The sequence below is a fragment of the Leucoraja erinacea genome, chromosome 20, assembly GCF_028641065.1.
Source record: "Leucoraja erinacea ecotype New England chromosome 20, Leri_hhj_1, whole genome shotgun sequence".
NCBI lineage: Eukaryota > Metazoa > Chordata > Chondrichthyes > Rajiformes > Rajidae > Leucoraja > Leucoraja erinaceus.
The window spans coordinates 13353679-13425767 of record NC_073396.1 but is presented as its reverse complement, the minus strand read 5'-3'; the positions used below and the strand labels follow the sequence as shown (position 1 = coordinate 13425767).

Below are 72089 nucleotides of genomic sequence, written 5' to 3'. Positions count from 1 at the left end.
TGCCGCACCACTTCTGGGCTGGAGATGCAACATTAATATTCTGTGATTCTTGAGTGAAGTTGTTCAGTGATGAGGAAAGTGAAGAGAAGTAAAGCAGAAAAACATTGTTTAATGCCTAACTGATAGAGGCAGCAGATGACAAAACGAATATAAACTTTCTTTTATTTTTTGTTTATTTGCTCAATTGGAACCAACACCTCGGTGGTTTTAACAAAATAGTAACTGCCGCCAGTCAAGTTAATAATTCGAGGTCTCGGTTAATTAATGATAAATCTCCAATACTATTGTTTAGCACACAAAATTAATGTAGCTTAGCAAATTACAAGTACTCCCAATCATTGTCACTAGCATGCCAAAGTACAAACTTCTGCTTTTAAAAAAAACTACAACTTGCATAACTTTAGACTTTTGAGACTTTAGAGATACAGCGTGGAAACAGGCCTTTCGACCCACCGAGTCCGCACCTAGCAGTGATCACCCTGTACACTAGCACTATCCCACACATACTAGGGACAACTTACAATTTACAGAAGCCAATTAACCTACAAACCAGTACGTCTTTGCAGTGTGTGAGGAAACCGGAGCACCTGGAGAAAACCCACGCGATCACGGGGAGAATGTACAAAGTCCATACGGACAGCACCCGTAGTCAGGATCAGATCCAGGTGCCTGGCGCTGTATGGCAGCAACTCTACCACTGCGCCACTCTCCCACATCTAATGCCTTTTCAATATGCAAGAATATTTCACATGGGCAAATTTGCATACAGCATGAAACCACAAAAGGATCTAAAGGGGGAAAGAGAATTCCATGACTCAGAGAAGGGAGGCTGTAAACAGAACCATCAAGTGCAAAGTGATTAAAAACAAGATGGAGACACGAGGAATTGCAGGTGCTGGAGTAACACAGAAGGACAGGCAGCACTGCGGATGCTGGACTCTCGCGTAAAGCACAAAGTGCTGCAGTAACTCAATGGGTCAGGCAGCAGTCTGACGAAGGGTCCCAATGTGAAACTTCACCTATGTATTCCTTCCAGAGATTTAAACTTTGTATGTACAAAATACACAGAGCTGGGAGAGGTTAGCGAGATGGGCAGGGAAAGACACAGTTGTTATAATCAAGGAAGATACAATTGATGCTGTTGGGCTGGGAACCAGTATAGAGTGGTCACTGGACCGGACATTGCAAGCCATGGCAGAGGAAGTTGGTTGAGCATTATTTATGTTATCAAGCTCAAGTTTATCTTGTGTGAAAGGTTGTATATTGAGGTCCTGAGGTTTTTAGCAGCAGAGAGTCACAATCAAAGTTGAACAATGCTACAGAGATGGACGCTTAGAATGTAGAAACAAAGAACTGCAAATGCTGGTAAGTATACAAAAGGACAGAAGGGTCTTGATTGAAACATCACCTATCCATGTTCTCCATGGAGGCTGCCTGTTCTGCTGAGTTACTCCAGCTCTGTGTCCATTCCAGAGATGGACATTGAAGATATTGATAATGGAGAGAAGATGTGTTCAGAATTCATCACAGGGCCAAAGGTCAAACAAAGCACCAAGGTTACAGTTACAGCTTCAGATTTTATATCAAGGAACAAGTACAAGTACAAGTACGTTGCTGTTCCCAATATTACACGCAAAAGAATTTCTGCTCATCCAGTCATGGGAATCAGACGAGCAGATAGATAAACTAGAGACTGTGAGGCCTTAAAAGAGGTCAAGATAAGGTTTAGCTGGGTGTGGTCACAGAATGTGAGAAGCCTTAGCTAGTCATTTTGCAGATGATGCCATTGATTGACAGCATGAACATGAGAAATTGGAAGGGATCAAGGACTGGTTTTGGACAAACAGCAGCAGTAACGGCACAGTGCAGAGAGGAGAGGCCACTGCAAATAATTGTTTGGCTACAATTTAATAAATAAGTCAATAATGCACGGACAAAAGCTGACAAGAAGGTTAGTGAACTCTGGTTAATGCAACAGAACCGTCCTCTCACCAGCTAGAGACTGGTCCTGACCTTCCATCTACTTCATTGGAGACCACCAAACGATCTTAATTCAGACTTTATTGGACTTTATCTTGCATTAAACATTGTACCCTTTATCTTGTATCTGTAGTTCAGTGGATAGCTTAATTGTAAATATGTGTTGTTTTCACTGACCGGAAAGCATGCAACAAAAAGCTTTTCACTGTACCTTGTTACACGTGACAATAATAAACCAAACTAAACTAATGGTGTCAGATTAGGAAAAGGGGAGATGCAATAAGACCTGGGTGTGCTTGTACATCAGTCACTGAAAGTAAGTATGCAGGTACAGGAGGCAGTGAAGAAAGCTAATGGCATGTTGGCCTTAATTTCAAGAGGATTTGAATTGAGGAGCAAGGAGGTCCTACTGCAGTTGTACAGGGCCCTGGTGAGACCGCACCTGGAGTATTGTGTGCCTTTGGTCTCCTAATTTGGTCTCCTAATTTGAGGAAGGACATCATTGCTATTGAGAGAGTGCCGCATAGGTTCACCAGGTTAATTCTGGGATGGCAGGACTGACATATGATGAAAGAATGGATCAACTGGGCTTGTATTCACTGGAATTTAGAAGGATGAGAGGCCATCTTATAGAAACATATAAAATTCTTAAGGGATTGGATAGGCTAGATGCAGGAAAAATGTTTCAGAACCAGGGGGTCACAGTTTAGGAATTAGGGGTAGACCATTTAGGACTGTTGTGAATCTGTGGAATTCTCTGCCACAGAAGGCAGTGGAGGCCAATTCACTGGATATTTTCAAGAGTTAGATTTAGTTCTTAGGGCTAAATGAATCAAGGAATATGTGGAGAAAGCAGGAACAGGGTACTGATTTTAGATGATCAGCCATGGTCATTTTGAATGGCTCAAAGGGCCAAATGGCCTACTCCTGCACCTATTTTTCTATGGTCTAAACTAAACTATAAACTATATTGACCAAGATGATTAAGTGGATGTGAAAATCAATTGATGCTGCACAACAATAAAGAGAAAATAAAAATATAAACACCAAGTTTCAAATGAATTAAGTGGGTCAAGCAGCATCTTTACATTTCACTCATCTTCTTTCCTTAACTGACACCTCTTTTCACCTCTAGCTTTTCTTGTTTATTCCACCCATTTGCCAATCAAACCCGACTCACCCGTATCCACCTTTCACTTGCCAGGCTATGCCCTGCCCCACCTCTCTGTTCTAGTTTCTCGCCACTCCTATAATCAGTCTGAAGAAGGATCGCAACCAGAACCATCGCCTGCCCATTCGTTCCACAGATGTTGCCTGGGCTACTAAGTTCAGTTTACTTTAGAGATATGGCATGGAAACAGGGCAAGTCCACGCCGACCAGCAATCACGCGTACACTGGTTCTATCCGACACACTAAGGACAATTAACCTACAAACCTGCAGGTTTTGTGGATGTGGGAGGAAACCGGAGCACCCGGAGACAACCCATGACCCTGATGCTGTAAAGCAGCAACTCTACCGCTGTGCCACTGTGCTGCCCAATGAGTTGATCCAACATTGCTTGTTTTGCTCAGGATTCCAGCATCTGCAGTTCCTTTTGTCTAGTCTAAATGGATATAGTAATACACTGCAGAAAATACATAGACAAATGTTAGGTTACTATTACTATTAGGTTACTCCAACCAATAAAAAATGATCATACTGCATGTCTTCTCCTAAAGAGGCTTTTAAGGCTTTTACAAGGTGGAGGCAGAGCTGTGCTTTGTGCCTGCCATTAAATAGTGAATTAGTGTTCATAAATACAAGACAGTGAACTGATAAATCTAACAGTAAATTGAGGAAAGCTTCCTCCCAGTGTGGTTAGAATGTGGAACCTCAAACAAGGGAAGTAATTAGGAAATCAGCATGGATAATTCATGGAAACTGGGCTCGTGTGAGAGGCAAGCTGAATCATCAAACTAAACAAGAAGACTGAGGACAGGAGGCTGAGATAGTGCTTCGCTCAGGGGCTATTGTCTATCCTATTTCTGTGATTGAACCCATAAGTGATCTGACCGTGTGGTGGAGAGGGGAGATTTTCTGAATGTTCTTGTGAATATTTTATGGATGCATTCACATAGGGCTCCCACCCTCACTGGTAGCCTTTCTGGGAGATCTGCCTGCCTCAGTGGGCTGATTCGCAAACGTGTCTGGGGATGGTGCAACCTGTAGCCCAGAGCCGAGGTGTGGGTCAAGCCAAGAAAATTGTATCGTCAGCACTACATGAGGCCCAGGACTGGTGGCCTGAATCTGGTAAGAAGGAATGTGGACTAGCTTCTGAAGCTGAGGTAAATTGCAGCCAGGCCTGTAGCAAAAGGATGGAGAATAGGTGAAGACAGCAGGTTGGAAAGTCTAAAAATGGAGCAATTACTGGAGTAACCCAGTGGGTCAGCCAGTGTCGGTGGAGGGAAGTGGACAAACGTCTTTGTGGTCAGGACCCTTCTTCAGACTGATAAAGAATTCAGTAATGATGAACAAGTTGCAATATTCCAGCATCTGCAGTTTCTCGTGTCAGTAGACTTAAATTGGAGCTGGGTTTTTGCCCAGGCTGGGTATATCAAGTAAAAATGATCAAGTACAGGAAATATCAAGTACGAGAAACCGATGCCAGAATCTTTTGGTGATTAAAGAGCTAATGGATTTGAATAAAAAAGTTTACATCACAAAGGTTGGTTTGAGTTAATCCACCAGTTCCTCAGTCATCAATTCTGCTGCTAAATCTGGATTTTGAGAAGCAGCTGAAAGACTTCTTGGTAAAAGATAGATTATCTGCTTATAATTGGATAGGTACGTGTGGGATTTTCCCTGGAAAAACAGAGCAAAGGTTGCGTTGCCGAAAGACTGCAGCAGTGATCCCATAGAGTGCCAAAGCAGACGAGGTTTTGGTGAGTCACTTACACTTGTTCTGTGGCTGAAGCCAGAGTTGAGATGGGAGGAGGAAATGCAGGTGAGCACTTGGAGTCATTTTGAGCGTTTTTGTCAGTTTGGAGGATCTGGGCAGCTCTGGCAAGGCCTGTATTTATTGCCCAATCCCGATTGACATTGACATTAAATGGTCGATTCCAGGACCATTGAAAGGATCTACAGGAGGAGATGCCTCAAAAAAAGCAGTCAATATCATTAAAGATCTATGCCACCCTGACAATGCCCTCATCTCGCAACTATGTTTTGGGTTGAGACCCTTTTTCAGACTGAAGAAAGAGAGTCTGTTTAATGATAACACTCAGGATTTTGGTCTGAAGAGTCTGAAGAAGGGTCTTGATCCAAAACATCACCTATCCATATTATCCAGGGATGCTGCCTGACCTGCTGAGTTACTCCAGCACTTTGTGTCCTTTGGTATATTTACCAGCATCTACAGTTTTTTTGTTTCTACATGATAGTATTGATAGAAGGATTGGATTTGTCCTGTATTTTGTGAACAGAACATATATCTGTAATTTTCCCTGGTATTGGACAGATGCCAGTGCTGGAATTGTACCAGAACTGCTTGACTGGCTCTGGATTACTGGAGATCGTCAGGTAGCAGAATTGGGCTTTGTCTGACCCCATAGTATGTTCTCAATCATTTCTCCGAACAATATATGGTGAATCAAATTGGCTGGAAACTGGCTCCTTATGATCATGTGGTTCTCAGGAATTATGCTGCCACAATAGCTCATCTATTTGGGACTTCTGGCTGGACACAAGCTGTGAACGCTTCAGCCTTGTCATTAACACTGACAAGCCTGGAATTTCCTCCTCTTGTTGGCTGTTCTATTGTCCACCACTATCATGACAAGTGGTTGGACTGTGAAGCTTTGATCTGATCCATTGATTGCGAAATCACAGTTCTATCTATTGCATAGATAGACACAAAGTGCTGGGTTACCTCTGCGGGTCATCCAGCATCTCTGGAGGAAAAGGATAGGTGACATGTTAGGTTGAGACCCTTTTCAGACCTATTGCGTGTTGATTTTGCTGTTTGATATGTATCTAATCCTGAACTGTGGTTCCATTAGGCTGGTACTTCATCGTTTTTAGGTGAGATATTACTCCCAGCTTCTGCCAGGTAGACACAAAATGGAGTAACTCAGCAGGACAGGCAGCATCTCTGGAGAGAAGGAATGGGTGACATTTCGGGTCGAGACCCTTCTTCAGACTGATGACAGGGGAGTGGGCGGGACAGAGATAGAATGTAGTTGGAGACAGTAAGACTGGTGGGTGAAGTGGGAAGGGGGAGGGGATGGAGGGAGAGGGAAAGCAAGGGCTACTTGAACTTGTGGAAGTCAGTGTTCATACCGCTGGGGTGAAAGCTACCCAAGCGAAATATGAGTTGCTGTTCCTCCAATTTGCACTGGGCTTCACTCTGACAATGGAGGAGGCCCAGGACAGAAAGGTCAGATTGGGAATGGGACGGGCAGTTAAAGTGCTGAGCCACCGGGAGATGAGGTAGCTGAGCGGAGACTGAGCGGAGGTGTTCAGCGAAACAATCGCCGAGCCTACGCTTGATCTCGCCGATGTACAGGAGTTGACACCTGGAACAGCGGATACAGTAGATGAGGTTGGAGGAGGTGCGTCAACCTCTGCCTCACCTGAAAAGACTATTGGTGTCCTTGGATGTAGTCGAGGGGGGAGGTAAAGGGACAGGTATTGTATCTCCTGCGGTTGCAGGGGAAAGTACCTGGGGAGGGGGTGGGAAGGGACAAGTTGACCGGGGAGTTGCGGAGGGAACGGTCTCTGCGGAAAGGAGAAAGGGGCGGAGATGGGAAGATGTGGCCAGTAGTGGGATCCCATTGGAGGAGGAGGAAATATTGGATTATATGTATGCGGCGGCTGATGGCGTGGAAGGTGAGGACAGGGGAGACTCTGTTCTTGTTAAGAATGAGGAGAGGGGGAGCAAGAGCGGAGCTGCGGGATATCGAGGAGACCCTAGTGAGAGCCTCATCTATAATCGAAGAGGGGAACCCCCGTTCCCTAAAGAATGAGGACATCTCCGATGACCTGGTATGGAAAACCTTATCCTGGGTGCAGATGGGGCATAGACAGAGGAATTGGGAGTAGGGGATAGAGTCTTTACAGGAAGCAGGGCGGGAAAAAGTGTTGTCTAGATAGCTATGGGAGTCAGTGGGTTTGTGATAGACGTCAGTCAATAGTCTGTCTCCTGTGATGGAGACGGTGATTCCTAGAAACCGTACGGAGATGTCGGCGATGGTGCAAGTGAATTTGAGTGCAGAATGTAAATTAGTTGTGAAATTGAGGAAGTCAGTGAGTTCTGCATGGGTGCAGGTGGTAGCACCAATGCAGACTTCCATACTCTGATTCAGGGTTAATCCCTTAGCTTGACAGTGAAGATAGACCCAGGGAAATGCCAGGCCAAGAAAGTACAGGTTCTGAAGGTGGATACTTCTGCTGCTGATTATCGTGCACAGCTCCCTATGGATGCCCAGTTTTGAGATGCCAGACCTGTTTTGTGTCCATCTTATTCAACACCTTTGTAACACCACACCAGACAGTGAATAGAGTGATTGTGGAGAGGATGGTTCCACCAGTGGAAAAGTCTAGGACCAGAGGCCATAGACTCAGAATAAAAGGATGTTCCTTTATTAAGGAGATGAGAAGGAATTTATTTAGTCAGAGGGTGGTGAATCTGTGGAATTCATTGCCACATACGGCTGTGGAGGCCATCAATTGATATTTTTAAGGCGGAGATTGACAGATTCTTGATTAGTAATGGTGTCAGGGGTTATGGATCGAAGGCAGCAGAATGGGGTTGAGAGGGAAAGATAGATCAGCCACGATTGAATGGCGGAGTAGACTTGATGGGCTAAATGGCCTAATTCTGCCCTTAGAACGTGTGGAGGGGTACTTGGTGTGAAGTGTAGCGAGGATTGGAATATAGTGATGGTCCAAGTATCAGAGGTGGGTTGGTAACAACAAGCTGCCGGGAAATTCACGACTCGTGAGTAGATTGAAGGGGTGAAGGGGTTAGAGTGGGTCACGTCTACTGTGGATATACTGATAACATCTGCATAACCTTTCTATTTGTAAATTATTTGCATTTGTAATAACTAACATTACAGAACATTAAACAAGAGCTAACCTTCTGTGTTACTCATTAAGTAATGTGTAGCCAAGGTGCATATTTCTGTACACACTGTACCAGATGGTCTTTGTCCTTAAACACTGGAGAGATAAGCTTCTATGAACAAAAACTTTCTTGAAAGCAGGGCGGGTCATTTAAATTGATCACAATTCTGTGCAGAACAAGATTCCCTGTTTTTTTCTTTTTAATGCCCAATTACTCTCTCATTGGGTACATCAATCTTGGACCGTTCCTTTTCCACTTTTCCAAAAATCCATCAAAATCAAGAATTTCAGGATGTTAATGAAATAGATCATGTCATTGCAGATGCAAAGGTTAAAGAGAGTTTCCCACGTGCTCCAGGGAAAAAAAGCTATTGTCTATTGTCTATTGTCTATTATCTATTGTTTTAATACTGGGCTTAATAGTGGGCAACATGACCATTTGTTGCCTGCAGAAAGCAACATTGAATTCTCCAAATTTATCTAACCCACTCTTTCTTTCTGTCTGCATCAAAACTGGCCATTTCTGCCTGTTTCACTCTGGTTCAGTTTTTCTGGGGGGTTTTTCATTTGTATAGTCTGACCTGATGGGCATGTCCTACAACCATACCAATAGCAACACATTGCAGAGCCAAAGCGGTATTCACAGGGAACAAAGTCACTGGACCACAGTCTGACACCAAGGTCACTTCGGACAGACAAGCATGACCCCCAGTGGGAAGTGCCCATTGAGCTCCCAGAGTAACAAGAAACAACCCCAAAGTGATTACTACTGCATCTGGAAAAGACCATCTGCAATTACACAATGCGGCAAGCAAACCAACCAATTATCAGGTTTACAGGACACACTGTTACAGTGATGTTGATTGAAAGATAAATCTTGGCAGGGCACAGGAATTCTCTCCCGCACCCCCAGGAGCGGGGCTGGGGAACCTTTCCAAAATGTTAAAATGAAGGACATGTTGAGGAGGCGTGGTTGAGATAATGTCATGGCCGGGGCTTGTCATGTACCTGCACAGGTGATGTTCTTGTGCACCAGGCAGCCCAGTGGTGTGTGCTGCCACACTGTGGGGGATTAAGCACAATTATTTTTTCCAAATACAGCTTTTGTGCCCAATCTCTACAGACCCTGCGCATAATAGGTTGTGGAGGGAATGAGATCGGCTCCAGCCACTGGTGCTGTTCCAGGAGCTCTCACGGGTGACAGGAGAAAGTTTCTGCAGCACTAGTTATTCCCAGACCAGCACAGAATTAAAGCTATTAAAGAGGGACATGAGCTCGGGCTAAGGGAATCCATGTTCTAGCACCCCTGTTCTACCCCCCTCCTCATTCAGACTCCAGGCACACTCTTTATCCTAGTGACCCTGCCAGATTTCACCCAGTGCTGCCTTCCTCTACACATCTGAATGACCATTTTCAGTCTGAACTGTCCCCACTCAACTCCAGGGAGTTTGTGATCACTCAAATCCCTTCCATACCTCGACCGAGAAGGTCTCAGAGCAAGCAATGAGAATGTTCGCTGCAGGTACTCTGTGTGTGAGTGAGTGACTGAGAGGAGGAGAGTGAACAGTCAGATAACAGGGCTGAACAAGGCAGGCGACAGCATGAGAGGGGAAGCAAGTCCGAGAGAGGGACAAGGATGGCCAGTGCAGCAGTGGGATAAGGAGAGCTGGTCTGAGTGGGGAGGATCTAGACTTTTGTTCCACAGACAAACTTGAAAACAAAATATGGCAACTAGGGAACCTAAATTTAAATGAAAATTTTAATGACTGGAATTGCTAACTAGGGCGGCATAGTGGCGCAGTGGCAGAGTTGCTGCCTTACAGCGCCAGAGAGTTTGTACGTTCTCCCTGTGACCACATGGATTTCCTTCGGTTGCTCCGGTTTCCTCCCACATTCCAAAGACATACAGGTTTGTAGGTTAATTGGCCTCTGTAAATTGTCCCTAGTGTGTAAGATAGAACTGGAGGGGGACCAGAGGAGGTTTACAAGAATGATCCCAGGAATGAGTAGGTTAACCGATGTTAAGCATTTATCGGCACTGGGCCTGCACTCACTGCAGTTTAGAAGAATGAGGGGGTGGGGAGGGGGGGGGGGCAATTGAAACATACAGAATAGTTAAAGGCTTGGATGTGGAGAGGATGTTTCCACTAGTGGGACAGTCTAGAACTGGAGGTCATAAGCCTAAGAATTAAAGGATGTTCTTTTAGGAAGGAGATGAGGAGAAATTTCTTGAGTCAGAGGCTGGTGAATCTGTGAAATTCTTTGCCACAGAAGGCTGTGGAGGCAAAGTCAGTGGATATTTTTAAGGCAGAGACAGATTCTTAATTAGTACAGGTGTCAGAGGTTATGGGGAGAAGGCAGGAGAATGGGGTTCAGAGGGAGAGATACAGTAGATCAGCCACGATTGAATGGTGTAGACTTGAAGGGCCAAATGACCTAATCCTACTGCTATTCCTCATGACGTTATAACTGGTGTATGGGTGTTCATTGATCGGCGCAGACTCGATGGGCTAATGGGCCCTCACTCTATCTCTAAACTAAAAATCTACTCACCTCAAAACTGCCGGATTATTGTAAAAGCTGACTGGTTCACTCCTGATGCTCTGGGAAGGGTGGGTGCTCTTTTTTCCTACACTCTTTTCTGCCCTACACTCACTCCCTGCTCATTTCAAATCTCACCCGCACTAATCCCCCTCCCCTTGCACCTGGTATATTTTAATAATCTAATCCCATTCTCCCCTCCCTCTCTGTGCCCTGTGCTATCCAACCCAGTCTAATTCTAGACTCCCTCAATAACCACATAAATGTCACTTTTAATATCCCACCCCATCTGTGCCCTGGAACGTACCATTTTATATAATCCCACTGCCCCCCCCCCCCCACCACACATGAGGGGAATAGTGTATTTACCCAAGGGAGGGGAATCAAAAACAAGAGGAGATATGTTTAAGGTGAGCAGAATAAGATTTAATATTAACCTGGGGCATTTTTTCTATCTGGGGGAGGTGGGCAAGGTGCCATCTTGATTGGAATGGACCAATTATAATGTGGATTATGTTAGGGTAATTGTTTTAGACAGGATGGAATATCAAAGAAAGTAAAAGGAAATGTTGATGATAGTGGGTCATGCATTCTTTAATATCACATTCAGCCCAAACCAATTTCCCCTACAGTATCCACATTATAAAGCCCTCGGTCTATTACCATTTATATTTTTCTCTTTAATTTCCCATTTTGTTAACTCCCTCTCTGCAATGCTTAATCCAATCCAGGTTACTTATTCCCCCCTAGTTCCATACTCTTTTGTTGGCCCATCAAAACATAATTCCATTCTCCCCTCGCTCCCTGCATTCCTCAGTCTACCACCCAGTTGAAACCCATCTCCCCTCACTTACTATACTTTTCCCCTCATTCCTGTAATGAAGGTGTACGGTCTGCTTGTTTTAATGGAGGAGGTCAAGGACAGAAAAGTGGGTATGGGATGCAACGTTACATCGGCAAGACCAAGTGTAGACTAGGCAACCTTTTTGACGAACATTTGCCCACTGTTCACTAAAACCTGCTTATGTTCCATGTTGCCATAACTCCTATTCCAATTCCCCGGATCTGTTTGTCCTTGGCCTTCTCCATTGTCAATGATGTCACACACGAACCAGAACGGCACCTCATAGAACACAGAACATAAAAAAGTACAGCCAGGAACAGGCCTTCGACTCACATGTCTGTGCCAAACTTTAGGCAATGTCAACTAATCTCATCTGCCTTCACATGATCCACATCCCCCTAGTCTCTGCTTATCCAGGTGCCTATCTAAAAGCCTCTAAACACAATTACCATATCTGCCTCCACCACCACCCCTAGCATTATGCTCCTGGCACCCTCTGTAACAAATTGCCCTGCATATCTCCTTTAAACTGACCCACTCACCTTAAAGCCATGCCTTCTTGTCTTTGACATTTCCACTCTAGGAAAAAGGTTTTGACAGTCTACACTATCCCTGCACTCTCATAACTTTATATCTTTATATCATAACATTAGGTCTCCCCTCAGCCTCTGGCACTCCTGTGAAAATAATCAAAGTTTCCGACGCCACATATTCTGCCTTGATGGCTTACAATGCAACATTGTGAACATTGATTTCTCCATTGTCATGTAATACACTCCTATCCCCCTCACTTTCCCCTACAACACCCACCCCTGTCCATGGTCATTTCCCCCTGCATCTCCCACACCTTGTTACTTTTCTTCCTCATCTATTCCTGAATCCCATATTTCCTTTTATCCCCTCTTTTTTCCCCTCCTCTCCACTCATTTTCCTCCCTTCAGCTTTACATTTCAATCCTCGTCCTCTTTCCTTATCTGATACCCTTTTGTCTCCTTTTCACCTCAGATCTTTGTCACTATCTCCACCTGTCTGTCAATCGCCCCCTCACATGTACTCACCTATCACTTACCAGATATGCCCCACCTCAACATTTCTTTTCCAGCTTTCTCAGACAGTCTGTCCATCAGTCTGTCAGTCCCAACCCAAAACGTTACCTGTCCATTCCCTCTATAAATGCTGCCTGATCTGCTGAGTTCCTCCAGCCCTTCATGGTGACCCATTGGGAAAAGGGGAGATGCAACAAGACCTGGGTGTCATGATACACCAGTCATTGAAAGTAGACATGCAGGTGCAGCAGGCAGTGAAGAAAGCGAATGGTATGTTAGCATTCATAGCAAAAAGATTTGAGTATAGGAGCAGGGAGGTTCTACAGCAGTTCTACCGGGTCTTGGTGAGAACACACCTGGAGTATTAGGTACAGTTTTGGTCTCCTAATCTGAGGAAGGACATTCTTGCCATAGAGGGAGTACAGAGAAGGTTCACCAGACTGATTCCTGGGATGTCAGGACTTTCATATGAAGAAAGACTGGATAGACTCGGCTTGTACTCGCTAGAATTTATAAGATTGAGGGGGGATCTTATAGAAACTTACAAAATTCTTAAGGGGTTGGACAGGCTAGATGCAGGAAGATTGTTCCCGATGTTGGGGACGTCCACAACAAGGGGTCACAGTTTAAGGATAAAGGGGAAATCTTTTAGGACTGAGATGAGAAAAACATTTTTCACCCAGAGAGTGGTGAATCTCTGGAATTCTGCCACAGAATGTAGTTGAGGTCAGTTCATTGGCTATATTTAAGAGGGAGTTAGATATGGCCCTTGTGGCTAAAGGGATCAGGGGGTATGGAGAGAAGGCAGGTTACAGAGTTGGACGATTAGCCATGATCATATTGAATGGCGGTGCAGGCTCCTGCACCTATTTTCTATGTTTCATTTTTTACCTTGAGTTTGCCCACTTACAATTTGAAAAACTATTTGGCCCAACACTATGAAAGAGATGTGCTCCAACAACCATAAAGTACTAATTGTTTCCAATCATTACTCTTGATTCATCAGTTCTGCCTCATGAGTGGAAATTCACAAGCAGATAGTGGCAAGGTCTCTGCCAGAGGATGCCCATAAAGTTCAGGGAAATCTGTACTTGCTTGTCCATGTAATCTCTCTCTCTCCCTCACACACACATAAATGCACACAGACACAGATGCACACAGATGTGTGGACACAGTCACACAGACATACACACACAGACAAAAGTGCACACATATGTCTATATACACACAGATACACAAGCATACTGTGTGCTCAAAAATACACATATATATTGATACAGAGGTATGCACACAGATATTATATAAATGCACGTGTATATACACACACACATACATAGTCTCTGAAGAAACAATATCCCCAGTTCTGTGGCCAAGCACTCATCAGCTACGGAAAGATGCAAGCCTAGACTTTTGTTCTGGCCCCTTTTTACAGCTTTGGATGTTAAAGCTAAATGCCTCAGTTACTGTGATCATGGAGTGTGTTCTGACGGAAGAGGATTGGAGGTAAGTTGGTTTCAATGGCACACAGTTAGAATTGTGGGGTTGTAAACATCATGTAGGGATTATCGTTGGGTTAGTGTGGCTTTAGCAGATGAAGCTCCACCACCTCACATTCCCCTTCTCCTCCACCACACGTTCGCTTCAATGGTACAATGGTTCAATGGACATTTATCGTCACATATGTAATTAAATATTGCTTTGTAAAATTCATTTTCCATATAGTGCTGGTGCCGGCACCATTTTATCAGGTTCCCAGTGGGGTGGGAGATTGCAAGCTTTACATGGTCCGCCCTGTTTCGACGAATGCAATCAACCTGCTGTGCACAATCAGCTAAGATCAAATAGAACAAGTTGTCCTCCAACTTTAGGCTGTGCACGCCATAAGGTTCCCAGTCTTGGCCTGGCCAAGCGTGGCCACGGTGTTCTCCGCTGCTGTTCCGCCTCTGTAGGCTGCGTCTAGACCACATGCTCAGCCGCTTTGATCACCGCGGGGTCCAGCTGAGAACCTCACATTCCGCTCCTCCTCCACCACCTCACTCTCCCCTTCACCCCACACTCCCCTCCGCCACCTCCCCTCCTCCACCCCCACACTCCTCTTTTCCACCACCTCACTTACTACATTAACCCCTTCCCCCCACCACCACCTTTCTACTTCTTCTGACTCCATGGTTGATCCAGATAATTTAGCTGAGGAACAGTAATCCTATTAGATCATCATCATCATCATCTTCTCTGAAATATATTAATTATTTATTGTTCATAATGTAACTCGTGACTTGTGTATTGATGTAAAATGGTTTAGATTCTCTTTAAGGACTGTACCCTCTGCAAAAACTGAAGACTTACTGCACTCTCTATCTTTGCTACTTCCCCTTTCTCTGAAGATTAAAAAATTTGTTATGGTTTCAGTCGTGATCAATTTCTATTTTAATTTTAAGGTTTTGAACTACGTTGAAGTTGCCTGTGTATTCTCACGTGGAGTTGCAGCAAAACTCCCCAATTATTATAGTCCCTTTGCAATCTATATCTCTAACCTCAACTGCTGCATCCATTGTTCCCAGTGTGGCCTCATGTAATTCGTCGAGACAAAGTGTTGACTCGGCGATCATTTCACAGAACACGAGCTCAGTGCACCAAGGCTTAGTGGAACCCCCAGTTGGCAACAATTTTAACTGCTCTTCCCAATCCCATGCTGACCGTACTATTCTGGGCTTCCTTAGGCTTCCTCCATTTCCAGAGTGAGGCCACATGCAAACTGGAGCTTACAACCCCTTGGTATTGAATTCTCCAATTTTAGGTAACCTCCCCCCTTCCCCTTCTTCCCCCACCACTTCCCACTCCTCTTCCCCCTCCCCCTCATGTGCCCCATCTGGACTCGTACCTATTTCTCCCCTCACCCTCCCTTTCCACATACAATCCTTCATCTAGCTTCACAATTCGCAACTCTTCAATCTTTAAACTTTCTGTCCTTTCATCCCTGGCTTTTGTCCAACCATCCGCCTATCAAAAAAAAACCATTAACCGTATCCTATTTCTCTGGCATAGGTACCTAAGATGGACACAAAATGCTGGAGTAACTCAGTGGGTCAGGCAACATCTCTCGAGAAAAAGGAAGGGTGACGTCTCAGGTCGGGACCCTTCTTCAAGCTGGAAAGGGTCCCGACCCGAAACGTCCCTCGTCCGTTTTCTTGAGAAATGCTGTGTTACTCCTGCTGAGTTACTCCAGCATTTTGTGTCTATATTTGGTATAAACCAGCACCTGCAGTTCTATGTTTCCACCGATTATCTGCCAGGCTTTGTCCTACCCCTCCCCTCTTCCTGCTTTGTTCGCTTCACCTCACTACAATCAGTCTGAAGACGGATCCCGCCTTGAGACATTACCTATCTATGTTCTCCAGAGATGCTGCCCGACCCGCTGAGTTACTCCAGCACTTGATGGAAAAATTTAGATGGATTGAGACTGGACAAGCATGGCTAAATGCTGCCCTCTAGTGCTGAGAAAGGAAGTCGGGAACAGCACCTAGCTATGTTAATTTCAGCAGATTCTGATACAGTTGTGTGCAGTGGTTTGGAACCTCAGGTTAATTCCTGGGATGGCAGGACTGTCATATGTGGATAGAATGGAGCAGCTGGGCTTGTATACTCTGGAATTTAGAAGGATGACAGGAAAACATTCAAACATAAGATTATTAAGGATTTGGACACGTTACAGGCAGGAAACATGTTTCCGGTGTTGGGGGAGTCTAGAGCCAGGGGCCACAGTTTAAGAATAAGGGGTAAGCCATTTAGAACGGAGAAGAGAAAAAACTTTTTCACACAGAGGGTTGTGAATCTGTGGAAATCTCTGCCTCAGAAGGCAGTGAAGGTCAATTCTCTGGATGCTTTCAAGAGAGAGTTGGATAGAGCTCTTAAAGATAGTGGAGTCAAGGGATATGGGGAGAAGGCAGGAACGGAGTACTGATAGTGGATGATCAGCCATGATCACAGTGAATGGTGATGCTGGCTCGAAGGGCTGAATGGCCTACTCCTGCAACAAATTGTCTATTGTCTATCGTCAGCAGTGCAGAAACTGTACTATCGGTACAGAGGGGGTTTTGATTAATTTGGTCCAAGCACTACGAACCGAGGACTCGGGAACACAAAACAAATTGTCTAATGCTTAGGTGCAGTTTATTTTGTGTGACTGCATGGAAACATGCAGTCACACAAACTTCAGCCCACCGAGTCCATAGTGACCATCGATCACCAGTTTCGCACCCATTCCCTACACGCTAGGGACAATTTACAGAGGCCAATTAATCTACAAACCTACACGTCTTTGTGATGTGGGAGGAAACGGGAGCTCTGGTGGAAACCCATGCAGTCACAGGGAGAATGTGCAAATTCCACATTGACGTAGTATTAACAGAAACCCCACATTATAAGAACAAAGCCCTGTTGTTTCCTTTCCTGGTAAATGTTATTCCAGTCAACATGGCTAACGCAGATGATCTAGTCACTGCCACACTACTTTTTATAGGGGCGTACTGAGTACAGGCTGCCGGCACTTCACTTTGGACCAATGACCGTCCTTTACACTTTCAAAGCACACCACTGAAACAGGGTGCTTTGGAACATGAACCATAGAAACACAGAAAATAGATGCAGGAGTAGGCCATTCGGCCATTCGAGCTAGCACCACCATTCAATATCATCATGGCTGATCATCCAAAATCAGTACCATTCCCGCTTTCTCCCCATATCCCTTGATTCCGTTAGCCCTAAGAGTTATATCTAACTCTTGAAAACATCCAGTGAATTGACCTCCACGGCCTTTGTAGCAGATAATTCCACAGATTCACAACTCACTGGGTGAGGAAAATGTTTTTTCCTCATCTCAGTCCTAAATGGACTGGTATTAATGAATAAGGTCTTATTATTATCTTACAGTTGACCCATCATCTGACCAAAAATGTGATGCTTGATTTCCACCAGTCCCGTGGCTAAGAGGGAGCCATGTCCTGTACAGAGGCAATTGAACGATTTCCAATGCAACATCAGGTGGGAAGTAAATATAACAGAGAACTGAACCCAGAACTGCCAGCTCTGGCTAGTGTGGTAACAAACCACTGTTGCCCCTTCCCAACAGACAGCGAGCCGCTCTGTTTGGGTGTTGCAGCTGTATTCTCGAAGACCACACTGAACATGTTTCAGAGCATTGAAATCCAGTAAATAGCGAGCAGCTGGAGGGATTTTACTTGTTTTGATCAGACACTTGTTCCACCTGTTGTCTGGCTGAGAGACACCTGCTGAACACTGCGTGAACACTGCGGGGAATGCAGTCTCTCTCTCGGTTATGTTGCAACTGCAATGCCCGGGACCCGGTTCGTTTGAGATGAACTACACTGTTGTATTCCCATATGAAAAGGAGAAGGCCGAACATTTAACATTGGTTGCAGCACTGAAAGGCGCTGAAGGAACACGGAGGGTCAGGCAGCATCTTCAGACCGAAGAAGGGTCCCGGCCTGAAATGTTGACTGCCCATCTCCCTCCACAGATGCTGTCTGACCCGCCGAGCTTTTCCAGCACTTTGTGTTTTGCACAAAAAATCCAGCATCTGCAGTTTCTTTTGTCCCCACTGCCGCACTTTAGAGATGCGACCCATGCAAATTATGTTTTCCTTCAGTGTTACTATTAACATCCGAATTTCAGAGCTACAGGCGTTTAATAAAATGGTTCTTGGGGTGAGGAGCTTGATCTTTAGAGTTGAGAATTCTCTGAAGCACAGATGGGGTTCACATGTGATTTGACATGTGCTCTAAACGGGGAAGAACAATGCAGCCTGGTGTCCTAGTACATCAATCACTGAAAGTAAGCATGCAGGTACAACAGGCAGTGAAGAAAGCTAATGGCATGTTGGACTTCATAACAAGAGGAGTTGAGTCTAGGAGCAAAGAGCTTCTTCTGCAGTTGTTCGTGGCCCTGTTAAGACCATACCTGGAGTATTATATGCAGTTTTGGTCTCCTAATTTGAGGAAGGAAATTCTTGCTATTGAGGGAGTGCAGCAGCGTAGGTTCACGAGGTTAATTCCCGGGATGGCGGGACTGTCATGTGATGAAAGAATGGAGCGACTGGGCTTGTATTCACTGGAATTTAGAAGGATGTGAGAGGATCTTATAGAAACATGTAAAATTATTAAGGGATTGGACACGATAGATGTAGCAGCAGATTTTTATATCGTTCAAGAGATTACTCCCTCTAGCCACTAAGTGGACTACATGATTAAGGAGAATGTTGTAATACACATGTGAGCTTTCCGTCGGGGACCTTCAGAGCTTCTTCACAGATAAATCTTCATAACACAGTCTTTTGATTAATGGATTCTTTATTTTTGATGAAAAGCAATAAGGTATACATCCAACCTTCTTCCGACTCGTATACTATAATCTTCTTTAACCCCCAGCATATCGCTTTGAAGGTTAGAAAACTCCTCATGTCTCCGTTATGCTTCGCATGGTCTCCTCATGCAGATTGCCTTCCTCAGATTGCCTTCCTCATGCAAGTCCCAAACTAAACTAAAAACTAAGCTTCAGTACAAGAAACTTAGCTCCAAACATGCCCTAAAATACATCATAAATCCCACCCACAATATAACGGGCAGTCTAAAATTTAAAGACACATGAAATAATGAATGACACACAAAACAAGGCAAATGGCCACTATAATAGATGCAGGAAACACGTTCCCGATGTTGGGGGAGTCCAAATCCAAGGGTCATCGTTTAAGAATAAGGGGTAGGCCATTTAGAACTGAGATGAGGAACTTTTCCACACAGAGCTGTGAATTTGTGGAATTCTCTGTCTCAGAAGGCAGTGGAGGCCAATTCACTGAAAGCATTCAAAAGAGAGTCTGTTTGTTATTTCGTCTTTTTTTTTAGTATTAAAAGTCTGTGTAAATGTTCTCTGGTTTGTTTTATGTGGGGGGAGGGGGAGGGGAAACTTTTTTTCCCGTTTCTTACTTTGCCGGAGATGCGCTTGATTTTCAGATCGCATTCTCCGGTCGCTCTGCGGTCTACCATCCAATGAGCTGGAGGCCTCCTCGGACTGACCTTGGGTCCCACTGCGGGGTGTGGACTTACATCAGAGTCGATCCATTGCCTGGGATCACTCCAACTGCGGCCTGCGGACTTTACATCGGGAGCTCGCAGTCTCGGGAGAGGCCGTGGATGTCGGGAGCTCCAATGTCGCAAAAGGTTTGACCAGCCCCAACGCAGGGTACAATCAACCAGTGCAGGGGAGCTGACATCCCCCCGATACAGGAACTGATTGCCTCGACGAGGTGGGCCCAAACGCCGCAGGCTAAGATCGTCCTGTCAAGGGAGGGCGCGGGAGAGCTATGGGAAGGGAATGATCTTTTTTTTGCTATCCATCGCAGTGAGGAATGTGGAGGAGTCACTGTGATGGATGTTTATGTTAAAATGTGTTTTGTGTGTTCCGTGGCTTTTTATTTGTATGACTGACTTGGCAAATGAAATTCCTCACATGTTGCAAAACATACTTGGCTAATAAAGTATTATTGTGATTGTAATTGTATTTGTGTATCTTTGTAAATTGTGGAGACCCTCGATGCTGCCAGAGAAATGTTCCATTGGCAGACAAATCGGTAACTACAAGATACAGATTTGAGGGATTTTGTCCGACATGGGCAGATGGGGCATCTTGGTTGGCATGGACATGTTGGGCTGAAGAGCCTGTTTCCATGTGTAAGAGACATTTAATTCTGCCGTAGACACAAAATCCTGGAGTAACAGTGGGATAGGCAGCATCTCTGGAGAGAAGGAATGGGTGACGTTTCGGGTCGAGGCCCTTCCTCAGACATGTCAGGAGAAAGGGAAACAAGAGATATAGAGAGATACAGAACATGAATGAAAGATATGCAAAAAAGTAACAATGATAAAGGAAACAGGCCATTGTTTGCTGTTTGGGTGGGGAAGGGATCGAGGGAGAGGGAGTGCAGGGGTTACTTGAAGTTAGCAAAATCAATATTTATACCCCTGGGTGGTAAGCTGCCCAAGCAAAATATGAGATGCTGTTCCTCCAATTTGTGATTAGCCTCACTGGAGGAGGCTTAGGACAGAAAGGTCTGTATGGGAAGGGGAATTAAAGTGTTTGGCAACCGGGAAATCAGGTAGGTTCAGGCGGACTGGACGAAGGTGTTCAGCAAAACGTTCACCCAGTTTACGTTTGGTCTCGCCGATGTATAAGAGTCCACATCTTGAACACTGGGTACAGTAGATGAGGTTGGAGGAGGTGTAAGTGAACCTCTGCCTAACCTGAAAGGACTGTCAGGATCCCTGGATGGATTTGAGGGAGGTATAGAGACAGGTGGTGCATCTCCTGCAGTTGCAGGAGAACGTATATTCTGCCCCTTTCTATTTGTTCCAATAAATCTCAAAACACGCTGGGTGTGGTTCCTTAGGTGTGCTGAACAATATTCATCACTGGATGTGGATATCTAATGTGGATATTTATTAACCTCAGTTGTGCTTTTGGAACTCTGCTATGCAAAATGTAACTCAGATGTTTGGATGTAAAACAACATGAATTACCTAATTCATTAAGTGTGAAAAGAATCCATAACAATTTCAATGTGCTCAGTTAAGATTCTAAGATATGCAAGTTTATCTTATTTCAATGCCGAATATATCAAGACTGTACAAATTAAAATAGAAACCTCAAATTAAAAGTAGTAATTTTTGAATACTCGAAATATCCTAATTTGTCTGGAATACATGAATTGCATTTTCCGAGTCACTTCAGTATTTTATGTAGCTGTACCGTTGTTATATTATATGTAAACGTTGCACCTGTCTTGGTTTCTTGGTCCTCCAACAAATTCCAAATGGAATATAAACTGGAGAGGGTGGAGGGAGGACTTTACTGGTCAAGTAACATAATAATGTGCTGAACCTGGATAATTTAAGGGTTGTGTGTGACAGTGAGCACATCAGTGTAAACACAGTGGCAAGAAATGAGCACAGGCAGGCAGGTTGCTGTGTCTGACCTTTCACTGCTCCATTCCCTCTACATGAGCCTCTGGGAAGGAAAGATCCTATAGGATTCCCAGCAAAGATCCTCTGGGAAGCAAAGATCCTATAGGATTCCCAGCAAAGATCCTCTGGGAAGCAAAGATCCTATAGGATTCCCAGCAAAGATTCTCTGGGAAGCAAAGATCCTATAGGATCTTTGCTGGGAAGGGCGGCGACCGGAGCTGGGGCCTGCGGTTGCCTGGCGACCGGGGTCGAGCAGCGCCGAGTCGGTCACGTGCTCAGGCCCGCTTCCGCAGCCCACCACCGCTTCCGGGCCGGCCTGCCGAATGGCCGCGCGTCCGGCGGGCGATGGCGATGGCGACTCGGGACAGGGCGGCGATCTCTCGCCATCATCATCATCACCACCACCGGCGGCAACAGCAGCAGCAGCGGCGGCTCGCTCGGCCCTCCTGGCGCTCGGCCGCAAGCACCGTGTGTGCATGGTGTCGGACTTCTTCTACCCCAACATGGGCGGGGTGGAGAGCCACATCTACCAGCTGTCGCAGTGTCTGATCGAGCGCGGCCACAAGGTGATCGTGCTGACCCACGCGTACGGCGAGCGGCGCGGCGTGCGCTACCTGCCCCACGGACTCAAGGTCTACTACCTGCCGCTGCGGGTCATGTACAACCAGTCGACGGCCACCACCCTCTTCCACAGCCTGCCGCTCGTGCGCTGCGTGCTGGTGCGCGAGCGCGTCAGCGTCGTGCACGCGCACAGCTCGTTCTCGGCCATGGCCCACGGACGCGCTCTGGCACGCGCGCGCGCTGGGGGTGCGCACCGTCTTCACCGACCACTCGCTCTTCGGCTTCGCCGACCTCAGCTCGGTGCTGACCAACAAGCTGCTCACTGTGTCGCTGTGCGATGCCAACCACGTCGTCTGCGTCTCCTACACCAGCAAGGAGAACACCGTGCTGCGGGCGGCGCTCTGCCCCGACTGCGTCTCTGTCATCCCCAATGCCGTCGACCCGACCGACTTCATCCCCGAGCCTCGCCGGGCCGAGCCGGGCGCTGTCACCGTGGTGGTGGTCAGCAGGCTGGTGTACAGGAAAGGTACGGTTTTGGGGACTAGTCCTCTTCAGTTTTCTCTTCAGAATATAAAAGGCATGCTCAATTGGGTTCAGATCCGGTGATTGACGGCCACTCAAGAATTGACCATTTTTTAGCTTTGGAAAAACTCCTTTGGTGTTTTAGCCGTATGTTTGGGATCATTGTCTTGCTGTAGAATGAACCGCCGGCCAATGAGTTTTGAGGCATTTGTTTGAACTTGAGCCCATAGGATGTGTCTATACACTTCAGAATTCATTATGCTACCACCATCACCAGTTGTATCATCAATGAAGATAAGTGAGCCAGTACCTTCAGCAGGCATACATGCCCAGGCCATAACACCCCCACCACTGTGTTTCACAGATGATGTGGTATGCTTTGGATCTTGGGCAGTTCCTTCTCTCCTCCATACTTTGCTCTTGCCATCACTCTGATATAAGTTAATCTTCGTCTCATCTGTCCACAAGACCTTTCTCCAGAACTGTGGTTGCTCTTTTAAGTACTTCTTGGCAAACTGTAATCTGGCCATCCTACTTTTGCAACTAACCGGTGGTTTGCAAATTGCAGTGAAGCCTCTGTATTTCTGTTCATGAAGTCTTCTGCAAACAGTAGTCATTGGCAAATCCACACCTGACTCCTGAAGAGTGTTTCTGATCTGTCAGACAGGTGTTTGGGGATTTTTCTTTATTATAGAGAGAATTCTTCTATCAGCTGTGGAGTTCTTCCTTGGCCTGTCAGTCCCTTTGCGATTAATAAGCTTCCCAGTGCTCTCTTTCTTCTTAATGATGTTCCAAACATTTGATTTTGGTAAGCCTGAGGTTTGGTGGATGTCTCTAACAGTATTATTCTTGTTTCTCAGTCTCATAAGGGCTTCTTTGACTTTAATTGGCAAAACTTTGGTCTCTTATACCTGCATTAAGGAGGCTTTTAAACATACCTGAGCAATTACAACCACTTGTGAAGCCACGTGTGCCAAACATTATGGAGCCCTGAAATGGGGGGGACTATGCATAAACATAGCTGTAATTTCTACATGGTGAAACCAAAATGTAAAAAAAAAACCTTTAATAATATCAGACAATGTGCAATTTAACCACATGTGATTTTTTTTTTTTCTATTACATTGTGGGGTAAAGAGGCAAATAAATAAATGATGGGTCTTTGTCCCAAACATTATGGAGGGCACTATACACTACTTTTTGTTTTTATTTCACCCTCTCCTTTTCGAAGATATTCTTCAACCAATTTTGACGGATAATGTTAAAAGAAATACTCTCTGGTAATATGCAAGGCCTTCCATTTCATCTTGCTTTAGCCTGATTACACTCATGTAAAGTATGTTGTTTTGTGTAATTTTAAAATGTCCATTTAATGGATAACAATGTTATCACTCAAGTGCTGCATTATATTGTTTAAGACTTGCATTTATTATTTATTTTATTTTATTTTAAATCACGTTTTAATTCCAAAAGAAAAGCAGATTATGAATGTTCTGATTTGGAGAATCTTCTATGTACTATACTGACAAATGTATGAGAACACACCAGGTTATATTGAATTGAATTGAATTTATTGTTTTAGGTTTGAGCTTTATATTTTTTTTATTTGCTCATGTTAATATTTGTTAATACACATTTAGGAATTGATTTACTTGCTGGGATAATTCCTGAATTGTGCCTTAAATATCTGGATTTACACTTTCTCATTGGTGGTGAAGGACCTAAACGAATAGTATTAGAGGAAGTTCGGGAAAAGTACCAACTTCATGACAGGTAATGAGACATTGTCAAACTTACTTCCCTTATGAGATAGGAAACAGAAGTATTTGTTGGTCTTCGTCATAAATGTTGGTTTAATTTATAAGTAATTTTGAATTACCAGACATTACATGCTGTTTATATACTGCATGCTTAGTATTAGTTTAGAGATAGTGTGGAAACAGGCTCCTCGGCCCACGAAGTCCATGCCGACCAATAATCACCGTACACAAGTTCTATCCTACACACTAGGGACAATTTAAAACGGTAATTAACCTACAAACGTGCAAGTTTTTGGTATGTGGGGGGGAGGGGGGGGGGAAAGGAGGGGAGGGAGGGGGGGGGGGAGAGAGAGGGGGTGGAGAGAGGAGGGGGTTGGCGCGAGCGTGCTTCTACTAAAGCTCTCAGGCGCTCCTTGGCAGCTTTCGGGAAACCCACGCCGATGCGCTAGCGTGGGAAACAGTGTGCAGCGGGCCGCTCCTCTCGGCAGCTCTCGGATGCTCTCGGGAAAACCCGAACCGAGGCGCGAGTGTGCTTCGACCAAAGCTCTCGGCAGCTCTCGGGAATCTCGGGCCGAGGCACAAGTGTGGAAAACAGTGCGCAGCGGGCCACGAGGAGAAGAGCCATTGTGATGGCATCAGCTCGTTAACTTTAAAAAATATTTCAGATTGGTGAACAATTTTAATAAATAACTCAAGAAATAATGAATCAAATTTTCAGATAAGGCGATTTTTTACATCATGGCGTAAATATCTTTCGGAATATGTAAAAATGTCACCGTTAGCGCATCGTGTTTTCGAGGAGATGTGAATCACAGACTAGCAAACAAATACACAAATAAATAAATCCACATCCAAGATCAGAGTTTTATAATTATAGAGAAAGTCTTTTAGAATTTTTTTTTTAAATCCTTGCTGGTTTGCTGTAACATTCGTACTGAGAAATTGTGCTACAATTTGGCGGTTAAAACATGGCTACCTTGAGACCAGCACCCAATCAGGCCTCCTTCGAGAACAAAAAATGAAATTGATCAAAACGACAGCTGATTATAGTATTGGGGTGATTTATATCTAGAAACCAGTACTACATGATATCTCGAGCATAAATTGATGCTTTACCATGCAGCAGACAGAGAATAAAACTTTTCACTCAGAGAGTGGTAGATAAGTGGAATGAGCTGTAGTAGAAGCAAGTGCAATTGCAACATTTAAAATACATTTGGACAGGTATATGGATAGGTAAAGTTGAGGAGCAAATAGGACCAGCTCAGAGAGGCAACTAGGTCAGTATGGACAAGAGCCTTTTTTCATGCTGTGTAAGTCTGACACTAAAATCCTATCTTGAATCCTATATTAAAGCTAGACATGTTGCTCAATTTAATGCGATTCATCTGCAATACTTTATGTTACTTATTAAGTATGTATTTATCTTTGCTTTAACTTTATAATGGTTTGCTCTTTTTACAGAGTTCGACTTCTAGGTGCCCTTGAGCATAAAGATGTGAGAGATGTTTTGGTGCAGGGTCACATTTTTCTCAACACTTCTCTGACTGAAGCTTTTTGTATGGCAATAGTGGAAGGAGCAAGTTGTGGTCTTCAGGTAAAGCTATTCTGAATTTTCCGCTCTATAGAAATTCTAGGTCAGATATGGTAAACAATAGAATTCACATTATCGTGAATTTGAAAATAATCTTCTCAATCAAAATTTCCTGTGCTTTATTAATAATTGAATACATTTATTAAAGGTGAATGGAAGAATTAATGCTACCAGAAAGATCAGTATTAACATTTACATTTATGTCTATACAATTGAAATTATTAAATTATTTCCTTCACTTATCAGCCCCTCAGTCAACAGAGTGGGCTAAAATCAGCAAACCCACAGAGTAGTTTTGTCCATTCATGTAGAAATGCTTGAGAGCCACAGTTGGTGTTGGGCTTTGAAGACCCTCAGCAGAAATTCTGATTCTGCAAATGGGGAGAGGAGCATGGGGTATTCAGCAGGGAGATTTCTTGCCATTGTTGACAGGAAATTATGTGGCATTATCTAGTCTGCATTTTTAGATTATACAGCATGCAAACAACTCATCCATGCTGACCAAGTTACCTAACCCGAGTTAGTCCCACTTGTCTGTATTTGGCCTATATCTCTCTGAACCTTTCCTATCCATGTGCTTATCTAATTGTTATAATTGTACCTGCCTCTACTACTTCCTCTGGCCGCTTGTTCCACATCCTCAACCCTCGAGAAATCGTTGCCCCTCAGGTGCCCTTTAAATCTATTCCATCTCTCTTTGAATCTATACTCCCTAATTTTAGACTTTCTTTCTGCAGGAAAAAGACTGTAATCATTAACTATCTCGGCCCCTCGTGATTTTATACACCTTTATAACGTCACCCTTCAGCCTCCTACGCTCCACGCAAAAAAGCCCCAGCCCATCCGGCCTCCTTATAATTCAAGCCCTCCACTCCCAGCAATGCAGTGCCCTCCTTAATGTTTGGGAGAAAGACCCATCATTTATTTATTTTCCTCTGTCTAAACACTGCTGTAATTTCTACATGGTGAAACCAAAATGTATAAAACTGGCATTCATTAAAATCTGACAATGTGCACTTTAACCACGTGATTTTTTTTCTATTACAAATCTCAAATTGTGGAGTACAGAGGCAAATAAATAAATAATGGGATTTGTCCCAAACATTGTGGAAGGCACTGTATTTTTGTGAAGCCCCGCAGTATCTTGAGGCGCCTTAGAGCAGTTCCCCCTTCTCTCCCCTGTCCCTTCACTGTTCTTTATCATGCTCCTATTTTTGCTATCTGAAATGCTGTTGGATAAGATCTGCTCTGGGAATGCGGTAAAGACTGGAGGTTTACTGGTAGAATTTGATTCACAATATAACAATAAGAGGCTTTTGCTTGATTAATACCATTGCCGCCTTCTGCACCAGTCTGCTGGTGTTATTAAAGAGCACCACGGAGTCACTTAGACCAGATTAGCCTTTGGATGGTGATGGTTACTGAATTATTCCCCCTTTTGCATGCATTGTCCACCAATCCCATATTGAACTGGTATCTCCAGTGAATGCTGTTATTTGTTTTATTTATACGTTTACAATTAATCTATATTTGTATTTTTCTTCATGCCTTAATTTCAAAACTAGGTTGTTCTCTTCTTTTATAACAGGTTGTCAGTACAAAGGTTGGTGGGGTGCCAGAGGTTCTACCTGAGGATCTTATCATATTATGTGAGCCCACTGTGAAGTCCTTGTGTGAAGGATTGGAAATTGCCATTACTCGCCTACGACTGGGTTCACTGCCACCAACGGAAACAATCCACAACAGAGTGAAGAACTTGTACACATGGAGAAATGTGGCTGAGCGTACTGAAAAGGTGCATACTTCCTGTAAAGTAAATCATTTAACCTTAGCATACAGTGTGTCTGAATGAAACTATATATTATGATGTGCCATTGAGATGTTAAATTATTTTGTAAAGTATGCAGAATTAAAACCAGGAAACCTATCTTTGGTGCAATGATGCAAAAGAGCACCAATATCTGTTAATTATCCATTATCCATTAAATTCTTATAAAATAAGACATAAACCAAAGTAAGTAAGTTTAAATCACAGTATCCTATGAAGTAGAAACAGGTATGGGCAGTTCAGCCCTTCAAGCATGCTCCACCATTCGGTACGATTAGAGCTTATCTTTTACCTCTGCGTCATTGTCTTGTGCTAGGCTCCCGTAATATCTCCTGTCAGATTGATTCTTAGTTTAGACTCTCCAGCTTGGTGAAGGATCCATGTGGCATCTACCCTGTTAGTCCATCTAAGTGTGTATGTTTTGATTACATCGCTTCTCCCTCCCTCAGAAAATTCAGGCGCTTTCTACATGGGTTGTTCCTTTTAGGATAGGATTTTGGTAATAATCTGGTGAACCTTGGTTGGATGCTCTCAAACTAAGTATATTCATCCTGGGGTGAGGGCAACAAAACTACTCACAAGATCTCACCAAACTCTAATTTCAAGAAGATTTTCTTACCCATATATTCTCATGTTCTTAAAATAAACACTGATTTACCATTTGCTGTACTTTGTCCCTCTCTTGCTTTGAAGGCAATGATCCCAGATGCAGCACTAATACGTAACTGGTTGCTTCTAATCTTATTCCTTGTGATTTTGTTTTAGGTTTATGACCGAGTGGCTAAAGAAGCGGTGTTGCCAATGAACCAACGACTGTACAGATTAATAACCCACTGTGGTCCTGTGGCTGGCTGTATTTTTGCTTTAGTTGCTGTTTTGGACTTCTTTTTCTTGTTGGTCTTGAGATGGTTAGTTCCAGATGACATGATTGACATTGCTGTTGATGCCACAGGTGTGAATGGAGCTTGGAAACAACAAGAACTTGCAACAATTGAAAAACATAAGAAAGCTCTACCTCATACTGAAAGAAGCAATCGCAAAGTACAAGTTGATGCTGCTAGGGATTTGGACTCGACTGGATCATAAATTGTTTTTGGCAGCTTTTGTTTTGTTTGACAACGTATCAGTTTAGTTTCCTGTTGCAGAAGTCGCCATTCTAAACTTCAGCTACACAGAAATCGTGCAGATTTGTTATACGCCAGGGATTTAAACAAAATAATGTAATTGACAATATTTCTATATTGGTATAATAATTACAGCTTCCCAAAAAGCTTTGAAACTTTGGTTATTTACTTTGTACTAATTGGTCGCACATGCTGTAAAATAGGGAAAATATTATGCAAAATACAAATTGTTGGAGAAACAAGAAACTGCCGATGCAGAAAGAAGGAATTTCATGGTTCCATCCTTGGTGCTTATAACAATTAAACACTTGATTCTTGAGATGATGGAATCTTGAGCAACAAAAAAGTGCTGGAGGAACTCAGCGGCATCTGTGGAGGGAAATGGATAGATGGCATTTTGGGTCCGGACCGTTCTTCAGATTGATGGTTAGGGGCAGAAAGCTGTAAAAGGAAGGTGTGAGTGGGAGAGAGTCTTAAATAAGGAAAGAAGCAGAGGAGTGAAATGTAAAGCCAGTGGGAGGGATATGGGTGGAAAAGGACAAGGAAGAGGGGAAGGAAGGAAATAGGTTCAGATTAGGGAGGGGTGGAAGAGATGAGCATAAAAAACAGGGGAAAGGAACAGGGTGATGGCATGGTGGGAGAAATGTGTGCACATCGGGGTGGGGAAAGAGAAGAGGAGTGTCAGGCATTTTACTTGAAATTGGTGAATTCAACGTTAATAAACTAGTTTTAATGTAATCAATTAACTTAGGCTAAATTGGATACCTGTAAAATACAGCATTGTGCCATTCACATTGAAGTCATTGGCTAATTTGGATTTATAGCAGAATAAGGGATTTTTCATAATAGGGATCAGTATCCATTTTTCTTCTTCAAATCTTTTTAATTTTAAGCAATAAATCAACACATTAAGCCTTCACATTAAGTTAATTTAACTGGAATTTTTGTTTGCATGGTCTTCCTATGAAGTCTAAGAATCTGGAAGATTTTGGTGGACCACAACATGAGTAAGGAAATTGAAAATAGAATATGAGAGTCATCTGTCAAGAAATAAAAACATACCAAGTAAAAAATCCATAAAGAAACTTAGAAAAGTTAATGTGGGTCTCTTACAGACCGAACAAGGAAAATTGTATTGGGGAGGTAAAGAAGAGGAAGAGAAATTAACCCAATATTTTGTCTTGCCCTCATGGAAGAAAACACAAAGAAATCTAAGAATTAATATGGGATATCAAGTTAAATTCAATGAGGATACAATAGAAATTAGTGAGTTTTTTTTTTAATGTATTGGAGGCATTGATGGGACTGAGTCAATAAATCCCATATATCCAGATGTATGTGAGAGCAGATGTTTCTTAAAAAAAATCAGTGAAATCATTTTCCATTCTCTTACTAATTTGGTTTGTACTGTCCATATATATAATTGAGCTCCCTCATAATTATTGTGTCATTATCATCACATGTACCTCTAATTTCCTGATTTCTACAGTGCAGTGCATTATTACTACTATTACAGTTTGGGGACTTTTATTCAACTCCAAACAATGATTCTACATCTTACTGTTGCAAGGTGTTTGTGTGGGGGAAAAGGGCCGAGTTTCTTTGTGGGATGTTTGGACATTCTATGTAATCCCGGTCTTGGAAAAATCAGGAATGGTGCCAAAGTTATGGAAACATTCAAAACATAACTATAATTACCCAGACCTCACTACATATCTCTGCTCATCCCTGCCTTTGCTTCCTCCACATATGCCCAGTTAGTCTGCAGTCTCCATGAACTCCAGATCATTCAAAACAATGAAACAGCTTCGACAAATTCTTACTATTCCCTTTCCATTTGCCTCCTGCAGCTTAAAATCCTGAGATACGTACTGCTATAGCTATGCTGCTTTGCCTCTGAATTTAATCTTGGTTAATACCAGATTGCTCTGCCTCTCTTCGATCCATCACAATTATTTCCTTTGCCTCACTCTGCTCTTGCCATAGCTTGTTCCATACACCCACTACTACCCTTTGCGTGAAAAAGTTACACCTCAGATTCCTATTAAATCTTTTCCCCTTTGCCTTGAACCTATGTCCTCTAGTCCTCGATTCCCCTACTCTGGGCAAGAGACTCTGTGCATCTACTCGATCTATTCATTTCATGATTTTGTACACCTCCATAAGATCACCCCTCATCCTCCCGCGCTCCAAGGAATAGAGACCCAGCCTACTCTAACTCTCCCTATAGCTCACACCCTCTAGTCCTGGCAACAACCTCATAAAATCTTTTGTGAACCCTTTCAAGCTTGACAATATCTTTCCTATAACATGGTGCCCAGAACTGAACACAATATTCTAAATGCAGTCTCACCAACATCTTATACAACTGCAACATGACCTCCCAACTTCTATACTCAATACTCTGACTGATGAAGGCCAATGTGCCAAAGCCTTATTGACCACCTTATCTATTTGCGACTCGACCTTCAAGGAACCATACACCTGCACTCCTTGATCCCTCTGCTCTACAACACTCCCCAGAGGCCTACCATTCAATGTGTAGGTCCTGCCCTTGTTATACGTCCCCAAATGCTACACCTCACGCTTCTCTGTATTAAATTCCATCAACCATTCCTCAGCCCACCTGGCCAATCGATCCAGATCCTGCTACAATATTTCACAACCACCTTAACTATCTGCAAAACCACTCACTTTTGTATCGTCAGCAAACTTGCTAATCTTGCCCTGTATGTTATCATCCAAATCATTGATGTAGATGACAAACAGTAACGGGCCCAGTACTGATCCCTACGGCACACCACTGGTCACAGGCCTCCAGTATGAGAAGCAACCTTCCACCATCACTCTGCTTCCTTCCATGGAGCCAATTTGCTATCCATTCACTTTCCCCTCCCCTTTTCTCCATGCTTCCTCCACTCATCCTCTTTCTACCTAACCTTGTCATCTCCTGTCCCATCTCTATACATTATCCTTTGCCCATCCATTTACCTGCCCGCCTCCGTCTATCCTTCTTATTTTCATTATTTTCGTCCCCTTTTCTCCCAATGTCTTCACTCATCCCTTTCTCTCTATCCCCTCCACAAACACACACTCCAGAGATGATGCCCGTCCTGTTGAGTTACTCCAGCATTTTGTGTCTATCTTCACATTTTAGTATCGCGTCTTACGGCCAATCTGCTCTTAACCAGTGTTAACTGCTTTTGTTATATTAAGAAGTGCCCTAGAATGTTTTACAAGATCGAAGACGCTAAAGCCCAAAACAAAACGTGAACAGACATTCAGACAAGTCTGAAGAAGGGTTTCGGCCCGAAACGTTGCCTATTTCCTTCGCTCCATAGATGCTGCTGCACCCGCTGAATTTCTCCAGCTTTTCTGTGTAACCTTCGATTCTCCAGCATCTGCAGTTCCCTCTTAAACAGACATACTACATAACAGACGGGCTGCATCTGAGGGGAGAACACTTTTGACCGGTAATGCTCTATCTATTATTGTTACCTGACTTGTCAAATATATACTGCATAGATAGACACACAATGCTTGAGTAACTCAGCGGTACAGGCAGCATCTCTGGGGAGAAGGAATGCGTTTCTGGTCGTGACCCTACTTCAACATTTCTTTCACTTCACATTTTTGTAGCATTTGCAATGTTTTGCAATATGTCCTAAAGATATATTTTTTGTCACAGCAGATACTGCATCACAGTCGGATACGGATCCACAGTCATTACCGATTTCCCAGAAGATAGGACGGTGAGAAAGACCTCATCGATATCAAAGATGCTAGCGCATGATCAATGCGGGGAAGCGAGCGGAAGAACCGTGCCAATGTGGCACTGCCGTGCATTGCAACCAATAGCCAGGCGCGTCCCCCATCACGAATAGGAAGTTCTGCACTCCCTCGTGGGTAATAAACACGCAGATAAACCCGCCAAAGGTAAAACATGAACTTTACGAAAATGTGCACAGATCATCCCGCGGGCAGTTTTGTTTTGGGGTGGGAGAGGGAAGGGAGGCCGAGGGCCGCGAGAGAGGAGGGTTTCTGCAGAAGACGGGTGAGCAGTGGGGGAGAGCAGGCCGATTCAGTGGGTGAGGAACCGTGGGAAAGACGGGGCGATTATACTATAGCGTGGAGAACACGAGGAGAGCGAATGCACCGGGACACACGGGGAGCAAGAGGGGTTGCAGATGGCGGAGTGTATTTTTAGTAGGACAGAGATGGGAGGAGGAGAATAGTGGGTTCCGTTTGAGAGGAAATTATTTGCAGATACAGTCTTGTGGAATGTGTATAGGGGAGAGAGGGTGAATAATGCAGACAGATTTAAAGATGTTTTTTTCCCTGCCTTCTTTAATTTCCACAGCCCTCTTCTCCTGCAGCGACCCCCCCTCTCGGCCTCTTCTCCCCCAGCTCGGCTGGAGTGTATCTCTGTCTTGCTCAATACTGATGAAACGGGATCGATTCCTCTTAACCCACAGGTCCACCAGAAGATAGGACGCGACCTAAGGTCAGCAAATACAGTGTGCGAAATGGGGAGACTAGCTTTACAACCAAGGATAACACCAGGCGGTTAAACTGTTAACACTATGGGGAATGCTTTGTTGAATTTAGAACGAATATCCTACAGATACCACATCTACAGATATCACTACCACACCTGGTTCAGTCGGACCATATGTCCATGCTTTTAATTCCTGCATATGCCCCCTCGGGAAAACCGCTCCTACCATCACAAAGACCATCACAACCTGGCCTGATGGTGCATCTCAGCAGCTGGACTGCTTCGACAGGACCAACTGGGATGTGTTTGAACACCGGGACCTGGAGGTGTTCACAGACAGTGTACTGTGTTACATTAAAAACTGCATGGACATAGTCACAGTGGACAAACGCATCCGGGTCTACCCCAACCAGAAGCCCTGGATGACCCGGGAGGTCCAGCGGACTGTTAAAAGAGAGGAACACCGCTTTTAGGTCTGGCGATAGGGCTTTATACAGCACGGCCCGAGCTAACCTGAAGAGAAGCATCAGAGAAGCCAAATCAGACTACAGGAGGAAGATAGAGGACCACCTGGACAGTAACAACAGCAGGCAGGTGTGGCAGGGGATCCAGTATCTCACCAACTACAAGACCAACCTTGGAGCTGCTGAAGGTGACGCCTCGTTGGCAGAGGAGCTGAACCTCTTCTTTGCTCGCTTTGAAGTGGAACCACCCGAGACAGCCACATCACACCACATGGTCCACAGCAGCCTAACCCTCAAGATAGAGGAGCATGACGTGAGGCGCACGCTGCGGGCCATCAATCCAAGGAAGGCTACTGGACCCGACGGCGTCTCTGGACGTGTGCTGAAGGACTGCGCAGATCAGCTGACTGGAGTCTGTACGAGGATTTTCAACCAGTCTCTGGCCCAGTCCACTGTTCCACCCTGCCTGAAGTCCGCAACCATAGTTCCCTTGCCCAAAAAAACCCACATCTCCAGCCTCAACGACTACCGGCCAGTCGCACTCACACCAGTGGTGATGAAGTGTTTTGAAAAACTGGTCCGGGGTCATATCACATCACTCCTGCCCCGAAGCTTTGACCCCCACCAGTTTGTGTACAGAGCGAATAGATCTACAGAGGACGCTGTAGCCACAGCTCTCCATGCTGCACTGTCCCACCTGGAGCAGCGGGGGAGCTACGTGCGGATGCTCTTTGTGGACTACAGCTCTGCTTTTAATACCATCCTTCCCCACAAACCGGTGGACAAACTGGGGGACTTGGGACTTCCACACTCCACCTGCATGTGGATAAATAGCTTCCTGTCGGGTCGCAGCCAGAGAGTCAGAGTGGGCCATCACACATCCACGGCCCTCAGCCTCAGTACCGGCTCTCCACAGGGCTGCGTGCTGAGCCCCCTGCTCTACACCATCTACACACATGACTGCACCCCCGCCCACCACAGCAACACCATTGTCAAATTTGCGGATGACACTACGGTGGTGGGACTCATCTCCGGGGGGGGACGAGTACGGCTACCGGGATGAGGCGGAGCAGCTGACAGTGTGGTGTGGAGAAAATAACCTGCTCCTCAACACCTTAAAGACAAAGGAAATAATAATAGACTTCAGGAAGAATAAAATGGACGTGGTACCATTAATTATCAGAGGGGACTCTGGAGAGGGTGGTGGATTTCCGCTTCCTGGGAATCCATATTGAGGAGGACCTGACGTGGAGCGTGAACACCTCTGCGCTGCTGAAAAAGGTCCAGCAGAGACTGCACTTCCTGAGGGTGCTCAGGAAGAATAACATCACTCAGAGACTGCTGCTGTCCTTTTATCGGTGCACCATTGAGAGCATCCTAACATACTGTGTATGCGTATGGTACACCAGCTGCACAGCGGCTCAGAGGAAAGCGCTCCAGAGGGCCATTGACAACGCCCAGAGGATTGTCGGCTGCCCTCTCCTTACCTTGGAGGACTTACACAGTTCCCGCTTGCATAAAAAAATCCCAGAGTATTATAAAGGACATTTTACACCCCGGGCACTCCCTGTTTGAAATGTTGCCGTCAGGCAGACGGTACAGATCTACATGGACAAGGACAAACAGACTTAAAAACAGGTTTTACCCCACTGCTATAAAGGCACTAAATGTAGCTGCCAAGGAACGCAGGGGCGATACATACTAAGGGACTAATATTTTACCTTGTATGTATCGTTAGCTTTTAGAAATGTTTGAATGGTGCACTGACTGGCTGACATTTTTAAATTTTGTTGTACATGGTTCATGTGACAATGACAATAAAGAAACTATTCTACTCTATTCTATATTTGGAATTTGTTGTGCGTTAGTCACAAAACACCCTGAATTTTGCTCTTAGCTGGGTGGTGGTTAAAAATAGGGTTAATTCACTGCATGTAGCTCAGCTGATCGAAGATGTTAGCTTAGGCCTCTAATAAGTAACTCATGACCTAGTCACAAGAAACTCGTGTCACCAATTTTAGCACAGTTGAGTTCAGTATTCGCTTCTGCATTGCCTGGTACAACATTGTGTCTCTATAGGTTTGTGATTTTGTTTTTTACCTTCCCTTCAAACCCTATCTTCTACCCCTTCTTACTGGATAGGACTGCAGATAACAGAAACCGGAGCTAAAAAAACAAGTGACTGAAGTAACTCTGTGGATCAGGCATCGTCTGTGGAGAGAAATGGACAGTTGTTGTTTCATATTGAGACGGTACCTCTGGACTGCAGGAGAGCTTCAGCAATCCAGGCGAAGGGTCTTGACCTGAAATGTCACCTGTTAATTTCCCTCCACAATGTTGCCTGTCTCGCTGAGTTCCTCCAGCAGTTTTTTTTCCTTGCTCCCCATCTTTGTTGCACCCTTGTCCCTCTCTTCCTGCATTTTATTCTACTACCTTCTGCACCCACCTCCAGTTTAAATTCCAATTGGAATATTTTTGGAGGACCAAGAACCAAGAAACTGTGCACCTATGGTGCTGCTGCAAGTAAGATTTTTAATTGAAGAAGCCAAAGTCTGGAGTAACTCAGAAGGTGAGGCAGCATCTCTGGAGAACATGGGTAGGTGATGCGGGTTGGAACGCTTTTTCATACTCGAGCATGGGTCCTGACCTGAAACATCATCTACCCATTTTCTCCAGATATGCTGCCTGACTTACTGAGTTAAGCCAACATCTCATCTTTTTCTGTAAATCAGAATGTGCAGTTATTTGTTTCATCAAGGTTTTCATTGTACCTCAACCTCACTATATTTGTGCATTCGGCAAATTGCTGCCCATCACCCACCGTCTTATTCCCCTCTTCCCTCTGATACCCAGTCTCTTCCTCTCTTCCCCATCTCCTGCCATCCATTCTGCCTCCTGTAGGTGTCTTGACCTTGCAATCCAATTGCCTTTTTCTTTTTCAGTCCCCAATGGTTGTTTTGCATTTCTACACGAGCCCCAAGGAGGTCCTGCTGTCGGAAGTGGGGAAGAGTCTTTTCCGCTCTGGAATCCATAATGTGGAGAAGATTGAGCGTGTAACTCAAGAGCTTTGCTTCAATGTGAACTGGACAGGTGGGTTTGTGGTTGGAGAGTGATGCTGGCTGTCTGGGAACATGAAGGGAGAAACGAGACTGGGATGGGCTGTGCATCAGCGGATGAGTTGGGGAGAATGGTATAATATGTCTCAATTTTGGGTTAGGAGAAAGTTGGATGAAGGCTCATACTCAATTAGGGAATGGGAGTTGTTCAGGGGAACAAGGACTTTGTCCCTAGTCTTGGTGTGTGAAATGCTGCTCAACCAAGGATCCATCATTTGTGTAATGGGGCTGCAAAATGTCTGGGGTGAACGATTTAATTTAGTTTATTGTCATGTATACTGAGTGAAAAGCTTTTTGTTCCATGCTACCCATGCTATCCTGTCAGTGAAACACTGAGGGGGATGATATGTAGCAGATAAGATGTTGGGGAGGGGAGCACGGTGTTGGGGTGAAGATTGTATCGTATCAGGGAGGTATGATTGAGGACATGCCCTTTCCCGGACATCAAACGCCTATGAACTGCATCCCAACTCAATACTTCACACACATTTCTCCCTCCCTACACCTCACCTCACACAATGCACTGGTCTCCCCTAATCCATATCTTCCCTCTTCCCTCAGCTCCAGTCTCCCCAACTCCACAGGACAGGCAGAAGCTCACATGGATTTTCAAATATCCATTCGAACCTGAGAACATCTCTACAGAAACCTTGCTCAATGAGCACGATGGGGACTTGCTGGTGGAGATTGGACCGAGGTAAGTCAGGGGATGGATCTGATGGTCTGATAATTTTGTGTGTAAGTACAGTTTTGGTCACTGAAGGGCCTGTCCCACTTGGCCGTCATTTGCGCATAATTTACACGACATAATTTACGTAATGTAATTTACGCACGTGATGCGTGCATGGTGCGCGGTGATGTAGGCAGCGGCCGCACGCGGCGTCGCAGGATTTTGTGATGTACAAAATCTTCGCGCGCCATCAGCATGACGCGCAAATGACGGCCAAGTGGGACAGGCCCTTGAGTGAGCCGGAGTGACTGGATGTTTCGCTGCTCATTATATAGATGTGAAAGTGACCTTGTAAACATAGGCTTGTAAATGGGTAGTTCCATGTGCGTATACCCACGTACAGAAGAGTCTCATAGAAGTAAGTACATCTGTGCACAGGAATGATACTGAGTACATACATATGTGATGACACCTGCAGGTGGATCGGGAGCCTGTGCTTGTTGTGATGCTGCTCACTCAGCTTCGCAACCTGGTTACTGATTGCATGCTGACAGAACTCTTGTTAAATTTTTTGTATCTCAGATTGAACTTCTCCACAGCCTGGTCGACAAATGCCGTGTCCATCTGCCACTCCATAGGATTAACTGCGGTGGATCGTGTTGAGTGCTCTCGCCGATATCTGCTGAAGGTAAGAGGTGTTGGTACCTGTAGACGGTCTGCGCCAGGTGCATAGACCTATGTTCCCGGGAACCCAATACCAGTTCCTAGGCACATCTGCCCCAGATGTGCAAACAGACACCCGAAGACCCAACACTAGACTCCTGGCACAGTCTCTCTCGCCGAGTTTGGGTATGTCGCAATTTGTGTCAATTTCCTCCATTCCCTGGTCCAATGGCATTTTCCCTACGCATCATATCACCCGTGTAGGTCCTGTGTGAACTAACGTGTCCACATTCCTTTGTGTTGATGTTGCTTCATGTTTGCAGATCCATAATTCGGAGAGGTTGGCAGCAGCTGCCTCGGGTGAGCTGGTTGCTGCCTTTTACGATCGGATGACAGAGTGCGTGTATCAGCGACCCATTGAAACTTTCCAAGTGTTGACCAGCCCATCGCAGGTGTATGAAGTGGACGTGGTGAACAGGGGGAAGGATGCGCTGGAGAAAGCTAACCGTGAACTGGGTGAGTGTGGGAGCTGATGCATGGGGCATGGAGCGACTCAAATCAAATGGCCTCCTTCCAAGCTATGAGCATTCTGTAAAAAGCTTGCAGGAACACGTTACAGTTATCGAGAAACAATGCAAGTGAATGTCCTGAGATTTATGTAGAGGGTGGGGAAGTGTCTGCATTGTGTTAACCCCAGTGATAATGTCTTCTCCTTGGAGCTGATGGTTGCTGTCTGATTCCCACAGGCTTGGCTTTCGACTCTTGGGATCTGGATTTTTATACAAGGTTATTTCAAAAGGTGGGCCGGAATCCCACTAGTGTGGAGTGCTTCGACTTGGCCCAATCCAACAGGTGAAACAAAACCCTTGTCAATGTTGACTAATCAGTGTCCTCCTCTGATCATAGAGCCCTGTATGAATCTCAATGAATGAATGTGAAGAAGGGTCTCAACCCAAAACGTTACCCATTCCTTCCCTCCAGAGATGCTGTCTGTCCCACAGAGTAATGCCCCTGTCCCACTTAGGAAACCTGAACAGAAACCTCTAGAGAGTTTGCGCCCCACCCAAGGTTTCCGTGCGGTCCCCGCAGGTTTTTGACAGTCTCCCTATCTGCTTCCACTACCTGCAACCTCCAGCAACCACCTGCAACTTCTGGGAACCGCACGGAAACCTTGGGAGGGGCGCAAAGTCTCCAGAGGTTTCCGTTCAGGTTTCCTAAGTGGGACAGGGGCTTTACTCCAGCATTTTGTGTCTATCTTTGTTGAATCCCAAACTAATCCCACAGACCTTTTGCCCTGTGTCAACCCTAAACTAATTTCACTGCCCTACCCTTATTCTTATGGCCCTGTGATTGTTAATCACAAAGTAACTCCACTTGCCCGCTTCTGTCCCTGTAGACCTGTATGGCAAGAGACAGTGCAGTGTCTATGAAGTAGGGACTAAGTCTGGGATTTCAGTGGAGTAAGAGCAAAGCTGCAGCTTTCTATTTAAAGAAAATACCACTGGGTTGAAAATAATCAATTTATTTTTGGTTCAGTGAGTTAATTTGACAGTCTGGGATAATCTGGCAAGTAAGATTGCAGATTTTTCTTTCTATTTTAGAGAGGTGCGATCTAAATTATGATGTACTGCATACTGTTTATTAAAACCGGGTAGGTTGAAACGAGATTAAAATTCAGCATGAACATATATAAATAGACCGTTTTATAATTACGAAGAAATGAAATTGGGATGGGTCTGGCGAGGCAGATAATATGAAAATCAAAAGAACTGCAGATACTGGAAATCTGAAGTAATAACGAAAGTGCCAGAAGCACTTGGCAAACCAGGCAGTGTCAGAGAAGGAGAAACAGCCACCGTTTAAAGACTGTGGCAGAAGTGCAACACTAAATGTTTTGTACTTTGACAAAGGAGCAGTTTGAAATCACTGAAATCCGTGAAAACCACAACATCAATGCATTAGGGTGCTTTGTTCCAAGAGGCAGTTGCCCCCTTTGATTAAGTACTGTGGAGTTGGTCAGTTTAAAAGAGTGTAGCTTTGTGCAAGGGCGAGCCAAGTTATGCTTCAGTCATATAGGACATTGATAAGATCGCATCTTATCGATAAGTACTTTGTCTTCTTCACTTTAAGGAAGAATGTAAATACATTAGAAGTTATGAATTTGCATCCTTTAGGTGTGAGAGAAGATTTACAAAACTGAGAATATGCAGATCATTTTATGAGGAATAATTAGAGAAGTTAGACTTGCATCCAAAGTGTAGTTTGGAAAAGTGAGAGAGGACTTGTATGAAACACAAGATCCTGCAGGTTCTTGACAGAATGAGAAGAGGATGTTTCCTCTTGTGTGAGAATTTAGAAGTTATATTAAGATGCTTTCTCAAAGGTGCCTCCTTTTTTTCTATATATTCTTTCACTCGCCCACCCACTCCCTACCCCCACTCTGTCTTGATATTTCCCAGCCCCTTGATGGTTTGTAAAGCTGGAGTATCACAAGGAGTTCTCCGTAAAGTAGGTTTGTTTTTGCAGTGAACACAGTCGCCACTGGTTCTTCAAAGGGCGTTTAGTGGTAGATGGAGAAGTCAAGGAGAAAAGTCTCTTCGATATGATCATGAAGACGCAGGATTATAGCAACAAGAACAACATTATCAAATTCTGTGACAACAGCAGGTGAGCCAAGTTATGGGAGAATTAGAATAGAATGAAGGAATGTGACAAACAATGAAAGGTCAGATAAAAACTGGGTTACATGAAGGAGTCTAGGAAGGAATGCAGAGTTGAGGTGAAGGGGGAGCAGTTCAGAGACAGAAGAGTAAGTCAATTGAGGTATGAGGAAATTGTAGGGAATATCCCAATGAGTGGTTGAGAGAAAATGGGAGGTAGATTTGAGAGGAGGAGGGAATAGGAAGAAGGGAGAGCCTGTTTGGGGGAAAAGGGAATGGGAGGTTTGAGGACTGTGGAGATAGTTGAGACAAGATGATGAGTTGAATGGGGGGAGGGGAAGGGAAGGCAGAGGGATGAGTGAGATAATGGGAGAGGAATAAAATAAATGAGGGAAGAGTTCATGCAGTGGGGATAGAAGACAATTTTGAAACGGTTGTTGATGGGGAAAGTGAATGTGGAATGAGGGGGTGGTAGGAGGAGAGGACATCACTTATGAGACTGGGGTGCAAAGAAGAGGAAATGGGGGGTGGAGACGACTTGGGGAGAATAAGCGGGAAGTATGAGGCAGGGTCTTATGGATGGAATTGGGAGGAAAAATGTTGACCAGTCTGTTAAAGGTACAGAGGGAGCAGTGGGATCAAAGATCTGATTGGTGTACACGGTTTACCTTTCACCACAGTGCCATTGAAGGCCGAAGTGTTGAGTGTCTCTACCCAAGCCATTGGTCCCAAGCCAGCAACATGGAGGTTCACAAATCCATGAGGCATGTAATCTTCACTGCAGAAACGCACAACTTCCCCACAGGTCAGTCAGTGTTAAATGTCAGTGACCACATTGCAGAAGGTTTCTCGTCGCCTGTGGGTAGAAAAGTGGGATTCTCTGAATGCTTTATCTCATTGGGTCGATGTCGTTCATTGTTTCAGGCGTGGCTCCATTCAGCGGTTCAACTACAGGGACCGGAGGTCGGATACGGGACATCCAGTGCACAGGCCGAGGGGCCCACGTGATCGCAGGGACAGCCGGTTACTGCTTTGGGAATCTGCTCTGTCCAGGTGTGCTTTGCAGACTTAGTTAAAGTTACTCTCCGAGGGATATCAATGACAATGCCACTAAATTGTTAAACACGAGAGAAAACCATTGTCTTCTTGTGTCTTCCCATCCTGCGGTTTGCAGCCTTAAAGATTGTTGCACCAAATACTAAAGCAAGTAGTTTATAAAACATGATGGGATTGTATCTCCACTTGCTATCTGGGCACCATGTTCCAGCCTAGTTGTCAAATGATATAGAAACGGCCATTCAGCCCACCACATCTTTGCTGACCATCATGCTCACATGTTGACCCCATTTGTCTGCATTTATTCCATATCCCTCTACGCCTTGCTCAAGTCAAGTACCCGTCCAGATGTCTCTTAAATGTTGCTTCTATACCTGTTTCCATACCCTCTGGCAACTCATTCCATATACCATACAGCTTATGTGAAAAAGTTACCCCTTGGATTTATTTTAAACCACATCCATATCACCTTTAATGTATGGCCTCTAGCTTTACTGACCTTGCCATGAAAAACAGACTGGCTATCTTTCTTATCGATGCCTCTTCTCATTTTTTTATACCTCTATCATGTCGTCTCGCAGCCTTCTTCAGTCCAGGAAAAAGACGGCAGTCTATCCAATCTCTCTTGATGACTCAAGCCCTCCAATCCAGATAACTTCCTTGTGTAGCTTTTCTACACCAGCACATCCTTCCTGTCGTGTGGCAATCAGAGCTTCACACAGTGTTCTCATCATACCTGGGTGAAAAAAAACTTGCTTTGGAATGCATGATAGTGCGACAGGATTAGACCATTTCAGCCTGCTCTGGCAGTTTGGAAGATTGTGGCAGATCTTTTACCTCGGTAACACTTTCCTGCACAAACGCCGTATTAATTTCTTAATATCAAAAAATCACTCATCCTCTGCATTGAATGACCAACCCAACCTATCCCTGGTTCAGCCCACCCAGCCAGGGGAAACATTGTCCCTGGCTCTACCATCCAGTAAGAACTTTGGTAATATACGTCCAATTCCATTTACCACGTTAAACCTCTGCCCCAGTTACTGACCCCTCTGCTTGGAGTGGTCCTTCTAAAGGTTCTGAGGAAGGATCCCTGACCCAGAAATTGACTGGTTCCTCTGCTCAAATGTGCTGCTTGAGTGGCTGCATGTTTATTTTTGTCCCACACTGTGTCCTATATTCATCCTCTTTGGACCCCTCGGAAGTTACCTACAATTCAATCCTCCTTTAGCATCCAGGTTGCAAGGTTACAACTTCAGCTGGTCAAGAAATTTTCAAGTTCCGTGTAAATATTAAGTTTTGAAAACGTGATGAGATCCTCTCTGGTGTCCTTACATTCCACCTGTAATGCCTACCTGCTATATGATCCAGTTTTAAAATGTCATGAGACTCATCAAATAAGGTTGAGCTTTTCCTTTGCCCTCCTGGTCACCTTGTGTTCCCCTTAGCGATCTGTTACATAGAAACATAGAAAATAGGTGCAGGAGTAGGCCATTCGGCCCTTCGAGCCTGCACCGCCATTCAATATGATCATGGCTGAGCATCCAACTCGGTATCCTGTACCTGCTTTCTCTCCTTACCCCCTGATCCCTTTAGCCACAAGGGCCACATCTAACTCCCTCTTAAATATAACCAATGAACTGGCCTCAACTACATTTTGTGACATTCTGTGGTATGAATTGGCTGTTGATATGCATTCCAAGATCACCCTGTCATCCTATACACAACCATCCATTTATCATGAGGTGTCTTTGCCTCACCCAATGCATGACCTTACAATTCTCAAATTGACTGTATTCCAGGCCTTATTCACTCTTTCTCTTATCACAGGTACATCCTGTCCTCCAGAAGTCTGCATTCTGTTCCTGAAATCTTAACTACGCTTCCAACTTTAGCATCATCTGCAAACTTCTTCCTAGTTGCTTCTACGTTTATATCTAAATCTTTAATGTAAACCACAAGGAGCGGAGCACGGAGTCTTGTGGAATCCCAACGTAAACAACCTTACTATCCTTTAAAATTGTCATCGTTATTCACATTGTCTATTTTTAGATACAGCTCCGCACTTACTCTTGCATCACATGGGACTTTACTCTAGTCATTGATAATTATATTGGCGGAGTAAAGTGTAGGTTGCTGCCAGAGACCTGTAACAATGTTGATCTGTGTCTGTCACTAACTAATAATGTTTCAGTATTTGTTGTCCCTGTGACGGGGTGTCTGCATGTGACATTCATCACTGGCAAGGTCTTGAATATCTGGTTTAAAACCAGAAACCGCTGTAAATACTCAATAGATCAGGCAGCTTGTGTTTTAGTGCCTGGCCGTGCTGTCTTGGTATGTTTAATATTTGACTTTCTCGACATAATCTCGATGAATTGGCTGTGGCTGCAGGTTATGAGCTGCCCTGGGAAGACCAAACCTTCACTTATCCTGGGAACTTTGCACATCCACTGGAAGTGGTGATCGAGGCGAGTAACGGAGCTTCAGATTATGGCAATAAATTCGGAGAGCCCGTCTTGGCAGGTAAGTGCTGGTTAATCTGCATTCCTGGAACTAATAAGGTCCTTGCATCAGAGCACCATTAGATTTGATCAGGTCCTGACAGCTGAGCTGCTTGATTTGAGATACTGTTTAAATGGTGCCCCTCTGATCAAGAGATGAAGCTTTATGCCTGTCTCAACCTCTGCCCCTTCCCCCTGATTAGTTGATGCATTGTGACTCACTTAGAAACATAGAAAATAGGTGCAGGAGGAGGCCATTCGGCCCTGCGAGCCAGCACCGCCATTCATTGTGATCATGGCTGATCGTCCCCAATCAATAACCCGTGCCTGCCATCTCCCCATATCCCTTGATTCCACTAGCCCCTAGAGCTCTATCTAACTCTCTCTTCCAGTGAGTTTGGTTCTGTTTTTGTTCTAGGATTTGCCCGGTCATTTGGAATGATACTTGCCAACGGGGAGAGAAGGGAGTGGATTAAGCCAATTATGTTCAGTGCTGGCATTGGAACCATTGAGGCTGAGCATGTCCGAAAAGAACAGCCCGAACCAGGTGAGTTTTGGTTAATGCAGGTGCTAGATTGGATTATAATGTCAGTGACCCTGTGTGCATTGCCAGAGGTATGATTGGGGATGGATTGAGTCAGAGTGTAGATGGGATTGTATGCTGTTAGGTTAGTGGGCTGTTGAGTTCTGGTTGAACATGTGAAATGCCCTATAGTCAATGGTGGGTGGATAAGGCATCTACTGGGTAGATATGTGACCACCTCTGCTTTCAGGATAGGATTGGGCATGAAGTGTTGGAGTGGTCTTGTGGATGTGGTTGAGCAAGGCATCAGCTGAGGGTGCGTATGGGATCTGTTGCCCTTCCCCCGCCCATGTCGTACTAGCTCAATTTGTCTTGTTGAGTCTTATTGTCTGTAACTCGTTTTTATCGAGCTCACAGCTGATAATGGCCTGTTTCCTTTATCAGCATTACTTTTTTGCATATCTTTCATTCATTGGTTCTATCTCTCTATATCACCATCTATATCTCTCGTTTCACTTTCCCCGACTCTCAGTCTGAAGAAGGGTGTCCACCCGAAATGGCACCCATTCCTTTTCTCCAGAGATGCTGCTTGACCCACTGAGTTACTCCAGCTCTTTATGTCTTTCTATGGCAGGTATGGCAGCGTTGCCCTTACCAGTTCAGGTAGTTAGTGCTTTTTTTTCCCCCTTAAGGCTGGATGGTAATTTGCATATCACTGTACCTTAATTGTTACATGTGACAATAAAAGACCTTTGAAACCTTTGGTCTAATGATGTTGTTGGGAATGTTTTTGCGTGTGGAGGTGTATGTGGGCTGAGGTAGGGCGAGATGGTGGTGAGGTGGTCAAATGTGTTTCAAGTGCGCACAACTGTTGTGCTGAGCCTTATCCCACGTTCTGTTAGTTGTTGACCCCGTGTGCCTGGTGCCTTCTATCAGGCTGCAACGATCTTTGAAACTTTGCTGCCTTATTCCAATTCCTAATTCATGTGTCTGTTTTCAGAGATGGAGGTGGTGAAGATTGGAGGCCCCGTGTATCGAATCGGTGTGGGTGGAGGGGCGGCATCCTCCATTCAGGCAAGTCATCGAGTACATTTGAGTTCTGGTACTGAAAACAAATGGGCAAGGCGCTGGGTACCAGAGGAGGAATATGGCTGAGGATAGAGTGGACAGAATCTGCCTGATGTGCATGCACTGTGTCCATTTATAAAGTAAAAGTACCTTCACAAGTAAGGAAGCTGTGATTTGGTCAACTGTGTTCTTGTCAGCTGAAAATCTATTCGCTGAGGGGAAACGAGTATCAGGGCTCTCTCTGCTCCTGCATTTGGTATAGAGAACCTTCCTCACCCAGCGAGCGCAGACACGCTAGGTTTTCTACAGTGTGGAATGCTCAATTTGCAGAGACCAAAAAACTTGCAGACCTGCATGTCTTTGGGATATGAGAAGAGACCCACATGGTCACAGGGAGAATGTGCAAACTCCACACGGAGAGCACCCAAGGTGAGAATCGAACACTGGTCTCTGGTGCTGAGGCAGCAGCTCTACTAGCTATGACACTGGGCCACACTGTGCCTGTACACTCCCTCACCAAATATTCCCCAGTGTTCTACCATAGCTTTTTGTGAGCCAGCCAACTCGGCTTTGTAAGTGCAGTCTTTCCTCGCTCCAAAAGTTAGCTTCTGATTTATCCCTTCCCCTGTCCATAGCTAGTCTAGCTCTGTTATACTCACTGACACTTACTGTTTCACTGCCACATCTTCGAGTTGTTTGGTTTCATTCCCCAAAAACCTCCCAGAACTGCATTCTCTCTTGAATCAGGAATATGTATTGAATCTATTTTAAGATTTGTGTAACTGAAATCCCCTAGATGATTACGTTGATAGCTACCCTTTTTCACATAAATGATCACATTTGTCCTCTTCAGCCTCCGTTTGACTGAGCCTACTTGGTTTACTTGGTTCAATCCATATGGCCTCATTGGTCAATCTTTTCTAGCATGTGGTTATTTCACATTTTATCTCTCCATTTCATATGTGTGCCATTACTAGACTCCTTTCAGTAATGACCAAGGTTGTGTCCAGGAATAGGGTGTGGTCATTGTCACTGGAGGTGTATGACTGGCAGCAATGGCGATCATGGATGGAAACGGGAACGGGAAGTGTCTATGGTGGAGCTCAAACAATGGCTGTGGGCAGAGCACGGTCTGGGTGATGGTGAGGGCTGTGCGGTTGCATGGAAAGGAATGGTTGATGAGTGTGGCTGGGACCAGGGTGTGGTTAGGGGTTGGGACATGGCCTGGGACAGGGTGCAGGAGAGCGGATTGCAAGCATATTATCACTGATGGGACATTATCTGCAATGGGCAGATTCCTGGGACACCATGTCAGCAAGCACTGGTACGGATCAGCTGGTGATAAACTGCGTCAGCTTGTGACGGCTCTGTTAGCATCATAACGGTAAAGTGATTTTTGGATACTCTGCTATTTGATCGTCCCACCCCAGGTGCAGGGAGACAACACCGCAGAGCTGGACTTTGGAGCAGTGCAGCGAGGCGACGCTGAGATGGAGCAGAAGATGAACCGAGCTCTCCGTGCCTGCGTTGAGAGGCAGCACAGCAACCCCATCTGTAGTATTCATGACCAGGGGGCTGGAGGCAATGGTGGGTATGGAAACTGGAGGTCCTGCTGTGTTTGGGATGACTGACAGCAATGCGAGGATCTGGCAGACAATGAACAGAAGGAGAGATGAATGGGAATGGCAGTGGGTGGCGTCTGGCTCGAAACTTGAGCTTTGGGAAGGTGATGGCTGGAACCATTAAGAAAAATGGAACATAAGATCAAAAGTAAAAACTTATTGCCACCAGACCCCAAATATGAAGGATTTTGATCGATTGGGAATGTAGTTAGTTGGAGTGAATGACACCCAACTGTTTGGATTCATTAGAAATATGGCTAGTTGGAATAAATAGCAAAAGGTTAAATTGGCTTGGAATTTTGGTTTGATCGGCTTGGAATGAAAACAATTTCAGTTATTGTGAATCCAGTCACCAATACATCAACCTGTGCCATTAACAAGTTGAATTACAGAATGCACTATACTCACCTGAATATCACTGTTCCCCCTTCAGGTAACGTGTTGAAAGAGCTGAGTGAGCCGGCAGGAGCCAGGATATTCACCAGCAAATTCAAGGTAGGGGGAAATCTTTTTCTGCAGCTCATCATCATAATGCAGTAAGTTCACCAGAGGCTGCACTAAAGTATGAAGAAAAAAAAACAGTCCGGATATTCCTGCTGGACAAGAGCATCTGTTAGGGTGCACTAACTCACTGCTTTCACTGGAATTTAAGGAAAATGTATTTTGTGGAATTTTTGAGGTTCACTGCTGATGTAAAGGAGACCACATTGGGAGCAGCGTATGCAGTAGATGGGGTTAGAGGAGATGCACTTGAACCTGTCTCACCTGAAAGAACTACTGGTGTCCTTGGATGGATGTAAGGGAGGAGGTATAGGGATAGGTGTTGCATCTCCTGCAGTTGTAGGAGTAGGTACCTGGTGGTGGTTTGGGTGGGAGCGGGTGAGTGAAGCAAGGAGTTGCGGTGGGAGTAGTCTGCGGAAAGGGGTGGGGATGGGAAGATGTGACGGGTGGTGGGGTCATGTTGAAGGTGGCTGAAATGCCAGAGAATGATGGGTTGAATGCGGACTCGTGGGGTGAAAGGTAAGGGCCAGAGGAACTTCTTGCTATTGAGGGAGTGCAACGTAGGTTCACCAGGTTATTTCCCAGGATGGCGGGACTGACATGATAAAAGAATGGATCGACTGGGCTTTTATTCACTGGAATTTAGAGCGATGGGAAGGGATCCTATAGAAACGTATAAAATTCTTAAGCAATTGGACAGACTTGATGCAGGAAAGATGTTGGGGGAGTCCAGAACCAAGGGTCACTGTTTAAGAATACAGGGTAGGCCATTTAGGACTGAAATGAGGAACACCTTTTCACCCAGAGAGTTGTGAATCTGTGGTATATTTTGCCACAGAAGGCAATGGAGGCCAATTAACTGGATGTTTTCAAGAGGGAGTTCAAGATTCAAGAGAGTTTATTGTCATGTGTCCCAGATAGGACAATGAAATTCTTGCTTTGCTTCAGCACAACAGAATATTGTAGTTAGATATAGCTCAGGGCTAACGGAATCAAGGGATATGGGGAGAAAGGAGGAACGGTGTACTGATTTAGGATGATCATATTGAAAGATGGTGCAGGCTCGAAGGGCCAAATGGCCTACTCCTGCACCTATTTTCTAGGTAACTATCCTGTTTCCATCAGTACTATGAGACGCAGGTGAGGGATCCATCTATAACTACAGGGGAGAAATCGATCTTTATTAAAGAAAGAGTCCTTGGATGGAAAGCCCCATATTGGGAGCAGATGCAGCGGAGACAGGGAAATTGAGTTGGAGAGGCACGGTAGGAGGAGGTGTAGTTGAGCTAACAGAGGGAATCAATGCAATTGTAGTAGATGTCATTTGATAGTCTGTCCCTTGTGATGGAGATGAATTTGAAAGCTGGCCTGAAGTTAATGAGTTCAATGAGTTCTGCATGGGTGCAGCCCCAATGCAGTTACCTATGTAGCAGAGAAAGCGTTGGGGGCTGGCGCCGAACAAGGTTCTACATAACATAAGACCAGCATAGCTGGAGCCCACACAAATGTTTTTCTGTATCACTTTATTTTATTAAGCATTGTTTTGTAGAACCTCTCCAATGCATTACCTTACACTACACCATTCTCTGGATTAAATTCCATTTGTTGTTTCTCTGCCTATCTGGTCGGCTTGTTGACGTTTTCTCGCAGTCCAAACTCTTTTTGCTGTTGACCGCACGGGCAAATTTCTATTGCCTGAAAATGTCTTTATTGTACCCCCTTTGGGTCTAAATGGCATGAGGCTAAGCACGGAATCTTATAAAGACCATTCGGTAACAAAAATGCTCTGTCAACAATTATCCTTCATGTCCTGCCATTGGGCCAATTTTTGTCCAATTTGACAGTTCCTTGGCTCTCATGGACTTTGGCTTTTTTTTATGCCCAGTCTGCCATGTAGGACATCATTAAATGTCTTGCTACGCCAAACACACTTGCTTTCATCGACCCTGCTTGTTTCCATCTCGATCCCAAAAAAATCAATTACTCAATCACCGAGGCAAATCCACAATGACTGGCACTGATTCACATGCCTTTCTAAATGAAGGTTTATGGACTACTTTAAAACTAACTTTGATAGCATGTCTACTGCTGGTTAAACTAATTACTTCCAGCCTGCGTCTCTTCTATTAGTCTGCTGGCACCATTCCTGGAATGTAAAACGGTGGGACATCAATAGTTGCCTTCCTTGTTGTTTTTATCATCCTGGGATACGTTTCATCTGGATCTGATCGTGATCTGCACAACTTGGGGTCTCTATGTCTTGGGATGCATTTGGAAAAATTCCTCTGATTTCTGTAATTTGGGTGTGACGTGTGGTATTTATTCCCAAGGCCGTGTTGGCAGAGGGTCGGCAACCTCTCTTGGTGTGTGTCTGGATTCATTCCCATTGTGTTGGCCTTGATTTGAGTTTGAGGTTAATATGTGTCAGGCCGAGTTTGATACCTTGTTTGCTATTTTTTCTTTGGTGTTGAGTGAGTGACGTGTATTGAGGGGATTCTGCACACCTTTCCGTTGTTGTTTCAGGTGGGTGATCCAACACTGAGTGTACTGGAACTGTGGGGAGCTGAGTATCAGGAATCCAATGCTCTTCTCCTGCGCTCAAAGGACTCAGAGTTTCTGCGTGCCGTCTGCAATAGAGAGAAATGCCCTGTTGATTTTGTTGGTAAAATAACTGGTGATGGAAAGGTGAGTAAAGTAGTTTTTAGTCCTTTAGTTCATGTAGTCTGTGCCAGGATTATTGTACTTGGTGTACTAGTGGCAGGTGTCTGTGGCTACATCCATGGCGCATTTTGACTCCAGGCACCGTCTTCTGAGCAAGTGAATCTCATACAGGTAATAATTTTGTTGTTTTTTTCAGATAGTTTTGGTTGATGATCGGGATGCTTTGAAGAAATCCGAGTTCCCCAGTCATCCCGTGGATCTGAAGGTGGAGTGGGTCATGGGGAAAATGCCTCAGAAGGTGAGGAATATAAATGATGTATTGAGTGGAACTGAACGCAAAGGTTCACATCCAACCAAGGCTTCTTGAAGCAGAGGCACAGCAACTCTCATCATCCACCTCCACATACAAAATGTCAACCATTTTGCATGAACTGATGTTAGTGAATTCACCCGGGTATTTTTCCTTAGCCAGCCTTGTGGTAATATCCATAACATCACCAGGATCATCTCCTTTCTTGTGTCTATATAATTACTAACGTTATATACACAGCAACCCTCACTGTAACTAAATGACCTGCGTAAGCCTTGTTGTATTACACTGCTGTATCCTGCACACTGTCTCTGGACCAGAAGAAACTTTATTTCCTTCCACATTAACTGATATAGTTAATATATGTTTTAACATGTTATACTGATTATACACTGTGAACGTTATACACTAATTTTTAATGTACTGCCTTATGGTCGATCTAAGTCTATGGCATTGTGCACATTGTTATGCTTCATTCTTCCTTGCAATATAGGAGATGGTTGTTTGGCAGTAACTCTGCACCAGACCTGAGCATTCCCATCGTCCTATTCTCCTGCTATATCGTACTCTTCCGCTATATCATACTCTCTTATGTGCCTATCAACTCTACCCCCAATATATGCACGTCCTGTGGAAACTTCATTCCTTTCTCTTTCCCCCCCCCCCCCCCCCCCCCCCCCCCCCCACGATTCCACATCCATGCTGGCAGTTTGTGCCGCTTTAAACATTTTAATGACCCACATCTTATTTCTGGACATCTGTTTTGCAGGAGTTCACACTGAATCGGAGGAAGCCCGACCTGCGGCCTCTGACTCTGCCGGCAAACCTGAGTGTGAGGGAGGCCTTGACCCGTGTTCTGAGGCTGCCCTGTGTGGCCAGCAAGAGATACCTGACCAACAAGGTGAGGAGGGGGAGGGGGAGGGGGGGCGACGGCGGGAGAGAGAGCTGCACAATAACGAGGAGTCTGGATCCGACAACGGATGGGTCGGGGAAAAGAGCACGTGGGCCAGTTGTGTCAGCGGCTGGGAGAGTTGAGTGAAGTCTGATTTGCCTTTCTACAGGTGGACCGCTCGGTGACGGGGCTGGTGGCCCAGCAGCAGTGTGTGGGTCCTCTTCACACTCCTCTCGCTGACGTGGCCGTCGTGGCCCTCTCGTACTTCGACACCGTGGGAGCCGCAACGGCAGTGGGGGAGCAGCCCATCAAAGGTCTGATCGACCCAGGGGCCGGGGCCAGAATGGCCATCGGGGAGGCTCTGACTAACCTGGTGTTCGCCCGCGTGACCGAACTCCAGGCAAGTGGTGACTCTGGATTTTGTCCATGGCTCGTGGATCTCCCCCATCCCACTGCTTGCAGGCCACGCATTGCTCCTTGACCTTCCTCACCCACCGTAATCAGCCCCACTCGGCCATCCGCAGACCACAACACCACCTCCCCTCCCCATTTGCCCACGGACCAAGTTGGCGATCTTTCTCTCTACCCTGTGCCAGCTCACTGCCTATTCCTTGGTAGCATGTTTAATCCAAAGACCTTTAACGTGGTGTTCTCCCTGCTAGGATGTCAAATGTAGCGGTAACTGGATGTGGCCGGCAAAGCTGCCTGGGGAGGGGGCGGCTTTATACGATGCCTGCGAGGCCATGTGCCGTACAATGGCTGAACTTGGAATTGCCGTGGATGGCGGGAAGGATTCTCTGAGCATGGCAGCTCGTGTGGGGCAGGAGACCGTGAAGGCTCCAGGTAAGGATCGATGTACAATGAGGCCATTCAGCCCATCATCCCAATACCAGGTGCTTGGCAAAGCCATATATTTGGTCCATCAGACCTGCAAGGAACAATTCCATTACCCTATGGAATCTATTACCAGAATTACAGAACATTTTAACACTTGAGGTTATTACGCTTGCAATGTTCCTGCTCAACGATAGAGCCTCCCAGGCCAATCCCACCTTCCATTACACATTGTATTGCCCTGCAGGTCAAGCCTCTTAAAGTCCACATCTATTGTCTGAAGAAGGGTTGCGATCCAAAATGTCACTCGCCCTTTTTCTCCAGGGATGCTGCACGGACATCTGAGTTACTCCTGCACTTTGTGTCTATCTTCAGTATAAACAAGCATCTGCAGTTCTTTCCTACAAATTATTGTTTGCCTCCACCACCCTTCAGATCAGTGAGTTCCAGATCTCCTCCACACCACTGGATGGATAACAAATGACCTTGCGCTTCCATCAATTACTTTTAATGTTCACTCCTCCAGTAAGTCCTCCTGCAGCCATCTCTGATGCAAAGTAAACAATACCAGCACTTTTCCATCACTAAAATGTGCCAGTTCTGGCTGTTATAAATTCCTTTTGCCTCCTTCTCCAGTGTCATCATATCCTTGTAATATGATGACCAGAACTAAACACAAGCAGTGGTCTAACATGCTTTACGTACAATCCTAGCATAACCTTCCTGCTCCGATAAAGGAAAACACCTTTTTCATCACTTTATTGACCTGTCCTACCTAGATCCTTCATACATCTATGATAGATAACATTTTCAGTTTTCCGTCGCACCGCTCCATATCATCCCATTTATTGCATATTCTTTTGCCTTATACCTCTCCAAGTGCCATAGCTCACATCTCTTCCAAGCTTTGACCCAAGTCCGTGTGAGCCAAATTGCCCTTTATTCATTCAAGAGATGTAATTGTTATTGACATGGCTGGACTCTCTTTTCCACTAATTTACCTTCCCTTGAAATGATGTATTCGAGGTCTCGGTTTCAAGGTTAGGCTTGGAGCTGTTTCTGATCTAGATTGGGTTGGTATGTTTGATTTCCTTCTCTGAAGTAGATTAGGACCCAGATGTGTTTGTACAGTAACCTGTTGGGCAAATAGTCACCATTACTGATACTAGCATTTTGGTGCAGATTTCTTCAATGAACAATTTTAAATTCCCCCAGTTATTGCGTTAATTTGAACATGCTCTGGATCATTCGTCTGGATTCTGTGCCCACCTTTATTTGCCGAAATAATTCAGAACTTGTGTGGTTCAAGAAGGCAGCTCACCATCTGCTTTTCAAGATCAATAAGGGATGGCCAGTAAATGTTGGCCTTGTCCAGCTCCCAAAAGTACAGTTAAAACCTACACATTTTCCCCATCCGATCCTTTCCTCAATCGTGGTCTGGTGTACCTGCGCTAGCTTAACCTTGGACAGGATTCGGTGAATGAATTTCCCAGCGTGGGAGCTGGACAATTTGCAGACGGTTCCTACAGCTGCAGGACTCCAGCAGACGCGCTGGTTCCCACCAATGATTCGGCTTTCTCTTATTCGCAGGCTCCCTGGTCATCTCTGTTTATGCCGTGTGTCCTGACATCACCAGCACCGTGACACCGGACTTGAAAATGCCCCAAGGGCAAGGTAGGGAATCAGTCGCTGACTGAGAACTGAACTTGCAAGGTTCAGGCACGAGTAAAGGCCAGAAGGGAGTATGCCGTTGTTTGATTTAGAGTCATAGAGTCATACAGTGTGGAAACGGGCCCTTCAGCCCAACTTACCGACACCGGCCAACACGTTCCACCGGCCACTCTAGTCCCACCTGCCTGTGTTTGGCCACCATATCCCTCCAAACCTGTCCGATCCATGTACCTGTCTTAACTGATTCTTAAATGTTGGGATAGTCCCAACTTCAACTACCTCCTCTGACCGTTTGTTCCATACACTCACCACCATTTGTGTGAAAAAGTTACCCCTCAGATTCTTATTAAATCTATTCCCCTTCATCTTGAGGCTGTGTCCTTGATTCCCCTACTCTGGGCAAGAGATTCTGTGCATCTACCTGATCTATTTCCCTCATAATTTTATGCACCTTGACATAGACATAGACATAGAAAAGGAGGAGGCCATTCGGCCCTTCGAGCCAGCACCACCATTCATTGCGATCATGGATGATCGTCCCCAATCAATAACCCGTGCCTGCCTTCTCCCCATAAGATCTCTATAAGATCACCCCTCATCTTCATCCTCCTGTGCTCCAAGGAATAGAGACCCAGCCTACTCAACCTCTCCCTATAACTCAGACCCTCTAGTCCTGGCAACATCCTCGTAACTTTAATCAACAGGTGGGTTGTTATAATGAGTCTCTCGGGCAGGGGGGAGCAAAGTGTAACTTTTTTTGTTTTAGAGCGACAGTGTGGAAACGGGCCTTTCATCCCACTGAGTCCACGCTGATCAATGATCACTTGTACACTGGTTCTATTCTGCACACCAAGGACAATATATATAAGCCAATTAACCTACAAACCTGCACGTCTTTTGAATGTGGGTGGGAAACTGGAGCACCTGCAGAAAACCCATATAGTCACAGGGAGAATGTACAAACTACGTACAGACAACCCCCATTAATGGGATGGAATCCAGGTCTCTAGCACTGTAAGGCAGCAACTCTACCACCGTGTCATTGTATCCATGCTTAAGTGAGGTGGTGGGAGTGAGGGAGAAGGGGGTCATGGTTGTGGAAGGGGAACTGTTGTGTGTGGTTGCTGTGCCCTAATGTTGCTCTGTCCATGTTCAGGAGTGCTGCTCTATGTGCCAGTCACACCCGGTCAGTACAGAATGGGAGGAAGTGCTTTGGCTCAATGCTACTCTCAGATCGGCGACTGCTGCCCAGACCTGGACCGTCCGCTCCACCTCAAGTCCTGCTTCACCGTCACTCAGCAGCTGCTGCATGGTGAGTCCACAAGCCCAGACCACTGTCCGCTTCCTCTGTGGTCCCATTGTTTCACCGTCTTCCTCTTTCCTCGTCCCAGATCGAATGCTGAGCGCTGGCCATGATGTCAGTGACGGGGGACTGCTCACCTGCCTGCTGGAGATGGCCATCGGGGGCAACTGTGGGATCCAGATCAGCATTGAAAACAGCGAGGCCACTGGTGAGTGACGGCAACATCTCAATATCCTGCCTTCACACGTTTTCTACCCCATTGCCAAGTCTGATCTCCCTGCCCCATTATGGTCATCCTCTCACTCACTTTAACATGACAACCCACACCCGGCTTATGTGGACACCACCACTTCTTGCAGCCTCCGTCTGCCCCCTCCCCACATCCCCCAATCCCCCCGATTGCCCACTGAATCTGACTGTGCTCGCTAGAATTTAGAAGATTGAGGGGGGATCTTATAGAAACTTACAAAATTCGTAATGGGTTGGACAGGCTAGATGCAGGAAGATTGTTCCCGATGTTGGGGAAGTCCAGAACAAGGGGTCACAGTTTAAGGATAAGGGGGAAATCTTTTAGGACTGAAGATAAGAAAAACATTTTTTTACACAGAGTGGTGAATCTCTGGAATTCTCTGCCACAGAATGTAGTTGAGGCCAGTTCATTGGCTATATTTAAGAGGGAGTTAGATGTGGCCCTTGTGGCTAAAGGGATCAAGGGGTATGGAGAGAAGGCAGGTACAGGATACAGGTGCACAACCTTTTATCCGAAAGCCTTGGGACCAGACACTTTTCGTAATTCAGAATTTGTCGGTCTTCGGAATGGAAATTTTTTAGCGTAGATTTTAATGGCTGGCTCAGTGGTAGAGTGTTCGGTTCATATCTGCAAGGTCGCGAGTTTGCGCCTCGATCCCGGCAGTTACTCGGTCGCGAGTTTGAGTCTTCAATGTCGTTTTTTCTTGCAGAATAAATGTTTGTATGAAATGCAGTGTAGGAGAGGTGTACTGACTGTGTGGGCAGAACTTTGGAAGTGATTGCCCACCAGTCTAAAAAGCCGCTGTGTCTCCCTGTCCCTGGGATAGCAGGGGGCGATCAAACAGCACAATACCCCCCTCCCCCTCCAACTCCAGAGGAATCCGCTCCCCGATGGGCCGCTACGGCGACAAGTGGCAGTTCGCCCACAGCCCGAGCTGCGCCATCCCAAGAACACCTTGCACACCATCAGCTTCTGCCCCTACGTGTTCCTCTGGAGTTGGAGCGGGGCTGGGCTGGAGTTGCTGCTGGCTGTGGGTCTCTGGGATCTCCGTGCTTGCAGTGGGCCTGGGGGTTGCTGTCCCGTTGGTCCTGACGTCTCCGGCCACCCCCCTGGACAGGAGCTGAGACTGGGAACTGTACCGCCCTTGCCCCCTCCCTCTGCAACTGCAAACAACCCCACTCTCCTGTAAGGGCGGTACAGTTCCCGGAGGATAGCAGGTGGCCGGAGACGTCAGGACCAACAGGAACCCGCTCCCCGATGGGCCCCTACGACGCCCCGAGCTGCGCCCCGTCATCCGCAACCCAGGTTCCTCTGTAGTTGGAGCGGGGCTGGGCTGCTGTGGGTCTCTGGGATCTCCGTGCTTGTGGTGGGCCTGGTGGTCGACGTCCAATTGGTCCTGACGTCTCCGGTGACTGCACTGACCTGCTACCATCGCCGACGTGAAGAAAGTACAAAGCCCCCGCGCCGGTGCAATGAGCGGGGAGCTGGAGAGGGGAGGGAAGGGGTCACACACATGGCCGGGAAGCAGAGGGGTGTAGGTAGGGTGAAACTGAAGGGAGCGACAATCTACTGCTGCCTGCACGCTGAGTTAAAAAGTTCCCACGCAAGACTCACAATACACTGTGTATCGTGTCTACCGTAGGAACTTTTTAACTCAGCGGGCAGGTAGCAGCATATTGTCAATTATTAACCCTCCCGCGCAATATACCCTCACCTTCTCTTTTATGGATGGGGATTTAGTTCCCCTTTCTTCGAGGACCGACCGGAGGTTCCGCTGTCACCTCTGCGGGCCGCCCTCGGTGAACGTCCTGTCTCCCTGTCCCTGGAATAGTAGGGGGCGATCAAACAGCACAATACCCCTCTCCCCCTCCAAATCCAGAGGAATCCGCTCCCCGATGGGCCGCTATGGCGACAAGTGGCAGTTCGCCCACAGCCCGAGCTGCGCGACCCCAAGAACAAGACGACCCGTGCACACCATCAGCTTCTGCCCATACGGGGAGCGTGTTCCTCTGGAGTTGGAACGGGGCTGGGCTGGAGTTACTGATGTCTGGGATCTCCGTGCTTGCAGTGGGCCTGGGGGGTCGGTGTCCCGTTGGTCCTGACGTCTCCGGTGACTGGCACTGTGCTGCTAGCATCGCGACGTGAAGACAGTACAAAGCCCCCGCGCCGGTGCAATGAGCGGGGAGCTGGAGAGGGGAGGGAAGGGGTCACACACATGGCCAGGAAGCAGAGGGGTGTAGGTGGGGTGAAACTGAAGGGAGCGACAATCTACTGCTGCCTGCACGCTGAGTTAAAAAGTCCCCACGCAAGACTCACGATACACTGTGTATCGTGAGTCTACCGTGGGAACTTTTTAACTCAGCAGGCAGGCAGCAGCATATTGTCAATTATTAATCCTCCTGCGCAATATACCCTCACCTTCTCTTTTATGAATGGGGATTAAGTTCCCCTTTCTTCGAGGACCGACCGGAGGTTCCGCTGTCACCTCTGCGGGCCGCCCTCAGTGAACGTTTTCAAGGACCTTTCTTCAAGGACCGAAAAAATGTCCGCTATTCGGAGGTTTTCATTATTTGGATCTTCGGATAAAAGGTTGTGCACCTGTACTGAGTTGGATGATCAGCTATGATCATATTGAATGGCGGTGCAGGCTCAAAGGGCCGAATGGCCTACTCCTGCATCTATTTTCTATGTTTGTACGTAAGAACCAACACATTGATGCAATCACAAAGAAAGCTCATCAGCGCTTCGTCCTCAGATATTTGGGGAGATTTGGCACGTCGCCAAATAGTCTCTCAAACTTCTACAGGAGTGCGGTGAAGAGCATACTAATTGATTGCTTCACGGTCATGTTTAGTAGCACAAATCTCAGGAAGGTAGTTAGTATCATCAAAGACCCACACCACCCTGACCATGCTCTTATCTCACTGCTACCATTGGGAAGAAGATAAAGGAACCTAAGAACCGTTGACTCCAGTTTCAAGGACAACTTCTTCCCATTGATCATCAAGTCTTGAGACCAACCCTAACTACATCCCCACCTCACCACCAAACCACTATGGATCTTGTATGAGATTCACTACTTATTTCGGTTTGCACTATTGTGAGTTGGTTGCCTCATACAGCTGATAGTTTATTGTAATATTGTTTATTGCAAATTTTTTTGCAATAATGTTCCTCTAACGCAGCAAATAAAAATGTAATTGTAATGACAATTAAATACTCCACACATCGGTGGTCTCCATGTAATCTTTCACACCCAACTATGCTGTGCTCCATGCCTCCCAGACCCTGTCTGGCCAACTTCTCCCAGCTGATGTGGATTGTTCTTGCTTCACCCAGCACTGGAGCTGTTGTTTTCTGAGGAGCTGGGTTTGGTGTTGGAGGTCCCGGACACGGCTGCGAATGAAGTGATCTCTCGGTACAGAGAAGCGGGCCTTCAGTGCTGGAGGATTGGTTCAACCACTGGTCAGGGTTCCCAGAGCATGGTGAGTGATGCAGTGCATGGTGACCAGCTGAGTTATGATATGCTGTGTTTATCCAGGACCAAGGCTATCCAGGGCCCCAGGGTAGGACGAGTTACCTACTACATGTTCACTCTCCTTGTTTGGCACGATGTTAAATCTAGTGCTGATTTAGTTTAGTTTTTCGAGATACAGCGCGGAAACAGGCCCTTCGTCCCACCGAGTCTGCACCGACCAGCGATCCCTGCACACTGACACGATCCTACACACTAGGGACAATTTACAATTCTTACCGAAGCTAATTAACCTACAAACCTTGAAGCAAAGCAAGAATTTCATTGTCCTATCTGGGACACATGACAATAAACTCTCTTGATCTTGATCTTGAAACCTGTACATCCGTGGAATGTGGGAGGAAATCTGAACACACAGAGGAAACCCATGCGATCATGGGGGAGGACATACAAACTCCTTGTAGACAACACCCACAGTCAGGATCGAACGCGGGTCTCTGGCGGCATTAAGGCAGCAACTCTACGGCTCATTCAGTTCAAGTCTGTAACCGATGGGAGTAATTATCATCTGCCTCTAGTCACATTGAGGAGACTCTCAGATTCTCCCAGGTCATCCCCTCCACAGGTCATTCCCACAACTCATTCGGCTGACCAATTTGCCTAACAAAGGTAGTCCCACTCGTCTGTGCCTGTGCCACATTCCTCCAAACCTTTCCTATCCATGTACCTGTCCAAGCTATTTTAATTGTACCCTCCGCTACCATTTCCTCACAGCTCATTTCGTAAACTCACTATCATCAGCATGAAAAAGTTGTCTCCCATGACTCTTTCAATTCTTTCCTCTTTCACATTCAAGCTCAGTCCTCCAACTTTAGACTATCCTACCCGAGTGAAAGTGTGGATAATCACCTTATCTATCCATTCATGATTTTATTTACCTCTACATGGTCATTTACCGCTAAGCTTCCTACGTTCCAGGGAAAAAAGACCCAATCTACCCAACCTCTCCTTGTAATTCAAACCCTCCAGACCCAATGGCATTTTCATTAATCTCCTCTGCAACCTTTCCAGTTTAAGGACATCCAGAGGTACATGCAATACTCCAAATGTAGTAATAAGGGCAAGCATGCTGAATGTGACCTTGCCTTCCAGACCAGCCTACATGTGGTACCTTGTCAAAGGCCTTGCTAAAGTCCATGCAGGCAATGTCTATTGCACTGTCCTCACCGATCTTCTTAGTCGCCTCAAAATAAACTCAACCAAATTGGTGAGACACAATTTCCCACACACAGAAATCCATACTGACCATCTCTAATCAGTCCTTGCCACTTTCCAAATGCATGTTAATCCTGTATCTCAGAACCCACTCCAATAACTTGCCCACCACCGATGTTAGGCTCATGGGTCTGTAGTACCACATTTTTCCTTGTATCCTTTCTTAAATAGAAAGACAATATTAGCCACCCTCTTCCAGCAGCTTGCCCATGGCTATCAGATACAAATATCTCTGGCAGGGCCCAGCAATTTCTATCCTAGTTTGCCACAATGTCCTCGATCAGGTCCCATGGATTTATCTATCTTCATGCGTAAATAAGCACTCCGCTAGTTTCTGTGATTTATCTGAATGTTCTTCCCCAGGTGACGGTGCGAGTGAACGGAGAGGAGGTCCTGTCGGAGAAGTTGGCAACTCTCCACTCCTGGTGGGAAGAGACCAGTTTCCAGCTGGAGAGACTGCAAGCCAATCGGGCTTGTGTGGAGGAAGAGGAGCGTGGCATGGAGCAGCGCGTCGCTCCCCGTTACACATTGAGCTTCCAACCAGTCCCCAGCCCCAGACCATCAGCTGGGTTAGGTAAACAGGCGATGTCACCCTCTGAAAGCACTGCCAATGCACACTTATTATGTCCATGTAATACTGGGCACTGACCTTAGCATAGAGCATGAAATAATTATTAGCTGTAGGCCATTTGACATTCCAAGCATACCTCGCTGTTCATCAATGTCATGTCTGATCTACTGTTTTCCTGCACTACTTTGATATTGCGTGCATCACCAAAATGCCAGAAACCTATGACTCGTCTGAATGAACATCATGACTGAGCCTTAACAAAGACCTTGCTATGTTTATGCACTTGTGCTGCTGCAAGTAAAAATGTCATTGTTCCATCTTGTGACATATTACATTGAAACACTTTTGATTCTCTCTCTTAACAACAATTTCACCACCCTCTACGTAAAGAGATATTTTCTCAATGGCCCACCATATATTCTGTGACAGTGAGTCCTGGTTGCACCTAGGCTGGGGTTAACATTCTCCCTGCATCTGCCCCTATCAGACTTTGAGAATCTCAGCAAGATCCTCTCTTATTCTCTCAAAGTCAAGTAATGGGCCTGCCCCACTTAGGCGACTACAAGAGACTACGCAGTCGCCACATGTTCGCGGGTGGTTGCCGGGGAGTCGCCTTCATGGTCGTGAGTAGTTCACAGATTCTTGGAACCAGTCGCGGCTTCATTCTGGCCGCCGCTAATGTTTCAACATGTTGAAACATTCTCGTGCCGTAGGTGCAGGATAGTGGGTTGCTATGAGGTCATAGATTGTCGCCGGTGTTGACCGGTGAATTTCATTGGCTCATTGGGAAAATAAAACGTAAACAGTATTTTTCAGAACCAAGGATAAATGACCAGTAATATTAATGTCCGCCGAGCTTCACAGCCGTGTATCTCTGGCTTCTTAAAAGTTGTCTCCACCTCTTCTCCCCCCCCACCCCCATCTCCCCCACTCCTCCCCCCCCCCCCCCCTCTTTTAAAGGACTTAAGTGATCCTTCCCGATACACTGTGCTTTCACCGTCTTAATTATAGCGCCAACCTTCCTGTTCATCGTGGTGTGTGTCTGTATCACATTGGCTTGGCACTGTGTGAATTTCACTCGGACAGCACTCCCCCCGCTTGCCCTGTCCCCGCCTGCATAGCAGGCTGGTGAAGGAAGCGATGTGTGTGTGTGTGTTCCACTCTGACAGTCGCCGTTCCAGTTGCCGGTTTTTCAGCGACCTGCTACGACTTGACAGTCGTCGGCAGTTGCCTGAAAAATCGCCTAAGTGGGTCAGGCACATTACTACTGTCCTAGTCTACTCATTCTCTCATATGACAATCCTGCCATCCTTGGAGCCAGTCTAGTAAATCTCCATTGCATTCCCTCTTTTATAAGTAGTTTAGTTTCGGTTTAGAGATACAGTGCGGAAACAGGCCCTTCGATCCACCAGTGATCCCTGCACATTAATACTATCCTACACACAATTGGGACATTTTACAATTTTACCAAGCCAATTAGCCGACAAACCTGTACGTCTTTGGAGTTTGGGAGGAAACTGGAGCACCCGGAGAAAACACAGGTCACTGAGAGAACGTATAAAGTCCGTACAGAAAGCACCCGTAGTCGGGATCGAACCCGGGTCTCTGGCGCCATAAAACAGCAACTCTACTGTTGCGCCACTGTGCAGCCCCTGGGTGTAGAGTAGTCTAAGAGCGGGTTTGCCATGTGCCTGTATAATTGCAATGAGACGTCTAATTCCTGTGCTCCAATCTCCTCGTTATTTTGACAGGTGCGTCTGAACCGCGGGTGGCCGTGATCCGGGAGGAGGGCAGCAACGGTGACCGCGAAATGGTGGCCTCGCTTGTCATGGTTGGATTCCAGGTGGTGGCTCCAATTATTATGGTCCCAAAACTAATTGGATCGTGTACACTTGCATCACTGAGAGAGACCACTGTGTCCATGCTAGAGAGATCGGGTTAATTCCAGCTCCAGCCTCCCGCAGGTTGCCGTTCTGAAGTTTGCACTTCAGGTTTCTGTCTGTCATTTCTCGTACAGGTACTGTGACCTCTCTAGGTCATAGCAGGGTTCTGTTCCTGTGAACTGTTTGTAACCCACGCTCGTTTGTAAGAGCTGTACATAAGTCGAGCACCTCCAACTTGGGGAGGGTCTGTAATGTTCTAGACCCCCCACATTGGTTGAGTAATTTTTTTGTTTTTGTTTAATCAAATCCCAATTGATCCTTTTACCAATTTACTTGAATAAATGCCCCTCGGTTATTTCCTGAAGTATTATCATTTTGTTCGGGTCTAGAGTTCCCATGATTTGATTCAGTTAAAGCTCCCCTGCTTCAAGGTCATTTTCCTGTATTATTCCCATATTCAATGATTTCTTTCATAGCCAGAAACCTACGAATCAGTTCTGAATGGACTCGATGACTGAGCCTCCACTAAGCTTCCCCACGTTCAGCAAGAAGAAATTTCCCTCTATCTTCTCAACAGCCCACTCTTAGTTAGACATAGTTCTCGGATCCTCAGCCAGCGTGACTTCCTCATCACATCATCCTGTCAGAAGTTTGTGAGTTTCAGTGATCTCACATTCCCCAAACTCTGGGTTATGATGCCGCCTGAAGCAGCCTCTCATCACAACTCTCAATTATTCAGCCTAGGCTGGAAACCTGTACACCTCCTCTGCACTCTTGTGCTTGCGGCACAATTTTTCCTGTAAAGTGGTGGATCTGTGGAATTAATTGCCACCGACGGCAATGGATTTTTTTTTAAGGTGGAGATTGACAGGTTCTTGATTGGTGAAGGTGTCAGGGGTTATGGAGAGAAGGTAGGAGAATCGGGGATGAGGGGGGAAAGATAGATCATCCATAAGTAAACGGCGGTGTAGACGATGGGCCGAATGGCCTAATTCTGCTCCTATAACTTATGAACTTCACTGTTCAGCAACAGCCTTATCTTGTTCCACCGTTACCTCTCTGCTCATGTATTCTGTGAATGACTTCTTATTCGGATGTTCTGCTACCTTCAAACATTTGTTGATAGGCACTCCCAGATTCCTCTATGCCTCAGAACCTCTAAATTACCTCCGACTCCTCTGGATCCAATTCTATTGTCCACCTTTGTTCCCATCTGCCAAGTCCATTAATATTTGTCGGAAGCCTGGAACTTACTTGCCCATAATGAATTGCCCGCGTAATTCCATGCTCTTTACTTCTGTAGGTTTGGGATGTGACTATGACGGATATCTCTGCAGGACTGTCTCTGGATTCATTCCGAGGGGTGGTGTTTGTCGGAGGTTTCAGTTACGCCGATGTTCTGGGCTCAGCAAAAGGTACAAAAGGGGTTTTAATTATCTCCGTGAAATTGCCTTCTGTTTCTTTTTTGTTCCAAAGAAAATAACCCCACCCTGGATGGTCTTGTAAGTTCCATACTGGGAATAGACCAACAGGAGTTTCTGAAATGACTAATGATGGATCAGAGGAACAGGAATATTAAATGAAAACTGACAGGGAGTAGAGGACTAGGGGTTGCCGTGGGAGTGGGGAAGCAGGACTATTCTGTGAACGTTAACTAGGAATGGAGGACGAGACGTGCTTAATGGACACAACTAATAAATGGAGGAATATTTAATGAACATTAGGAATGGAAAAACTGAATTTTATGAATTTGTAGAGGGAGAGGAATGTTTCTTACACATTGAAGGGGAATAGTAAAGAATATTTAATGAACACAGAATGGAAGAACAGGGAAAATGCAGGAACTGGAATATTTAATGAAAACTGGCACAGCAGGATGAATATTTAATGGATACAAATTGCATATTTGAACAATGGTAATGGAAGGGCAGGGATATGTAGCTAGCTCGAGAATGAATATTAAAAACAAGACATTGGAAATATTTATTGAATACTAATTGGGAACAGAGCAATCCTGAGCTACCATCTACCTCGCTGGACTTTTATCTTACACTAAACAATATTCACTTCATCATGTATCTATACAGTGTGGATGGCTCGATTGTAATCATGTATTGTCTTTCCGCTGACTGGTTAGCCCGCAACAAAAGCTTTTCACTGTACCTCGGTACACGTGACAATAAACTGAACTGGATAACAGGAACATGTAATGTATCCGGCCTGTTCTCTGCATTCCCCGGGTGTGTTGTGTTCTGGTGATGCTGCGCCATTTGATGCGTTTGTTGATCCTCTTTTTCCCGTCCTGCAGGTTGGGCAGCGACAGTGCGATTCAATCCCAGGGCACGTGCTGAGTTTTCCAGGTTCCGTTCGCGGCCTGACACCTTCAGCTTGGGAGTGTGCAATGGATGCCAGCTGATGGCACTGCTCGGTTGGGTGGCTTCCGAGACCGAGATTACGGAAGGTGAGAGCACCTTGCATTGTAAGTTACACACAATCCCCCTCAGCCAGTGGACATTCAGCCCATTTACTTCCCCAATGTCAATGCGAATCACAGCCTTTTCCCCATCGTTTTGGTCATTTATTATCTCAATGGTGGCCGATTGGGAAAGGGGGAGATGCAGCGAGACCTGGGTGTCATGGTACACCAGTCATTGAAGGTAGGCATGCAGGTGCAGCAGGCAGTAAAGAAAGCGAATGGTATGTTAGCTTTCATTGCAAAAGGATTTGAGTATAGGAGCAGAGAGGTTCTACTGCAGTTGTACAGGGTCTTGGTGAGACCACACCTGGAGTATTGCGTACAGTTTTGGTCTCCAAATCTGAGGAAGGACATTATTGCCATAGAGGGAGTGCAGAGACGGTTCACCAGACTGATTCCTGGGATGTCAGGGCTGTCTTATGAAGAAAGACTGGATAGACTTGGTTTATACTCTCTAGAATTTAGAAGATTGAGAGGGGATCTTATAGAAACTTACAAAATTCTTAAGGGGTTGGACAGGCTAGATGCAGGAAGATTGTTCCCGATGTTGGGGAAGTCCAGGACCAGGGGTCACAGCTTAAGGATAAAGGGGAAATCCTTTAAAACCGAGATGAGAAGAACGTTTTTCACACAGAGAGTGGTGAATCTCTGGAACTCTCTGCCACAGAGGGTAGTTGAGGCCAGTTCATTGGCTATATTTAAGAGGGAGTTAGATGTGGTCCTTGTGGCTAAGGGGATCAGGGGGTATGGAGAGAAGGCAGGTACTGGATACTGAGTTGGATGATCAGCCATGATCATATTGAATGGCGGTGCAGGCTCGAAGGGCCGAATGGCCTACTCCTGCACCTAATTTCTATGTTTTTACAGTAAATCCTGTCAACATTGTCCTCATTTTGCCTTCCCTTCAGTGCATCCAGCCTGTTTTCTTTCATGTTTTAGGGAGTTGTAGATTTGCGTTCTCTGTGGACAAAGAGCTCAAAATGATTTGTGGGTCGCTGTGACTTGCTGACCTCTGTCTTGATCTTAAATGGATTTGCTGTTGCTGTGTCGACCACTTCGAATACTGCCGTGATTTTATTGACCCCTGTTAGGTTACCGCATTAGCCTTTAACTTGAGAGCGGAGCCCAAACCTTACTAAGACACAAATAGCGCAGATGTTTTGTTGGTAAACGCTGGCAGTTTTGCACCAAACTATCAGAACTGCACCACATAACACCAAGTTTCAGAGCACCTGCGGAAAAACAGAAGCCCCAGACTGCTGCCTGTTTTCTTGCTGAAGTCTCCACAGAAACCTGGAAACTGTGCTTCCCCAGCTGCGGAACCTGCTCTCAGAACCCGTACCAAGAACATCACGGCCACAAGACTTCTAATGGCGATTGTAGGGCTCTGGGACAGTAGAGAAAGGCAATTGTCAATATCTAAATTATTTTACTGTGGTAAATGTTTTGTATTGCCTTCTTTTGATTTTATCATTCTCAGTAATTTGTGCTTGTTGCTTCGTCGTTGACATGCAGAAACATATAAATAATATCCTTGACAGACAGCGGGAGTAGGCCATTCGGCCCTTTGAGCCAGCACTGCCATTCACTGTGATCATGGCTGATCATCCACAGTACCCCTTTCCTGCCTTCTCCCCATATCTCTTGACTCTGCTATCTTTAAGAGCTCTATCTAACTCTTGCTTGAAAACATCCAGAGAATTGGGAACATGTTTCCTGCCTCTAGCGTGTCCAATCTCTTAATAATCTTATATGTTTCAATAAGATCCCATCTCATCCTTCTAAATTTGTGTAAAGTCGCTCCATTCTATGAACATATGACAGTCCCGCCAATCAGGGAATTAACCTTGTGAACCTACGCTGCACTCCCTCAATGGCAAGCATGTCCTTCCTCAAATTTGGAGACCAAAACTGCACACAATACTCCAGTCTCACTCGGGCCCTGCACAACTGCAGAAGGACTTCTTTGCTCAGGAAGGGATAGGCTGGACAGCTGGTAAAGCTAGATGATATTGTGCTGACTGTCAATGGTGATTTGAGGAGCTGGACTTGATTTGGTTAATCCACATTATCTAAAGATCATGTGATGAGATCCTGTTTGATGAAGGTCAACTTAAGTATTAGTGCTGACCTTTTCACCTAGTACCAAATATAGATCCTGATGTTTGTTTAAACATTGATATTAATATTTGGTTTATTTTTTTAAGGTAACTGTAAGGGATGAGAGGAATAGATTGGGTAGACACGCAGTTCTTACTCATAGTTGGGGAATCAGGGGACATTTAATAGGAACCTGATGGGCAGCTTTTTCACACAGAGTGGTGGAACAAGCTGCTGAAGGAGGTAATTGAGGCAGGTACTATCGGAGCATTTAAGAACATTTAGACAGGTACATAGATAGGGCAGGTTTAGATCAATATGGGCCAAACGCAGGCAGGTAGGTCTAGTGTAGATGGGACATGTTGGCCAGTGTGAGCAAGCTGGGCCGAAGGGCTGATGTCCGTGCTGTAAAACTCTGACTTTCTGGGTGAAAAAGTTTTTCCTCATCTCTGTTCTAAATGGTCTACCCCTTATTCTTAAACTGTGGCCCCTGAAAATGTAGACTTTTTTGCCACTTCCCTAATGGAAGTGATTTGACTCTAGCTATAAGTAGGGAAGGGGTGGTATCAGGTGCGAGTGTGTTTGAACCCATGGCTTTGTTGGAGGGGTTCTGCTACTTGCGGAGTGGATGTGATGGGCTGAATGGCCTAATTCTGCTCCTATAACTTATGAACGTGTCTCTGTTTCAGATGATGGAGTACAGCAGGGTGTCCTGCTGACACACAATCGCTCCCGCCGTTTCGAGTCGCGCTTCGTTACGGTCACCATCTTGGAGAGCAGTTCACTGCTGCTGAAGGGCATGGCAGGTTCAACCCTCGGCATCTGGGTAGCCCACGGAGAAGGTGAGTTGGCCTTTACTTGCAGCCTGAGCTGGAGAGACAGGAAGGTGGGGTAGATGGGGGGAAAAAAAGGATTGGTTACGTGATCAAGGTGTGTCTACGGATCAATATGTTCCAGAACAGGGCAGTGCCTCTGGTTCAATGTATTCGCGGTCTCAGGCAGGATTATCATACTCTTTAGACTGTGCCTTTTCTCTGGAGATGATCACTTCTGGGCAAGGTGGGCCATATGATCTCATTCCCTGCCTCGGGAATCAGTTGCTGCAGGTCTGACATTGCTGTGTTGTAATTGTTTGATCTATTTCATCATTGTAACTGTGAATGCATTGAACAAAAAGTTCATTGGCTCCAACCTGCTTCTGGACCCACTGGTAGGATTGTGGAAGCTGCCATTTAAATGTACAAAGCTTGTACTCTGAGCACAGGTTTTATAACTGTAGGTTTCCACACACCCCTTGGACTTTGCCCAGTTTGTCTGACAGTGCAGTGCGTTCAGTGTATCTTTCTGACCCTTATCTTTTGTGTGAATGTTTCGTTCAACTGTACAGATATCTCCCTGTGTCTCTTTCTGACTCCTGCCCCTTGTGTGGGCGCCATGTTTACAGTACAGAAAGTACCCAAATGTGTCTCTCTAACCCCTGTCCTGAGTAGGGGATGTATATCCAATGGTGCAGAAATCTGCTTGTGTACCTCTCTCTCTGAACCCTTCCTCCAAAGTGCCTTTGCTTCTCCCTCATGATGACATTTATACATTTTTATTGCAGACAGTGGTTGGGATTTGGCATATCCTGCCTGGAAGGATGGTGCAAGCATAGGGAATCGAAAGAAACTTTATGGAAACATCCCTAGCCAGGGTAGGGGAATGGGACTGATAGGATTGCTGCACATGGAGCCAGCATAGACTCAATGTGGTGAATGGCTTTGAGTCTATGCTCAATGATTCTGTGTCTTAGAACGGGGCCTCTACTCGTGGCCCAGGCAGGGAGCAGAACCTTGCTGAGGGATGGGGCAATGCTGGCCAGAATGGAGTGATCACGTCTTGTCCCATTTACTTTCAGGTTTCATGCAGTTTGAGTCTGAAGAGGTGCTGAGGATGGTCACGGAGAAGGGCCTGGCGCCGATCCGATACAGCGATGACTCTGGCGCCCCGACGGAGCGGTATCCCCAGAACCCCAACGGCTCGCCGCTTGGGATAGCGGCGCTGTGCTCGGCTGACGGCCGGCACCTCGCCATAATGCCTCACCCGGAGCGCTGCACCTTGCTCTGGCAGTGGCCCTGGATGCCCCCCGAGTGGCGGCATACCCTCGCCGCATCACCATGGTTACGCATGTTCCAGAACGCTTCCGACTGGTGTTTGCAGAGTCCCTGATGGCCGGTGTGCCTCGCGCCGAGAGTCTGGTCGGTCTGGTCATCAGTATTAGCCATTCACCCGTCCCATTCTAGCCTCAGTCCAAGCAGCTCTCAAGCTCCTCTCGAGATATCAGCTCCAGTACACTTCCCCATCCACCATCCCCCTCCCTCACCCAACAGCTGGGGGGGGTGTAAATTCTGGTACTGAACAAATAATTTGCCATTCACATCGATGGTTTCTGTAAAATATTTCTGAGAAAATAAAGACAGAGTGCTGCTGGTAACTAACATTATCTCCACTCTTGTGCATTCAGTCTCAGCGAGATGAAAGGTCCGCCCCCAACATTGCAGCACAGGTACAGCACTGGTTGGATGCAGAGTCAAGTTTCCTCTGCACTGCCCCATCTCACACACATTTGTAGCAATTACAGGGTGGCTGGATATTCAAAGCTTTCTCTGCACGTTCTCATTAAACACCTCTGAATGCAGGCAAGGCTGTGCTACATCAGGGGAGAAGGGGAGGCACAAGGAAGTGCAAAACAGAGTACCAGGGGAATGCAATGAGTCGGGCAGCAACTGTGAAGGGAGTGGACAGGCAATATTTCTCGTTGGGACCCCTCTTCAGACTCGCTGAACAACACAGATATGTATTTTTTTCTCCTTTTCAAATGTTTCCGATGTGAACACAGTTCTGAATAGAACTTTTGAATTGAGTGAAATCCTGGCTGCAAGGTTTAGTGTAATTTATTGTCAACTGTACTTGGGTACAGTGAAAAAATGTTTGCTGTTTGCTAACCAGTCAGCATATCTTTCATTAATTTGTACTATGTAGATTCTACATCTCTCATATAGAAGCAATAGAGAATAGGTACAGGAGTAGGTCATTCGGCCCTTCGAGCCGGCATTGCCATTCACTGTGATCATGGCTGATCATCCACACTCAGTATCCCATTCCTGCCTTCTTCCCATATCCCTTGACTCTGCTATCTTTAAGAGCTCTATCCAACTCTCCCTTGAAACCATACAGAGAATTGGCCTCCACTGCCTACCGAGGCAGAGAATTCCACAGATTCACAACCCTCTGTGTGAAAAAGTTTTTCCTCATCTCCGTTCCAAATGGCTTACCCCTTATTCTTAAGAGGAGGGTATCAGATCCCTCTGCTATAAAATTGCAACATGCTGGAACCAATCAGCAGGTCAGGCAGCTTCTGTGGAGAGAGAAATTGAGTTAATGTTTCAGATTGAGAACTTTCAGAATGAAGAAAAGTTTTAAAAATCTGAAATAATTAAAATAGCAGAAATTTGGATGGAGAGAAGAGAATATCGTGGACATTCTCTTTCTACTTAGCTAGAATAGAATTCAATAGTGCATCCAGCAACCTGGACACTATGATTGTTGAAGGTAGCTCACTGCCATCTCAATCAGTGAATTTAAACAATGCTTTTGCCTGCTTCACCCTCCTGTCTTTGCCATCCTGATACTTATAATTTTCCCCGTTGCGGTCTTCTTCCCCAACAAGCTTAATATCTGGAAATGTTTTTACTGCCCACACTGGAGACCAGGTGATCTTGTAAAGATGGAAATGAATAATGAACCCCGAGGTTAGAAATATAGAAACTAGGTGCATGTAGGCCATTCAGCCCTTCGAGCCAGCACCACCATTCAATATGATCATGGCTGATCATCCAAAATCAGTACCTGCTTGTCCCCATATCTCTTGATTCTGTTAGCCCTAAGCGCTATATCTAACTCTCTTCGATTCATTTCAGGTTCTGATATGTGGTAACCCTGAGCAACATCAAAGCAGACGAGGTGAAACCCCGTGTGTAGGAAGGAACTGCACACATGTTGGTTTACACCGAAGATGGGCACAAAATGCTGGAGTAATTCAGCGGGACAGGCCCTTCATCATTT

At 45.6% G+C, this 72089-nt stretch overlaps 2 protein-coding genes across 2 annotated transcripts; both read left to right on the top strand.

Annotated features, from left to right (window-relative positions):
- The first annotated feature begins 4174 nt into the window (after positions 1 to 4174).
- Positions 4175 to 29088, top strand: piga (phosphatidylinositol glycan anchor biosynthesis, class A). The gene is given in 7 exon segments (XM_055651904.1): positions 4175 to 4306; positions 21739 to 22326; positions 22328 to 22637; positions 24274 to 24406; positions 25858 to 25990; positions 27576 to 27782; positions 28581 to 29088. Coding segments are annotated over 7 exon segments (1824 nt in total). The 3' UTR covers positions 28902 to 29088.
- Positions 29089 to 32719: 3631 nt separating this feature from the next.
- On the top strand, positions 32720 to 70464 carry pfas (phosphoribosylformylglycinamidine synthase). Its single transcript, XM_055651321.1, has 30 exons — positions 32720 to 32875; positions 33300 to 33443; positions 36844 to 36991; positions 37579 to 37714; positions 38270 to 38375; positions 38674 to 38866; positions 39097 to 39202; positions 40877 to 41017; positions 41691 to 41815; positions 41935 to 42063; positions 44461 to 44592; positions 44989 to 45117; positions 46094 to 46167; positions 47592 to 47748; positions 48217 to 48278; positions 50808 to 50969; positions 51142 to 51243; positions 52025 to 52156; positions 52317 to 52547; positions 52810 to 52990; positions 54572 to 54655; positions 55809 to 55964; positions 56044 to 56163; positions 59545 to 59690; positions 61319 to 61529; positions 63278 to 63369; positions 64713 to 64824; positions 65718 to 65870; positions 68675 to 68827; positions 69883 to 70464. The coding sequence occupies exons 3-30, from the start codon at positions 36850 to 36852 to the stop codon at positions 70191 to 70193; spliced, it is 3978 nt and encodes a 1325-aa protein (XP_055507296.1). The 5' UTR covers positions 32720 to 32875; positions 33300 to 33443; positions 36844 to 36849; the 3' UTR covers positions 70194 to 70464.
- The last annotated feature ends 1625 nt before the right edge of the window (positions 70465 to 72089 follow it).

Excerpts from the sequence above, each read along its gene's own strand:
- pfas (XM_055651321.1), top strand. The coding sequence starts at position 36,850 with ATGGTTGTTTTGCATTTCTACACGAGCCCCAAGGAGGTCCTGCTGTCG. Across the intron at positions 37,715-38,269 it reads CTGGTGGAGATTGGACCGAG|ATTGAACTTCTCCACAGCCT; the intron begins GTAAGTCAGGGG and ends TTTGTATCTCAG. Across the intron at positions 68,828-69,882 it reads CTGGGTAGCCCACGGAGAAG|GTTTCATGCAGTTTGAGTCT; the intron begins GTGAGTTGGCCT and ends ATTTACTTTCAG.